Source organism: Schistocerca nitens, chromosome 4, assembly GCF_023898315.1.
Source record: "Schistocerca nitens isolate TAMUIC-IGC-003100 chromosome 4, iqSchNite1.1, whole genome shotgun sequence".
Taxonomy (NCBI): domain Eukaryota; kingdom Metazoa; phylum Arthropoda; class Insecta; order Orthoptera; family Acrididae; genus Schistocerca; species Schistocerca nitens.
In genome coordinates this window covers 774,799,302-774,871,390 of record NC_064617.1, presented here as the reverse complement: position 1 = coordinate 774,871,390, position 72,089 = coordinate 774,799,302, and the positions used below count along the sequence as shown (strand labels likewise).

Genomic DNA, 72,089 nt, shown 5'->3' with positions numbered 1-72,089 from the left:
GATACCAGTGGTTCGTGGTCAGTAAATACCATGAGATGGCGCCCTTTGATATCGTCTTGGAAATATTTGATAGCCGCGTAAATAGCAAATAGTTCCCAGTCAAAGGTCAACCATTTACGATGGGAAGCAGACAGTTTATGGGAGAAAAATCTGAGCGGCTGCACAACAGAACTCATGAATTGCTGAGTACCACCCCCACTGCTGAATCATTCGCATCTGTAGTAGTAAGCAAGATGGGAGCATCAGGGATGGGATGAGCGAGCGTAAGGCCGTCTGTAAGGCTGACTTGAGGTTATCAAATGCTCGTCACATATCTGGAGTCCACGTGACCACCCAAGACCCTGAAGTGTTTTTTCCTGGGAGAGTATCCGTCAGTGGGGCTTCTATGTCAGCAGCGTGGGGAATGTGTTTGTCATAGTAATTTACAGTTCCTTGGAAGCGGCAGAGGCCCTGAAAGTCTTTAGGCAAAGGCACCGTACTAATAGCCTTGACCCTTTTGGGTAGGGGGCGGATGCCATCGGCAGAAACCACGTGACCCAGAAAAGTGAGGCTAGTCCGATGGAGTTGTGACTTAGCATTGTTCACTGCAACACCATTTGCTTGTAATAGTTGTAACACTGTATTTAAGTGGAGTTCATGTTCCTCAAGTGAGGAAGAAAAAATTAACAAGTCATCCAGGTATGCATACGCAAAGTCCAGTTTTACAATCAATGAGCCAATGAACCATTGCTACATCTGTACAGGATTTTTAAGGCCGAATGGCATACACAGATAGTCAAACAATCTGAAAGGGATGATGGTGGCAGTTTTTTCAACGGGTGCCATTGGCAGTTGGTGGTACACCTTGTGACAGTTGATTACACTGAAAATTTGTGCCCCTTGCAGTTGGGAAGAAAAATCTTGAATATTTGGGATGGGATAATTATCCAAAATTTTTCTGGTGTTAAGCACCCGATAGTCACTGCAGAGGTGGAAAGTGTCATCTTTCTTAGGCACCAAATGAATGGGTGATGACTAAATACTAGAAGAAGGGCGAATAGTCGTACTGTCTAAAAGTTCCTGAATAATATCTTTGGCGTGTTTAAGTTTTTCCAGGTTTAAACTCCTAGCCTTTGTGCATACCGGTGGACCTTCCATGGTATTGAGTGTATGGACAGCACCATTGTTGATCACAAAAACCAGCAGGGATGATGGACCCGCACCCAATGCAGTATGACTAACCTGTAATGCACACGCTTGTGGGTCCCAGGCCGTTGGATCAGCAGCAGTGGCGGTGATCCACTGGTAGTCCTTGTCGTGGAGCTCGGTGGGGTACTTGGTAGTGCTGCAGACACAGCTCCTGTCCAGCAGTAGAAAAGTCACGTGCCGTCGGCGGTGGGTGTGAGGAGGGAGGGCGGGTGCTGGTGGCGTGGCTGTGTGTGACAGATGGGTGACCTGCTTATGAGCATCCATGAGCTTGGCTTGCACAGTGGTGATGCGTAAGCAGAGGGCTTTGTTGCTGTCCCAAAGTTCGGCGTTGTGTGAATTAAGAGAGAGCACTGCAACAGCGGCTTCAGCTAGCTCACACAATAGAGTGTTGCTCTTGGATGAGAGGGAAGAAATATCGGAACCAGTGGTACGGTCTACTGAGTTAAAGATTAGTGTACCTCCTTGTAGGTTAGGTGAAAGAGCATGGGCTAAGAGAAAATCTACCCCAAGAATGGGTTCACCCACATTGGCAATAACGAAAATCCACTGTAAGGGGGTGTTAATGTCCTGCAGTTTAAGGTTCAAATTAGTTATGCCATGAGATTGGATCAAGGAATTATGGAGTATGACACTAACCTTGGCCCCAGTGTTGACCATAAATGGAAGACAAGACACTGCATCTTTCACGTACAAGTGTCCTGGTGCGTGAGGTGAAGAAGTATTAAGGGACAGGCATCTGTGTGATGTAACGCAGCCCATAGTGCCTGAGTTGGGTCGAGCTATTAGTTCGGGAATGCGCATGGGGAGCGACATTTCTTATCCACATCGCCAAAGTGAGAATGGAAATAACACTAAGCAGAACAGCGCGTAGTGTCGCCCGTCAAGCTGGCTGAGGCCGAGGCAGCATTGGAGGGGTTCGTTTTTGTAGATTCCTCTGATGGCGGCACCACAGTAGAGCTGGGAGGACAGGAGTTACAGCGATGGTTGCCACGCGGCGTTGGATCCGCGTGCATGTGTGGAGCTAGTCGTGTGCACTCCGTACTGAATGATGGAAACTGCTCAGTTTAGCATCCAGTGGCACTGAAGTTAAATGGAGAAGATGGATTTGAACTTCTGGAGGAAGTTTGAGCAACCAGATGGTCCAAAGTGTAGCGCCCAGAATATGATGTGTGTCAATCATAGCACAGAGAAGACACCAGAGCTGTAACAGGGATCTGGAAGCCAGCGACTCATGACTGATGATGAGGCGGATAGCTTCCTCTGTAGATCTGGATAGGCGCTAGAGGATGGTGTGTCAGGTGAATGCATATTTGTCTGTAGCGGGAGGTGAAGCCATAATATCGCAGATCATGTGCAGTTCATCATGGAGGTGACAAAGTAGGCAAAGGAACTTCAAGTTGTTGTCAGCGAGCCGGCTGGAGTGGCTGTCCGGTTCTAGGCGCTACAGTCTGGAGCCGAGCGACCGCTACGGTCGCAGGTTCGAATCCTGCCTCGGGCATGGATGTTTGTGATATCCTTAGGTTAGTTAGGTTTAATTAGTTCTAAGTTCTGGGCGACTGATGACCTGAGAAGTTAAGTCGCATAGTGCTCAGAGCCATTTGAACCATTTTTTTGTTGTCAGCGATGCTGTGTAGCTGCAGAATGTGGTTGCCAAGGCAAATCACATGTGTGGGTGGTCCTTTCGAAGGGGTGGTAGGTTAGGCCAATGGATGGGGGAGTCTCAGCGTAACTTTGTCGAAAAATGTCACTTTCTGACCATAGGTCTGCAGCATAACTTGCTCAGGTGCAGTAGCGGTGTACCAGTTCACAACACTGTCAGTGGCACACAGCATGGTAGGTGCAGCTGGCTCGACTGTGGTTGAGAAATCAAGTCAGGCATTGAATGGAGCAACGCCAACAGGCATAGAATGGCCCAGAGCAGAAGAGTTGACCGTAGTTGATGGGTGTGCGGGAAACGACAGAGTACAGTTTCCAGGCCCCTCCCCTACAGGCACTTTAAAATTGTTAAAATCACCTAACATTTTAGTGTGTGTGTGTGTGTGTGTGTGTGTGTGTGTGTGTGTGTGTGTGTCTGGCTTGATTTGTACTGCCACTGACATGGGTGGAAAGTTCACACTGGCAATTGGGAAACTTGTAATCATAGTCACTGGGGTTTGAGCACCACATTATGTTGGCCATTGTTGAGTACTCGGAACATGTGGAAAGTTCACATTCGACGTAAAATGTTCGCATTCTAACAACCCTACCACAAGAAAGGTCAAAATTTAATGACTATTGTGGTGTTGCTCACACTGCTAAATACTGCATTTTCGGGCAACAACAGTCATATTATGTGGCAGGTGTCATTACAGCACAGTTAATAGTCATTTCATGTAATAATGAAAAAACTAGGCACCCATCTTTTTGTGTTTCCCACGCTGGTCTAGTATTATCATGGCTCAATCGTTGAAAATCTAGGTGATTATGATTCCAAGCTCGGGTGCAAAGAGGCCTAGGTTTTATTCTGCTATACTCAAAAGTTTTGTAGATGCACTTCTCAAACCAGTCTTGGAGATTACACTTTTGCTGGACAATGGTGATGTAAAAAAATAATCAGCACTCCGAAATTAAGTTACACTTTCTTTTAATTGATTTTATTGCAATATCACGCGACACACTAAACATCACTTCACAATACAAAACATACTTGAAAACATCTTCCTCACAGTCACTGTTAAAGTTCACATTTTATAAGCTGACGACAATATTCGTCTTTCCAACATGATGTCCACGACTTGACTTTCTCAAGGTCCGACTCTCTAACATGTTAACAACTAACTAATAATCGTTTACGTGCCCAAAAATCAGAGTTACAAGTACGTCAAAGATCATAGTGACAAAAGAAAGAATACACATAAGACTAATATCATTGCAATATAAACATATCGATGTATCAAAAGTGAAATCAAATCTGAATGTTGTCTCAGAAATAAGTTAAGTAGTTAACAGAAATACAGTAGAATATTACTGGTATCGAGAGGTTCAGGTGAGGTACCATAATGGTTACGTAATTCAAGTACCATTACAATACCCCCCCTCCCCCCCCCCCCCCCCCCACACACACAATTCCATGCACAAGCTGCATGGGATTGGGTGTCCCAAACAGCAAGATAATAAGGTAGTAAGTTACAGTAATCATTATACAGAATAATAGTATCTTTGAAACAGTACATAGAGATTCTTGATCCTCGTGGTATAATATTAAAGAAATGAAATGTAATAGATTAAAAGTTGCTTTAGCCATATATTTTCAAATGCAAAAATTACTAAATTTTACAACAGGCCTCCCTTCACCCTCTTTACAACAGTACATATAAATATCAAAATGTAATCTGTTAATCTGTAACAACTGTATGCAAATAAAAACTCATAAAATTTTTGAATCTTAGTTACAACTATGTACATGAGTACAGAATATGTTTCTTGACAATAAAATAAGAAAAATATTAAAAAATTTTCAAACAAGAGTCCAATTGTTATTTTCAGTCCATCATTTATATATAACTCACTATCCATTTCACCACTGTAGTCCCTGTCCTCCTAGTTAAGTTTTTCCTCTAATAACAGGTCCATAGGTATTCCCTTTACATAGTTCCTTTCAGCTAGTGGGTTCTTTATCTGAAATTATTACATAGGCTTTACTCTCCACTTCAGTATAAGTTCCTACACAAATATTCAGTGTTATATTGTGTCACCAAGAATGATCAAACACTAGTAGAATGACGTAAAAGAAACAATATGAAAGATTATAATAGTCTAAAAATTATTCATATTCAATAAAATTCTATATATTACAACACACATTAAATTTCCCATTTTCTAACATTACTTTTAAAAGAAAAATCTTGTTTGTGACATGTCATAAGCAAGCTTTTATTATCCATAGGCCTTCAACATTCTGATGTGGAAGTAATTGGAATTTTTACTCTACTATAACACGGTATCATAGTGTATAAATAAATTTGGAAATTAATTTCAAAGTTATTCAACCAGATACAGTTTACTACATTAACATGGAAATTTGTCACAAAGAAAAGTATTACCAGACTGCATTTGAGAAAACAATTGCTTGTTGATCTGTATTGAAGAGCATGAGGACATGGTACAATTATAGACACTGCAACAAGGGAGGAGCGATACCTCAAAATATGTGGATGTAAAAGAAAGATAGAAATAGGTACTACTGGAGAGTTCAGAATAGCCCCCTCTCATCAGCAGAAGAAGAAAAATAGAATAGAATCAGTGACAGGCAGTAGGATAAGAAATAAAAGGGGAGGGCTCAAAAAATATAACAAAGCAGAATGTCAACAGCCGCCCACCAATATAAAATACAACGCAGACATGGCAGAACAGACGACTGTGATAATCCCCCTACAGTAGCTTAAGAAACCCATCACTGATATATATTGTCTATCCCAATATTCACCCCCCCCCCCTCCCCAATACAGATCCAATCTAACTGTAGCATAAAAACCTACAATATGACATGTACAAAGGAAGAAAAATGCTCAGGGCTACACTGAGTCTTACAAAAACAGAAAAAATATTATCAAACTGACAAAAGTAGAGGTTGTATTTTACAACAAGCGTCCTCTTAATTTCATCAACATAATATGCAAAATATCAAAAGGTATCACATTAATCCTAAACATGTTATATAGAAAGACAAAATTAAGAAAAATGACAATTGTTAGTATCTGTGTGTTGCCTCCATAGGCAGACAGAATGGCTCACCATTAATACACAAAAGAATGATTTAATTCCACAGTGTGGAAAGTCCTCAATTTCATAAATCCCAAGTGTCAAGTGGGCAAATAAGCAGGCATAGCCTGTTCATAATATTCCAATTTCAGTCTTTTCCAACATATAGGCTCAGAAAATATAATAACAGCAACAAAATGTTTTCAGCATAAATGACATCAGCACATGAAGAAAATAGTAGTAAGCACAAAATAAGAATGTCAAAATGTTCACCAAAATGTCTAATAACTAACATGAGTAAACTACAACTACAATAGCACATGTCCTACCACACAAAGAAAATAAAATGCAGAAGCAACCAATAAATTATTTTCTTACATCTAGCCATATATTCAATGAATAGTATGTATATTAGATGTCATCAAAATAGAAATTACATTGAGTAAGCTTCAGTACCATATATAGTTTCCATATCATACGTTAGGAAACAACCTTCATAAACAATATAAAATGTGAAAAATTTTCCTTGTATCCCAGGTTATTGAGATTCGCAAATTTCATTCTAGGTATCAGACTTATAAGGTTTCAATTTAGTTACATTCCTCAAACCAAATAATTTCCTTGACTTTGGATAGATCAATCTGTAAGCATTTGGGTGAGGATTTTCTTTCACCTCAAATGGTCCTATATAAATGTCAAAAAATTTCTTTAATTCTGAAGTCATAAGTTTAGATTTTTCTTTCATTTTAACCAAAACCAAATCACCAATATTAAAGTGTGAAAACCTGCCTTTTTCATCGTGTCTTTTCTTTCTGTAATCTGCTTGTTTTTTCATAATGTCTTTTACAATTTGTTCTCTCTCCTGAGGTGACTGGAAAGTCTATGTGTTCAGTAATAAAGCTAGTGGGTCTTTTGTTAAACATAATTTCGAATGGTGAAAAGCCAGTGGATGTATGTTGCAAACTGTTCATTATGTCTTCGAAATCACTTACATATTCAATCCAATTTACATGGTTCTTACTACAATATGTTCTGCACCACCTCCCTATCTCTCTCATGTACCTCTCTGCTGGATTAATGGACAAGTGATAAACTGAAATCAAAATATGTTTTATGTTTGCATTTTCAACAAAATATTTCCATACTTTTGATGTAAATTGTGAGCCATTGTCTGACAAGATTGCTTGTGGAGTACCTACCTTATTGAAATAATAATTTAAATGTAATCTGTTTACTTGTGGCTTTCCTTAATGGATACAATTTGATGAATTTTGAGAATATGTCAACAATCACAAAGATAAAACTGTAACCTCCTTTTGACTTGGGGAGGGGTCCGTAAATGTCGCAAGCTGTCAGCTCTAAATTTTTCTGGGCAAAATATTTTGCATCATCCCTCTGCATGTTTGATTACGTACCTTTACTCTTTGGCATCAGTCACAGGCTGCTAATTTTTTCTTCGCTCTTCTGGCAATATTATAAAAGTAGACGTTTTCCTGAATCTTTTGTATGAATTTGACTGAACCACAATGTCCAAAGCTCTCATGTATATACTTAACTAATGTGTCTATGTGCTGCTCAGGCCAACATAATTTCCAGTCATCCAAATCAGGTCTTAATCTTCTGAACAGAATCCCTTTGTGTACCTTATAATAATCATCTACCTTTTGCTTAACTCCCAAATAACTTTTTACCAATTTCCAATTTTCATCATGATTTTGGTGTCTCCTAATGTCATTGCAAATTTTTAAAATTTCTCCTTCCTCTTTTATTCCCTTCAAATACATAATTTTGAAATTTTTGTCATCAATGCCTGTTTCATTATCAAAATTTAGCCCAATAGGTGACCTAGAAAGTGCATCAGCAATAACATTTTCCTTCCCCTTAATATATTTAATTTCATAATAAATATTGTTGTAAGAATAATGACCATCTGGTGATTCTACTATGATAAAGCCTACACTCCTGTAACTTAGTGCTTTGTGGTCAGAGTAAACAACTACTTTGTGTCCAAGAAGATAATTTTTAAATTTGTTGAAAGCCCAATGTATAGCCAAAAGTTCTTTTTCAGTCACAGTGTAAGTCTTTTCATACTTTTGTAATACCCTACTAGCAAATGCAATGGAATGGTGTTCAATATGATCTCTTATGACTTTTTCCTGAAATAAGTGTGCTCCTAATCCTGTATCACTGCTGTCAGTCATCAAACAGAAGGGTAAGGACATGTGAGGCCTATATAGAATTCTGCTCTGTGAAAGTTGTTTCTTTATCTCATCAAATGCTTTTTGACAATCAGATGACCAATCCCAGACAGTATTTTTCTTTAATAGATCACATAAACAAGAAGCGTTCGTAGATTGAGTACTAACATACTTTCTGTAAAATCCAGCAAGACCAAAAAATGATTTTAATTGTTTTTTTATTTTTAGGAACAGGAAAATTCTCTATAGCTTCAATTTTTTCTCTGTCAGGTTCAATCCCCTTTTCCGAAATAATGTGTCCCAAAAATTTCAATTCACTTACTCCAAATTTACATTTTTCTAACTTTAAGGTCATACCCCCTTCCCTTAATTTTGTACACACCTGTGTTGGCAATTCAAAATGTTCTTCCCATATTTTTCCAGACTTCAAAATATCATCTACATATACTGTAAGTCTAGACAGTAGTTCATCCCCCAAAACAAGATCTAATGCTCTAATAAACTCAGCAACAGAAACACTTAGTCCAATTGGTACAACACAGTAATGATAATTTTTTCCCACATACAAAAATGCAGTGTAGTTTCTAGAATTTATTTCTAAAGAAATTTGGTGAAAGCCTGAAGTTAAGTCTAAGCTTCTCATGAATTTCACACATTCAAATTTATGTAACAGTTCATCTATGTTTTCTGGATGATCATTTTCTCTTTTCAAAAATTTGATAAGGTGCCTAGAATCAAGTACAAGTCTAACACCATCTCCATGTTTGGAAACCACCACCAAAGGATTATTATAATCACTGTTGGGCACCGATGTGACAAACATGAGTTGCAGCGATTCACTGTCTCCCTCCCACCCCGCCATCACAAACCTAGTACACTGTCTAGGCTATATCGTGTCATTGCAGTCTACGGTGCCAGTGAACTTGAATTGAAAGTGATTTGTATTACTGGTAACTACTTTTGTCTGCAGCTTGTATCACAATGGAAAAAATAAAAGGTATTCATCTAATGTGGTCAATAAATTGAAAGTAACAGCATGTGCAGAAGAACACTGAAACAGAGCAGTTGAGCAGTATTTAGGCCCTCCATCAACAGAAAAAAACCATTTATGATTGATGGGCTAGTAAAGAAGAACTTGAAGAAGACTAAATGTGCAAATAGAGGACTGAATGCAAAAAGACCAAAACTAGAATATGACATATTGAAATGGTTTCAAGGACACCATCAAAATGGCAATGGAATTAATACAAAAATGATTCACAACCACACTTGTAAGCTAGTACTACACAGGAACTTAACAGACTTTAAGGGTGAATTTTGTTAGTGCGACAGGTTTATGAAGCGTCACGGACTTAGCATGCAAACCAAAACCAAAATATCTCAGAAAATGCCGCAAGAGTATTAAGACAATATATTGTCTTCCCATTACTTTATTATTCAGTATCGAAAAAAAAGCAGTGTGGAACTACGCCACATAGCAAATATGGACGAATGTCCTCTGACATTTGACGTGCCGAGCAACAGAACTGTTGTCACAAAAGATGCTAAAACTGTAACTATGAAAACAAGTGGACATGAAAAAATTCGCTACACTGTTGTCTTTTCATGTTGTGCTGATGGAAATTTAATCCAATGATCAATTTCTAGCACAGAACAATACCATAACATTCTGAAATACCACCAAGTGGTGGTGTTCTCATACATTACAAGGGTTGGATGGGATTAACAGAGCGTGCAAGAGAAGGAAAGATGCTTTAGTGAGAAAGAGTTCTTGTGTTGTGCTAGATCAATTTAGTAGCCATTTGAAAAATTCTGTGAAAGAGAAATTTAGAAAGGGAAATACAGAGCTTGCTGTTATTAAGGGGGAACTCACTTCACAATTGAAATCTCTTGATGTCTTGATAAATAAAGCATTTAAAGTGCATATGAGGGAGGGCTGGACAAATGGATGATTGATGAAACGGAACAAGAATTCACACTGACGGGACTTTTAAAATGACCTACGATCAAATAAATGTGTCAATGGATAGAACAGTCATGGTCTAGGGTGAGAGAAGACGTTACTGTTAAATCTTTCAAGGATTGCGCAGCACATAACACTCTAGATGGCAGTGTAGACCATCTTATATGAAGGGGGACCCAAAAATAACCGGAATTTCTTTCTAGAAAGTATATACTTTATTGTTTGCAAATACAACCTTAATCTCCTTTGAAGTACTCTCCATTAACATTAATAAACTTGTTCAAACGTTCATTCCAGTGTTCGAAGCACCTTTTAAATTCGTTCTCTTTGATACCTGCTAGCACTTTCATGACATTGTGTTTTACGTCTTCCACATCCGCAAAACGCTTCCCTCTCAAGTCTCTTTTCATCCTCGGGAATAGGAAGAAGTCCGAGGGTGCTAAATCCAGCGAATAGGGCGCGTGGGTCAAGGTAGTTGTCTTCGTTGAGGCCAAAAACTGGCGAACGCTGAGAGCCGTGTGCGCGGAAGCGTTGTCGTGATGCAGGAACCACACGCCAGAATCCCACAAAGCCGGAAGTTTTCGTGACAAACTTCTGCGAAGCCGTTTCATAACCTCCAAATAGAATTGTTAGTTTACTGTCTGGTTTTCAGGGACAAATTCAGAGTGTACGATCCCTTTGATGTCAAAAAAACAGATCAACATCGTTTTCACATTTTATTTCACTTGTCGAGCTTCTTTTGGTCGAGGTGAGCCAGGTGACTCCCATTGTGATGACTGTTGTTTACTTTCTGGATCATATCCATAGCACCATGACTCATCACCTGTAATGATTTTGGTGAAAAAATGTGGATCATCTTTGAATGCGTCCTTCATTTTGAGACAGGCTTTGAACGTGATGATCCTTTTGATCTCCGGTATGAGGCTTCGGCACGAATTTTGCTGCCACTCTTCGCATCCCCAAATCGATGGTCAAGATCCGCTGAATTGAGCTCCAGGGCAACCTGGACAAGTTCTCGAGTTGGTCGATTGTCCTGCGTCGATCTTCACTGATGAGATCACGGATTTTGTCGATGTTGTCTTCGCTTCGAGCAGTTGAAGGTCGACCAGAATGGGGCTGTTCTTCAACCACCATTTCTCCCTTTTTAAACCGAGAAAGCCATTCATACACTTGCGTTTTACTAAGAGCATGGTCTGTGTAGGCTGTCTGAATCATCGCAACAGTTTCTGCTGCGTTCTTGCCGAGCAAGAAACAAAACTTCACTGCCACACATTGTTCGTAAGAACTAGCCATTTCCTCATGTCACGTCTGCACTGTACGCACACTCAAAGAACTGCCAAAGAAACCACACTTCTCATTGTTGGGTGACGCCATGTGGCAGAATGACTCAGCAGAGCTACTACTACAACCCTCTGGTGGTGAAACCTGCTACTACAAGTACACAAGGTGCAACATTAGGATTCCGGTTACTTCTGGGTCCCCCCTCGTATATGAAGAGAACAATGATGACAATTAAGGTGATGATTCATATGACAAATTTCAGGGATTTTAAAGGTCAGTTCAGTTAAAACTATTTTTTTTTATCTGACTACAATCTAACAATAAAAATTGTATTTTAAACAAATTGCTTAAAAATTAGGGTGCATCTTATAGTCTGTAGCATCTTACAGTCCATGAAATACGGTAATACATTTGAAAAAACATGACACATTCTAATGTATGAAAGAGATAGACTGATTTTCACATTTGATAATAGATAAGATGCAATCAAAATAGTGTCTGTCTTTTTTTTTATTATTTTTTTAATTTTTTTTTTAATGTGAGCTTGTCATTCAACAAATCTTTTGAATTTAGGTGAAACTGTTTACGTATTTCAAATTCTTCTGAAAGATTCATTTTGTAGCCCTTGTCAGTTATATGTAAAATTTCCATCTACAGCAAGGATGGGAGAGGAACTGTGTGTTTCTCTGTTTTGAGGTGATCTGCAAAAGATGACTTATATGAATTATCGCCATCTTTGTTGAGCAAGTGCTCCTGAAAGCAGGCCTTGAATACCCTCCTGTCTGTCCTACACAAAAATTCAAACATATATTACACCGTATTTTATGCACTCCAGATTTGGGAAATTTGTCAGCTGGAGGTTTCTCATTACATGTAAAGGGCAACTTGATGAGATTATTGATGGTAACAGACACAGTGATGTCATATGTTTTAAATAAATTGTCTACATGATATGAAATGTTACCCACAAATGGAATTTTTGGCCATTTTTATTAAGTGTTCAAAGATACGTTTCCTTAGTTCCTATTGCTATGTATAATTTATCATAAGCAGTTACAAAATAATATCGCATATTATCCGTCTTTCCCTATAGCTTTCTTATATTTTTCTCAGAATTTCAAACATCTTGCACCATTTTAAATTGCTGAACACTTTTTCAGGTTGACAAATCCAATGAATATACCTTGATTTTTCTTAAGTCTTACTTCCTTTATCAGTCTCATCATCTGAACTGCCTCTCTGGTAACCTTAGCTTTCCTAAAGTCAAACTGATCCATCATCTAACATATCCTCAATTTTCTTTTCCAGTCTTCTGTATATTACGGAAAGAAAGGACGAGCTGCAGATCCAAAAGATGAATATTCTGTATATTACTCTTATCAGCAACTTGGATGTACGAGTCGTTAAGCTGACTGGGCAGAAGTTGCACATATCTGCCCTTGTTAATTTAGATACTGGTTCAAATGGCTCTGAGCACTATGGGAATTAACTTCTGAGGTCATCAGTCCCCTAGAACTTAGAACTACTTAAACCTAACTAATTTAGATACTGGTTCAAATGGCTCTGAGCACTATGGGAATTAACTTCTGAGGTCATCAGTCCCCTAGAACTTAGAACTACTTAAACCTAACTAACCTAAGGACATCACACACATCCACGCCCGAGGCAGGATTCGAATCTGCGACCGTAGCAATCGCGCGGTTCCAGACTATAGCGCCTAGAACCGCTCGGCCACTCCGGCCGGCAATTTAGATACTGCATGGATGATATTTTTCTGAAAGTCTGATGACATGTCTCCCGACTCAGATTCTACACACAAACTTCAGTAGTCACTTGATTCACCTACATATAAATCATAGAAGCCCTAATTTTATCTTATCTTGCCTTCACAGTCTTTACGCAAAATATATGTTGGCAGCAGTAGAACAGTTCTGCAATCAGCTACAAATGTCAGTTCTCTAAAGGTTCTCAATAGCTTTTCATGAAAAGAATGTCGTCTTCCCTCCAGGGATGCCCATTGGTATTCATGAAGCATCTCCATAATACAAGCATGTTGATTGAACCTGCCAGTAACAATCTAGCAGCATGTCTCTGACTGCATCAATGTCATCCTTTAATTCAACCTGGCTGAACACATACACAGTTACCTTTATATATTGTCTACAATTTCCTTAAATTCCCACAATAAACCGGAGTCAACCATTTGCCTTCACTACACTACTATCGATCTTCATGTGCTCATTCCATTTATATAGTCTTACAACATTATTCCTAGACATTTTATTACTGGGGCTGTGTCAAGCAGTCAGTTCTAAATATTTTTTTCCCCTCAGGAAACAAAGTGTAGCCCACACTTAATGGTCAGAGGAATTTGTGTAAAATGGAAAGGAGGAGTAATGTGTACTTTGTTCATGTGCAGCCAATCACATTTACCACAGTACTTTAGGCTCCATAAGAAATTCTTGGGAGTATGAACATTCAGAAATTGCAATAACACGTTAGATTTGGGGCATAAGGTCAACATATTAAGATACATAAATCAACAATGTAGCAAAAGATTGCTACTTACTATAAAGAAGCTGTGTCAAGTTGCAGACAGCCACGATTAAAAGACACTCACATGTAGCTTTCGGTCACAGCCTCTGTCAGGAGAGGGAGGGGGGGGGGACGGGGGGAGAGGGGGAGGGGGGGGGAGGGGGAGGGGGAGAGGGAGAGGGAGAGGGGGAGAGGGAAAGAGAGAGAGAGAGAGCACACACACACACACACACACACACACACACACACACACACACACACACACACAAAAAGCAAGCACACCTCACACATGCAACTGCCAACTCCAGCACCTCGGGCCACATCACATTGGATGCAAGCAGCAATCTGGAGGGGGTGGGGAAGGGGAAGAGGAATGGGAGGGGATGGTAGCGTACAAGTGGGGAGAGAGACAAACACTGTCTGGTGGAGTATGCAGAGACTAGACTCCAATAGGCGCAATGTCAGGAGGTTGTGGGACAGGGAGGAGGTGGAAAAAGGAACAGAAAATGATAGGAGCGGGAAATGATGGATGGATGCCTTGGTAGAGGGCTGTAAATACAAAAGGTGAACAGGTTGGGAGATGAGAATGGAGTGGAGATGATGAGACATAGGGGATGGAAACTGTTGCTTGGAGGTTGTAGGGACAGTATGTTAGCAAAGGTTGAGATCAGTATAATTACCAGGTGTAGAAGCATGAAACCAGAATTTACCTCTAGATGCTAGGGCCCGTGAGACCGCATCTGCTGCGCCATCTGCTTCCTGTAATGGCTGACAACAAATGTCAACAAACAGTAACCAAAGTTCCATACATCATTATCTGTTTCAGAACCATAATCATGTCGAGTTTTGTGTCTATGAACTATGATTTGCGGACAGCATTGGTCTTCCGTTCTCATTTGATGAAAGCTGCTACAGATTCACATTGAATGCTTGTCGAAGCTTGCCGTGATCATGCTCTTGGGAAAACACAGTGTTTTGAATGGTTCAAAAAATTCAAAAGTGGTGATTTTGATGTGAGAAACAACAAGCGTGAAAAGCCACCGAGAAAGTTCGACGACAGTGAATTGCAGGCTTTATTGGATGAAGATGATACTCAAACCCAACAGGAACTTGTGGAACAATTTAATGTAATATCCAGAAAGCCATTTCTCTTCGGTTGAAAGCTATGGTTAAGGTGCATAAAGTGGGAAAATTGGTTCCACTTACACTAAAAGAAAGACAGCAAGCAAATGAAAGACCACTTGTGAAATGCTGCTCACCAGATACAAAAGAAAGTCGTTTCTCCATCAAATAGTGACAGGTGATGAAAAATGGACATATTTTGATACTCCTAAATGTCATAAACCATGGGTGAATCCAGGCAAACCATTGACATTCACTGCAAGACCAAATTGCTTTGGAAAAAAGACAACGCCCTGTGTTTGGTAGGATCAGAGGGTGTCATCTATTATGAGCTGCCAAAAACTGGTGAAACTGATCGCTACCAACAGCAAATGGTTGATTTAAATTGAGCAATATGTGAAAATGACTGTAATATGGAAAATGGCAACACAGTCATATTGCTTCATGATAACACCCAATCACACACAGCAAAATAGGTCAGGAAAATGATCAAGGTGTTAGTGTGGGAAATACTAGGGCATGCAGCTCATTCTTGACTTGACCCCATCCAATTATCATCTATTTGCATCACTGGAACATGCTCTCACTGAGCAATGCTTCTATTCATATAAAAATGTACAAAAATGGCTCGCTGACTGGTTTGTTTCAAAAAAACAGAACTGTTCTTTTGGTGTGGCATTCATAGCCTGCCGGAGAGGTGGGAGAAATGTGTAAACAGCAATGGAGATTATTTTGAATACAATATTGTTTATGAGTTTCAAACAACAGACGTGCAATTATTTATTACAAACAAATTCCGATTTCCTACTTCTCCACCTGGTACAGAAGAGGAGAACATGTTGTAAGGATATCTCCCATCTGTGCAGTTTAGAAAAGCTGGTGGTGGAGGGAGGATCCAGATGGCTTGGGTAGTGAAGCACCCTTTCTTAAAGTGGTGTTCCATCACCCACCCAACCTCCACAACATCCTAGTCTATCTCTATGCCATTCCCAATACCAACCTCTAGCCACAAAAATCATATCCCTTTGGAAGACACAGGTGCAAAACCTACCCAATCCACCCCCACCCCCCCACCCCCAGCATTTCTTATTAAGGTCCTGTCACAGGTTTATCCTACCCCATCAGGGGCCGGGCGACCTGTGAAAGCAGCCATGTCATTCACCAGTTCTGCTGCAATCATTGCACAGCTTTTTATATTGGTATGACTATCAACCAGCAGTACACCAGGATGAACAGCCACTGCCAAATTGTTGCCAAGAGCAAAGTAGACCATCCTGTGGCACGACATGCAGCTGAACATAACATACTTGACTTCAATGGCTGCTTCACTAACAGAGTCATCTGGATCTTTCCCTACTCCCCCCCCCTCCCCCCCCCCCACTACCAGCTTTTCTGAACTAAGCAGGTGGGAGTTATACTTACAACACATTCTTCACTCCTGTAATTATCCTGGCTTCAACATACGGTAACATACTGTCGCCACACGCTCCATCAAACAGTTTCCACCCCCTACGTCCTATCATCTCCTCCCCACTCTCGTCTCCCATCCTGTTAATTCACTGCCCTATGCCAATGCATCCACTTGTCTTTCCCCACTCCTCTCATTTTTTGTTCTTTTTTTCCCCACCTCAGTTCCCCACAACCTCTTGACACTGCACCTGATGGAGTCCAGTCCCTGCACACTTCACCAAACAGCATTTGTATCTCTCCCCATCCACACACTACTATCCCTTACCCTTCCCCACCCTCACTAGAATGCTGCTTGCGTCTCAAGTGATGTTGCATTCCGGCCTGAGATGCTGGAGTTGGCGGTCGTGTGTGTGTGTGTGTGTGTGTGTGTGTGTGTGTGTGTGTGTGTGTGTGTGTGTTTTGATCGTGGCTGTCTGCAACTTGAAGAGTCCTCTTTACGGTAAGTAACAATCTATCTTTTCTTACATTGCTGATGTTCCTACCTGGAGTTTACATTGTTTGAGATACATAAATTCTTCTTTAATGTACACAAGGAATGTCACAGAGTGAGGTAAGAACAAAAATGGTTGTTTTTACAATTCTCCAGTCATTATTTTCATGTCATTGCTTATGTCTGATATTACTACTCCAGTTTTGGTTTTCTTAAAGTCTTTTCACGTTACAACACATTTACTAAAATCAAGGATGTTATACAGTTTCACAACAGTTGGATATTACCTTAGAGAACTCTTTTTAAAATATAGTTGCTTCAAATTACAAGTTTTCAGTTTGAACTCTCTTCACATATTTCAGATCCCCCAGCAAGGTCCTCTGGCCCTTCCTTGATAAAAATTTGACATTTTCAGATAAAAATGAAATGAGCATATGGCACTGTTGGCCGGGAGGCCCCATCCGGGGAAGTTCAGCCGCAAAGTGCAAGTCTTATTTTGGTTGACGCCACAATGGGCGACTTGGGTGCCGGTGATGAGGATGAAATGATGATGAGGACAACGAAATACCCAGCCCACAAGGACAAAATCTCCAACCTGGCCAGGAATCGGACCCAGGCCCACTGCATGGGAGGCAAGCATGTTACCACTCAGCTAATCAGGCGGATGACATTTTCAGACAATTTCCTGTTTCTCTCTGTAATCAAATATACATTTTGAGACACCTGTGTCCTGTAACAAACTGCAATATTTAATATGACTGCTCTGCATAATAGTCCTCTCTCGTTCTGTTAACTAGCTATGCTAGTACCCACGGAAACACCAGAGATCTAAATGCTACTTTTTTTAAGCTGGTTTTCCTATAAGTACCAACAGACAAACATGTTAACTGAGATAGACTGTTCACATTACTGAGTAAATAGTCACCGTTTTGCCTCAACAGCCATCCACATCATCAACATACAACTACTTTAGCATTCAGGCTTTGTTGCGGTCTGGGCTCTTGAGCCAAGAATCCCACTCCCTCCAATGCTTAATTTTCCATAGTTACACACAATAGTGATCACAGAAGTACACACAGATCTTGCAGTTGTAGCAGGCTGTGGTACTGATGTGCCCCCAGCTCAGGAAGCTCAGGCCTGCAATGCCTGTATCTAAACGTTACTGGTCTGGGATATTTGAGTAGTTGGTATATGTAAAAGTTTCCTTTTATAATGATTAATACATTGTAGAAAGTAATTGAAAGTATGTTGTATGGAAACAGTGACTAAAATGGCAAACAGTGGGAAGTCCAGGCTGGAATATCAACAATTATGAAAAGGATAGATTGCGGCACAATGTAAAGATCCTTCTTCAGAGATGAAAGGAAAATACAAACATTCATTCAAGCAGACACCTCATGCCATATGAAAAATAACTCTAGCTGGTCTGGCCAGACTGCAATCAATCCTTTTCATACTTATTGGATTAACTGACAGTTGATTATGGTACCATTAATTTTAAACTGTTTATTGTGTCTTATTTGTGTACAAATTTACATAAAATACACTAATGCTGGCTTATAAAAATTATCAATATCAAGCAAATCAGTTATAAAAGGGGTTGTAAGTAATCCAATGTGCTTTAACTTGCTCATTTGCCTTATGATGAGATGTAAATAGGGATTTGTAGACTTCAGATGCCTTTGGATCCTGTGCCACACTATACGAACTTTTAGTTTTCTTGAAAACTGGATCTTCAATCTGCCCATTACCAGTTCTCTTGAGTGAAACTTTTTCTGAAGGTTTGGTACCTGCAGCAAAACAATTTACATAAACCACATAGATATGTATGGATGACAATGAATAATAATTTCAATACAGAGCACAAGTTGGATATTTCAAGTTTCAAATTAAGTAAGTAAACTATAGTGTTAACCCTTTGGCACTGTTACCGCTGAGGTTATAAGAGATGCAGTACAATACATGGTGCTTCTTGCAATACGGTGCAGAAGTAACCTGCATTGGTGGAGTACATACACTATCTGCACAAAAATTTACGATAATGACTTTATTGCTAGCGTATAAGCCACATCGGCACAGTAACTATGGTCGAAGCTTGAATTAAGAACTATAAACAACAGACATGCAATCGACCAGTCAGTTTTAAGTACTGGACATGTGGTTGTAATGTGTCAAATTTGTTGCGCCGTAAATTCCAAAGGAGCAACATCTCTCATTCAAATGATCAGAATGTTCTCCACAATGATTTGAAGAATTAAAAAAAATGAGCATAGTTTGTCCCAAATACATGACTCATAAACAAAAATGACACATGGGTGCCTGCCAGACTTTGATTAAAACGGAAAGCATAGAAGTTCTTGCATGAAAAGACTCAACAAGGGTGATGAGACTGTGTTATCACTACAAACCTGCCACAAAATGGCAAGGTGCAGATAGGTCTCTGATGGTTCGCCAAAACTGAAGAAAGTGTGAATGTGATGTGCAAGTTGAACACCCAAAACAAGAACTTTCCTGATAATTTTACATGGTTGTACATACATCTGCGCATTATACTCAACTGGGAGGGAGGGAGGAAGGGAGGGAGGGAGGGAGGGAGGGAGGGAGGGAGGGTGGGAAGGAATACACAAGACACCTGACATTAGAAACACCATCTTAACTTTTCTGTATTTTTTAATGAACCGGTCTCAAATCTCTTTCAACTGATGACACTGTAGACATGTAATGAAGTGACTGAAGTGGTCACAATGTGATGATAGCAGTACAACACCAACACATATCTCTGTCACACCACCTGATGCAACTGCGAGTGCTGGTTCCTCCATTGTGCAACAGTGGCATACGATATACAAAGAGGGGAAAGAAGAACCAAATTTAATGTTATCTGATGTGCTCTGAAAAAAACTGTTTTATGTAAATGAAGCAATGGTATGTCCATATCTCTCAGTGAAACTTTTTCCTTCTGAAAAAAAGCATAGTTTTTAGATTTGCCTATAGTCTCTGCCAAGCAGTCTTTCTTATTTGATTCTAAGCAAACTATTTAGTAAGAAAAATCGATGTTTTCGGACCCTATCACAGCTTGATAATTTTCTTTATGCTACTGCCCACGGATATATTTTGAAAAGTTCGCAGTGAAAAATGTAGTTGCTGGCCAGTTTTAAGCTTGGTGCAGATTAGGTTATGCATTGCTACATACAAAATGTAGCTAACATACTAAAATTGTTTATAATATTGGAAGGAGAGCCATATCTCTCTCCATTCCCATATAAATATGTGATACATATTGGTGGATGTCGTCCATGACAAGTGGTAAAGACGTGTGACATGTGAGGCTATTGCCACCTGCTATGTGGAGGGGCCTTGTGTTTCTCTTTTTCATATGCTGCCAATACAAGCTAAAGCACTCACTCACACTTGCATTTTCAAACTGCAAGATGTCTGCATCTGTGAAGAGTTCACCATCCACACCTAACTACCAATGGTGACTGATCTCACTTCAAACCCAGCACTGTTTCTTCTTAACACACCTCAAGCTAAGTCACATCTACCTCGTAAAACTGAACAGTTTTAGAAATATTAGCTTTATTAATTTTAACTATTATTTACATATGTACCACACTGAATAACTTACTAACAAACTTTTCATAGTGGCATTTTTAATTCAGTAGAATTAGTGCTCATGTTGAGAACTATGTTTGATATTTATAGTACTATGCAGGTGCACCCAGTACTTCTTTCAGGTTTTGGAGCTTTAAATAATGTTAAGCCACAATAACCTACTCTCCAGATAGGTCCATGATTGCTGCAACTTAGGCAAAAACATGATTTACGCTGTCTTGTTGCTTGTCATATAGCTCCAGTGGGGACACGAGTGTTGCATGGATAAGCATTGCACTGCATTGCGCTACCTTTATTGTAATGAGTCACATCACACATTATTGGTTGGTTGGTTTAAAAGGGGGGGGGGGGGGAGGGGCCAAACTGGGATGTCATCAGTCCCTTGTTCCCATTAGAACAATTACCCAAGGGAAAGAAGAAACCAAAGAAGAAGTATGAAACAATAACAGGAGAAAGGAAGAACCAGTTGACAGAAAGACAACAAACACTACAATGGACAAAACAGGACAAGAAAACCACAGAGAGATGCAAGAAACAGGGAGAAGAGATTAAAAACAAGAAAGCAGATTACCATGGCTGGCTGACCATCAGAATAAAAAAGGAGAACCCAGTCACTCTACAACACATTAAAACCTCCACCCTAAAAGCCCCATGGTGGATGACACAGAGGGACAAAGGACATGCGCTAAAACTCAGATCAAATGATAAAACCCACCCTCATGAATAAAATGTAAAACTAAATCTGCTGTTGAGGCATTGTCACCCAACACTGAAGGTAGGGTGCTGGGAAGGTTAAAAGTACCCCGCAGAGCGGCTAAAAGTGGGCAGTCCAGCAAGTGGTGGACAACTGTCATTTAGGAGCCACAGTGACACTGAGGAGGGTCCTCGCGATGGAGGAGGTAACCATGGGTGAGCGACGCATGGGCAATGCAGAGCCAACAAAGGACAACTGATTCCCTGTGAGAAGTCCACAGTGAAGACTTCCACACACTCGCAGTCTCCTTACACACACTCGCAGTCTCCTTAATGACACGCAGTTTGTTGTGCATACTGTTATGCCACTCCCTCTCCCAAAGCCGAAAAACCTTGCGGCATAAGACAGAATGCAGATCAGTTTCAGAGATGACCATCTCCAGGAGAAGTTTCCGCGTAGCCTCTATAGCCAGCCTATAAGCAAGTTCGTTGCCTGGGATTCCAACATGTCTCGTGGACCACACAGACACCACTCAACGACTGGACCATTCCAGGGCATAGAGGAACTCCTGGATGTTCCCTACCAAAGGATGGCGAGGGTAGCACCGGTCGACAGCTTGTAAGCTGCTCAGGGAGTCAGAACAGAGAAGAAATGACTCACCAGAACAGGAACGGATGTACTGATATGCACTAGATACGGCCACAAGCTCTACGGTGAATACACTGCAACCAGCGGGCAAGGAATGCTGTTCCATATGGCCTCTGTGGACATAGTCAAACACAATATTACCATCAGCCACCAAGCCATCGGTGGAAACAACTTCAGAGTCCTGGAACACATCAAGAATTGAGAGGAAGAGACAGCAGAGTGCCGCGGGGTTGACGGAGTCCTTATGGCCATGCAAAACGGCCAGATGAAGCTTCGGCCGAGGTGTACGCCATGGAGGTGTACGTGAATGGACCTCAAGGAGAGGTGGTAAGGGGAAGGACTCCAGTTCAGAGAGAAGAGATTGCACGGGAACCGCAACTGTGAGCCCTGACCTGGGCCACCGATGAGGAAGATGAACAGCCATGGGTGGGAAAACGAGACAGTAATTCAGACGCTCAGGAGAACTACGAATGTGAGCAACATAACTGGCGAGCAGCTGTGCACGTGGGATCCGCAATGGAGGGACTCTGGCCTCCATCAGAGCACTGGTCACTGGACTTATTCTAAAAGCTCCCGTCACTAGGCGAACGCCACAGTGGTACACTTGGTTGAAGAAACGCAATGCTTAGGGCACTGCTGAACCGTAAACATAGACTCCCATAGTTAACGCAGGATTGAACAAGGGCTCTGCAGAGCTGCAGCAGTGTAGAGCAATCTGCACCCCAGTTGGTATTGCTCAGGCAGCGGAAAGCATTGAGGTGCTGCCAGCACTCCGGCTTAAGCTGACGAAGGTGAAGTAGCCAAGTCAATCGGGCATCGAAAACCAGTCCCAAGAATAGATGAATCTCCACTACAGTGAGTGGATCGTCATTAAGATAAACTTCAGGTTCCAGATGAATGGTACGACGCCAACAGAAGTGCGCGACACATGACTTCGCGGCTAAAAACTAAAGCCGTGGGCTAGTGCCCATGACTGCGCCTTGTGAATGGCTCCCTGTAGGTGCCGCTCAGCAACACCAGTACTGGAGGAGCAATACGATTGCAGAAGTCATCTGCATACAAAGAAGGGGAGACCGACGGCCCTACATCTGCTGCTGGGCCATTGATGGCCACTAAAAATAAACACTCAATATAGAGCCCTGCGGAAAGCCATTCTCCTGAATACGGGGGAACTATGGGAAGCACCAACTTGGACATGGAAAGTACGGAGCGACAGGAAGTTTTGAATAAAAATTGGGAGCGGGCCCACGAGACCCCACTCATGCAAAGTGGCTAGGATATGATGTTGCCGGGTCGTGTTGTATGCTTTACGTAGGCCAAAAAAGACAGCAACCAGACTTTGGCGTCTGGAAAAGGCTGTTCGGGTGGCAGACTCAAGGGGCACAAGATTATCAGTGGTAGAGTGACCCTGGCAGAAACCACCCTAACATGGAGCCAGTAGGCCACATAACTCCAGGACCCAACCCAAGACGCACCATACATTCCAGCATCTTACAGAGAATGTTGGTGAGGCTGATGGTCCGATAGCTATCCACATCAAGCGGATATTTACCAGGTTTCATCAACGGAATGATGGTGCTTTCCCACCATTGTGATGGAAAGATGCCATCGCACCAGATCCGGTTGAAGACAATGAGCAGTAGTCAGACGAGAGATGTTTAATCATCTGACTGTGGATCCGATCCGGACCAGGAGCTGTGTCAGGGCAATGTGCAAGGGCGCTGAGGAGCTCCCATTCTGTAAATGGAGCATTATACGGTTCACTGTGGCATGCAGTGAACGAGAGGACTTTCATTTCCATCCTCCGTTTGAGGGTGCAAAAGGCTTTGGGGGTAGTTCTCCAATGCAGAGGCACGAGCATAGTGCTCGGCAAAGTGCTCGGCAAAGTGCTCGGCAAAGTGCTCGGCAAAGTGCTCGGCAAAGTGCTCGGCAAAGTGCTCGGCCAAGTGCTCGGCCAAGTGCTCGGCAAAGTGCTCGGCAAAGTGCTCGGCCAAGTGCTCGGCAAAGTGCTCGGCAAAGTGCTCGGCAAAGTGCTCGGCAAAGTGCTCGGCAAAGTGCTCGGCAAAGTGCTCGGCAAAGTGCTCGGCAAAGTGCTCGGCAAAGTGCTCGGCAAAGTGCTCGGCAAAGTGCTCGGCAAAGTGCTCGGCAAAGTGCTCGGCAAAGTGCTCGGCAAAGTGCTCGGCAATCGTGTTTGCCTCGGTGGAGAGCACGCCATTGATGTTAACGGCAGGGACACCAGTTGGGGGTCTGGTACCCAAAAAGACATCTGATCTTTGTCCAGACTTGGGAAGGTGACGCGTGGCATCCAATGGCGACACGTACCTCTCCCAACACTCCTGTTTCTGTCGTTTTATAAGCAGACGAACACGAGCACAGAGCCGCTTAAAGGCTATTAGGTGCTCTAGGAAAGGGTGCCGCTCAGGTTGCTGTAAAGCTCGCCAACACTAACTGCCTCAGTGACTTCCGGCCACCACCAAGGGACTGTCTTTGGCCGGAGGCATCCTAGGGAACAAGGGATCATGTTTTCCACCGCAGAAATTATCGTTGCAGTGACCTGCTCAATCACGACATTGAGGGCAACATGTGAGGGAGATTCAACTGTAACAGCAGAGGTGAAGGCTACCCAGTCTGCCTTGTTTAAAGCCCATCTGGGTAGGTGTCTGTGGGCATGATGCTGGGGGAGTGACAGGAAGATGGGGAAGGGGTTACTATAACACAGGTCGTCATGCGCTCCCCACTGGATGGATGAGAGAAGTCCTTGCCTCCAAATTAATAAATCAATTGCCGAATAACTACCATGAGCCACACTGAAATGTGTGGTGGCCCGAGTATTTAAGAGGCAGAGGTTGAGTTGGGACAGTAAATTTTCGACATCTCTGCCACGGCCAGTAAGCATGGTGCTACACTTTAAGGGGTTAATATGCTTTAAAATCACCCAAAACTATGAAAGGTTTAGGGAGTTGATCAACCAGTGGAGCCAATACATTCAGGGGTACCGCACCATCTGGAGGGAGATATATGTTGCAGACAGTTATTTCCTGCGTCGTCTGTATCCTGACAGCCCCTGCTTCAAGAGGCATTTGGAGGGGCACAGGTTCACTACATACCAAGTTCAGAACATACACGCAAATTTCACCTGACTCTCTATTATATTCGCTATGGTTCTTGTAATATCCCCTGTAGCTGCGAAGGGCAGAGGTCGGCATTGCCGGGAACCAGGTTTCCTGGAGGGCAACGCAGAAAGCAGGTGTAAAGCTTAACAGTTGCCATAGCTCAGCCAGATGGTGGAAAAAACCGCCGCAATTCCACTGGAGGATGACATGATCGTGAGACTGGGAAGGCATGAAACACTCAATGAGGCAGTCTATGCCTCAGGGTCACCTGCTGCAACCGACTTATTTCCTGAACAGGCTATATCCATTGTGTCTGAGGATCTGGGGAGATGTAGGTCCTCAGTGGACGCCAGAATCTTCACCTCATCCTCAGACACAGAGCTTGTAGGCAGTCGTGGTGTGGCTGCCACCACAATGCTCTTGGTCTTGGGGGTCTTCTTTCTGGATTTCTCTTGCTGATCCTTGGGTTTCTCTGGCTGGGAGGGCTTCACTGATTCAGTCTCCGGGATTGAGGATGATCGTGAAGCCCTACGAACAGCTGCTTTTGGGCACTTCAACCACTGGCGGGTGTCACCTTCCCCAATAGCAGATACCTGGGAAGGGAGTGACCCAAGGGACCCCTTCTTAGTGTGAGGAGCCAAGGAAGACTTACGCTTCTCCGGCTGAGAAGTGGGGGCTGGTGTCCCTGATGGTTCAGGGGACAGTGTTCCCGAGGTAGGTGGTGCAGGAGCAACAGGGAGGGAAATGCCCCCCCACCATCAAGGGGGCAGGTGTAGTCTTCCGGCTCTGAGAGACAACTGGAACTCGTGGAACTAATGATGCTACAACTGTCCTGGTAGCGGTGGTATATGAGGTGGTCATAGCCACAGGATGCAGGCACTCAAATTTCCTCTTGGCCTCAGTGTAGGTCAGTCGGTCCAGGATCTTGTATGAGGGCTATTCAGAAAGTAGGGAACGTTTCCATCTGACGCCGCTAGGCACGCGCTGACCATGTATATTTTGGAATGTGTGTGCTCGGCAGCTCAGTCCACATCCATCCATGACAGCGGTAATGTCTCTGCGTGTCTGGTTTTTTCGATATTCGAATCTGAAATGTGTGCTGCAATCGAAAATCCCGCCAGTTGTGAGGTGCGGTATGTGATACGGTTTTTGTTGGCAAAAAACCTAAAACCTATAGAAATTTATCGTGAATTGTGTGAAGTGTACGGAAACAATGTAATGGGTGTATGTTCCATCAGGAAATGGTGCATTCAGTTTAAAAATGGCCGAACCAATGTTCATGATGAAGAGGAGAGTGGACGACAGAGCATTGTGACTGACTACCTTGTCACTAAAGTGGATGAAACGATTCGTGAAAACCGTCGCTTCACAATAACGGAGCTTTCGCTTTCTTTTCCACAAGTTTCAGTGATTTTCTTGTTTGAAATTGCCACTCAAGAGCTAGGCTACCACAAATTTTGTGCACAATGGGTGCCCAAAATGCTTACAGAGCATCATAAAGAACAGCAAATGGGGGCAACTTGGACAGTTCTGAAGGCCTACCACAAACATGGTAATACATTACTGGATCAAACCATAACCGGTGACAAGACTTGGGTGAAACACGTGAATTGCGAGACAGAATTACAGTCCATGGAGTGGGGGCACACAAGGTCCCCCCAAAAACTAAGAAAATGTCTGCAAACCTTGTCAGCAAGGAAGTTGATGCCAACAGTGTTTTAGGCTAGGTAAGGTGAGATTCTTATAGATTTTCTTGAACTGGGGGAGGGATAAATGGTTTGGCATCACAGTGGTAGACCATCACCTTGACCTTCTCAGGTAATGTGTCAGCCTCGAAGGCCAAGATGAAGGCTCCAGTGGCAACCTTCCATGGACGCGCTGGACGAAATGAACTCCTTGTCGCTCTAAGTTGGTGTGCTGCTCATCACCAGACTTAAAAAGAAGGTGCCTGTGGAATATAATACCCTGGACCATATTTAAGCTCTTATGAGGTGTGATAGTAACGGAAACATCCCCAGCTTGTCACAAGTGAGTAATGCCTGTGACTGTGCAGAGAATGCATTTTTATCAAGACTGACCCTGACTGCATTTTGGACAAGCTTTCCACTTCCACAAACTTGTCATCTAACTGCTCTACAAAAAACTGAAGCTTCATTGAGACAAAGAAGTCCCCATCAGCTCTCGTACATACGAGGTACCGGAGCGAATAAGGTTCGCTGCCATCCTTAGCCTGGCGTTCCTCCCATGGTGTGGCCACGGAGGGGAACGATTTAGGATCACACTTCCTTGCATTGTACTGAGACTTGGAATGCTTAGAGACTGCTGGCATTTGATCAGCAGCAAATGATGACGTGGTACACTTCATTGCGCATCATCTGCCCTGATGCCACCCACTCTGACCAGGGGCCTTCCCCACGAGCAACACCCAGCCGCAGCACAGGCCACCTGGCAGGATGGCCATTGCCAGGATTCCCGATGCCCCAGGGTGACGGGCAACTACTCCTTGGCATACGTAGGGAGTTAACGGCACAGGCATCAGCAGAGCGATCCCTGTGTGGTCAGGCGGCTACAACCAACAGGGTACATGGCGGCCCCAACACAACAGACTGGCTACCGTGCTGGATATCAGGTGCAAAGAAGTCTGTAGTCATTGTTGGCACAGAAAACGACATTGCATAGTGGGTGGAGGAAAACGCACCCAGGAAGGCATCTTCGCTCAAGAGATGGAGGATGAGCGGGACTGCAATGCCACGACAAGAAAGTGGGCTAAAGATATCAATGCAAGATGAACACAATGCACCATGTAAGGCGCACTTCCCAAATAGGCTCACTCTTCCGGAAAATTTTGAAAAATGGAGGTCAAACCCTACAGGGGACCACCACATAAAGGCCGAAAGGTGTGAGACTCCTTTTAGTTGCCTCCTACGACAGGCAGGAATACCTTGGGCCAATTATAACCCCCGGGTCCGCTGGGGGGGATAGTAATAGACAAAGAAGGAAAGCAGAAAGGCGGAAGGAGTGCATAGAGGGTCTATACAAAGGCGATGTACTTGAGGGCAATGTTAGAGAAATGGAAGAGGACAGAGATGAAGATGAAATGGGAGATATAATACTGCATGAAAACTTTGACAGAGCACTGAAAGACTTAAATCAAATCAAGGCTCTGGGAGCAGACAACATTCCGTTAGAACTACTGATAGCCTTAGGAGAGCCAGCTGTGACAAAACTCTTCCATATGGTGAGTAAGACATATGAGACACATGAAATACCCTCAGACTTCAAGAAGAATATAGTAATTCCCATTCCAAATAGAGAAGGTGCTGACAGATCTGAAAATTACTAAACTACAAGTTTAGCAAGTCATGGTTGCAAAATACACACACACATTCTTTCCAGAAGAATGGAAAAACTGGTAGAAGCCAACCTCAGGGAAGATCTGTTTGATTCCGGAGTAGTGCAGGGACATGCAAGGCAATACTGACCCTACAACTCATAGAAGACAGGTTAAGGAGAGGCAAACCTACATTTATAGAATTTGTAGACTTAAAGTAAGGTTGACTGGAACACACTCTCTCAAATTCTATAGGTGGCAGGGGTAAAATATGGGGAGCGAAAGGCTATTTACAATTTGTACAGAAACCAGATGGCAGTTATAAGAGTTGAGGGGCATGAAAGGGAAGCAGTGATTGAGAAGGGAGTGAGACAGGGTTGTAGCCTATCTCCAATGTTATTGAATCTGTATATGGAGCACACAACAAAGGAACCAAAAGAAAAATTTGGAACAGGAATTAAAGACCAAGGAGAAGAAATAAAAACTGAGTTTGCCGATGACACTGAAACTCTGTCAGGGACAGCAAAGGACTTGGCAGAACAGTTGAACGGAATGTACAGTGTCTTGAAAGAAGGATATAAAATTAGCATCACCAAAAGCAAAACAAGGATAATGGAATGTCAGGTGATGCTGAGGGAAATGACACACTTATAGTACTAGATGAGTTTTGATATTTGGGCAGTAAAGTAACTCATGATGGTCAAAGTAGAGGTTACAAAATGTAGACTGGCAATAACAATAAAAGCGTTTCTGAAGAAGAGAGATTTGTTAACACTGAGTATAGATTTCAGTGTAGGGAAGTCTTTCCTGAAAGTATTTACACTGATTGTAGCCATGTATGGAAGTAAAAAATGGACAATATACAGTTTAGACAAGAAGAGAACAGAAGCTTTCGAAATGTAATGCTACAGAAGAATGCTGAAGATTAGATGGTAGATCATGTAACTTATGAGGAAGTACTGAATAGAACTGGTGAGAAAAGGAATTTGTCACACAAGCTGACTAGAAGTAGGGATCAGTTGGTAGGCCACGTTCTGAGACATCAAGAGATCACTAATTCAGTACTGGGGATAAAAATTGTAGGGGGATAACAAGAGATGAATACATAAGCCAATTCAGGAAGATATAGATTGCAGTAATTCCTTGTCAAATTGAGACTAAAGTAGAAACTGAAAACACTCAATGTCAACTATCAACTGAAGAATTTTAAGCTGAATTTTGGCAAGAAGTAAGTTAGAAAATTTCCTCTGAAATAAATTTTAGTCACTGCCCTCATATTCCAGGCACCTAAAAATTTGTAAAATAAAATCTTATGATGCAAAGATGGTTGCTGATCACAAGCAATGTAGATATATTATGATGTTATGAATAATATATGGATCTAAGATATTGTTTTAATACACAAAAAATTAACAAACCAACCATTCTGTTTATTCAAGATCTTCAGTGACCCAGCATCTAATTTACAATTTTCAACTGGTTTTTCTTGTTTTTCTTCAGCATTTTTCTCATTTGAAGTGCTAGATGTAGCTGTTTCTGGCATCTTCTTTGCCTCTACATGAGCTTTCTTTCCAGCTTTCACTTTTGCATGTCTCTTCTCCAGCCTTTCTTTCATTAGGGGCATATCTTCCTCGGCTGGATTAAGGACAACAACATCAGCATCACTAAACTGCTTCTGACACTGTAAAAAAAAGAACAAGTTGTCAACAGAAAATAAAAAATGGGCAAAAAATGGCCACCTATGACTCCAATCACACAGAATTTCATAAAATTTCATACTGGGCTGTGCAAACATGGTTTTAATGTTCAAATCAGAGCAAAATGTCCAGACTTTCATACACATTATAATAAATAAAAAAAGAAGAGAATTGGAAAATTTATCCCAGACACTTAAATAGGTCGGTTTCCAGACTGTGCGTGCCCTATAATAAGAATTGTGTGTTAGCTGCTACAAAAAACAGAAAGCCAATGCAGCATCATGAAAGTATTTAAGTCATCTTTCTGATTTCTCTTAGCCATGGCTATCCTAAAATATGAGTGTCCAACAACAGGAAATATTCTAGCAATATTACCACTGTAATTAATAGCACTTACTGTCAAACAACTCAGTTTTCATCAACAGTTTGTAGACATGAGACAAAACAGTATGTACACTGGTTTAAAACCTAAAAGCATAATACTGCCACTGGTTCTCAATGACTAACTGAACATGTCAATAGTGAACAGGTAAATGGCATCCATAATGATGTCAAGCTATCAAACTGACTGACTGACTAATTAACTGGAGATTGTCACTGATGTCCAACGAGATACACCAGCATCCATGTTTTCATTCATTTCATTAATAATGTTTCATAAAACTTTCAGGGATTTGGAATGAGTCAAAGCAAAAGTTAAAAAAAAAAAAAATTAGCATCTGTTGTAATGAAGGAAGAAAGGAATGATGCAATGTCTCATTGATGACAAGGTCATCAGAGATAAAGCTCAAACTTGGAATAAACAAGGCTGTATAAGGTAAGTTGTTGGGATTGTTCTTTTGAAACTAACATTATCATTTGCCTTAAATGACTTCGGCATACTACAGAAAATCTAATCTAGATGGAGGGGGGGGATTTGAAACCATCATCTACGAAATGAGAATTCAAAATATTAAGCTCTGAGCCACTTCACAAAGTCAGCTGTTGAAAACTGCATCAGTAATTAACAACGGTTAAACTGCTACAAATTACCTGTGTTGACAGACGCTCATTTTACAGGGTGTATATGCAGACAAGGAAAAAAATTCCTCAGATTTTTCCCGGTTAAAAAATACATTTTTTCCATGCTAAGTGACAGCATACATTCCCTCGGAACTGCAAAAGTTATCAATCCTTTGAATGGCTATGGTTTTATACACCGGCGTAGAATTTTTCGGCACTTCAGAAAACGAAACTCAGGGGGAAAGAAACACTTTAATGTGCAGCAGCATGTACGCTGCATATTTTCGTATTATGGAAGTATGAAAGCGAATTCCACCAAACACCCAAGCTATTTTCCGAAGCATTGAAATCGAGATTGCGATGTGCTTTTGTAAGACAGTCACAGCTCATGTCACGTGATGTCGCCAGCCAATGACAGCGGATATTCAAATTATAGGACATGTGATGTAGTCAGCCAACAGCAACATCACTGTTAAGTAGTGCGAACACACAAATAGGAAAAATTAGTGGTTCAAATTATTATACATAGTGTTGCTACATGTAAAACAAAGCTTTCACATATAATATTGGCCTCGAAGGTTTGTGGGGACGTAGAACCACCAGCTCACACCCAAATAATATCGCTACCCTACCGCAGTGAGAACAGCTGTATCTTTGCCAGATCAGTTCTCTGTAGTATACACTCTATGCTACACGCACTGTGTATACACTGCATCATAGTAAGTGACGGGAGTGCGAGTGATTATTTATCGTCGTAATTACCATATCCACTCTCCTACCTATGGAGTAATAAGTTGCAAGACAAGCTATGCTTTCACATATAACGATGATCTTTTTGTGCGTGTTACACTTTAAGATAGATCACATATACGTGCCAATAAAATGTTTAATAACAACATAAATGTCTGATCTTCTGGGCTCTTCTTCTAAACAGCTCGTCCTCAGAGTTGATTTTTAAATGAGAGTCAAACAATCTGTGATTTAAGAAAATCATCATACATTGTGGCACATAATTCATCTTGCATAAAAGGAAATTTACTTTGAAAGTAATTCAAACCACCATTCGCAATATTTCCTGTGACCTGTTAGAAATAGATTTGTTTCAGCAGTTGCCAAAGAGCGTCAGATAACAGGTGTCATCGCGCTTGCACAGCTATGACGACGTAGGAAGCCCACGTGTTTGTACATGTAAAACATTAATTAAAAGATCTTACATTATGTCATAAAAGAAACAAGACATCAGAGAATACTCCAAGAGCATCGGAAATTCATGAACCATACTAAAATGCATAATTCGGCTTATAGCGCATATTCGCATGTACATATTACCAATGAAGTACGCCCTGACCTGATATTAAGCTTTTAAGAGTGGTTTTCGGGATGTAAATTTTCTTGAAGTACCAGTACTGTATTATCTCATGTTTGGTTATTTATTATGGCATAATCCCATATGTGCTAGAAGATGAAAACATGCACGTGAAATGCAGCGAACAGTTGAAGCCAGCCAATAGCGTGGAATTAAACACTTCGTTTCAAATAAATTGACTGTCTCAGCGGAAAAGATTGATAAAAGCCAAATTTCTTTAGCAAACCGACAAAAATAACTTCACTGTTCTACAAGGCGATTAATGCTCGGCTGTCAGAAAGGTGGAAATAAAATAAGATCTGAAACTAACAACATTTTAGCCCTCCGTAATTATGTAAATGTACTTTAATTCACGTAACAGCTCCCGGTCACAGATCTGTTTCGTTTTCATTTGACGCGAGAGCAGTAAAGGAAGAGGAAACAGCAAAATCACTAAACGTAAACACAGGTCACGTGGAGGCTACCCACCTCCCCACTGTAACTCAGACTGCTCTGCGCATCTGCCCCAGATCTACGATATCAGACTGGTCATATCATCATCATCATCATCATCATTATCATCATCGTCATCATCATAAGTTGTCGTACTCATTTCTGAGCGTTGTAACCCCATGATACAAGCGTTTCCATCCCATACGGTTGCCAGCTTCTCTTAGTGCCTGCTGAAGAGGTGGACCGGAGATGATCTTCATTTTATCTATCCATCTGCTCGCTGCTCTTCCTCTTGGTCTCCTGCCCTTGATCTTTCCTTGCAAAATTATTCTCTCTAGATTTTCTCCATCTCTGGACAATTTTTTCAGTGACTTGAAAAGAAAGTCATCTGGAAATGTCGAGTTGTTCAATAATGGACACATTTGTTGTTCTTTCGGTCCATTTTATGCGTAGCATCCTACGCCAGCACCAAAGCTTAAACGCATCCGACCTGATGTAAAAATGAACATGAACTATATGTCCAGAGCATTTTACTGCATCAGATTCAAAATTGGATCAATAACAGAGACAGGAGTCTCAATACAACCAATAAGCAAGTGATCTGAGAACAATTCCTGTAGTAAATAAGACCTGTGTACTGTTTGGTACCATGTCTTGACACTACAGATGTAACCTCAACTTACGGAGAGTGTATGCCTTAGGAATACGTGAATTATAATGGCTATATTTTTCACATTAAGACAGTAAACAAGAATAAGAAACAATTTTTGCCTGCTATGTAAGCATTTCCATATGCCGCCTTAACCACAATTACATTTTGCATCTGTTTATAATCAGTTGTAAATGAGTGTCATTTCATTTACAAGCTGAACTACATCTTCAACAATGCTGTTTCTTCCTTAAAAAATTAATTAAAAATTGAAAAAGAAAAGAAAAAATTGCTCTCAGGATGGATACTGTCACGAACAGTATTGTTCTGCTCAGATTTAAGAATTACTTCCCTTCTGTTACATGGGGGGGAGGGGGAGAGGCGGAGAGGCGGAGAGGGGGAGAGGGGGAGAGGGGGAGAGGGGGAGATATTAGTGCAATGTTATCAAGATACTTTGTTGGCACTTGAACACAATATACATAGACTACATATTTTTTGTACGTCAAGTTTTGAATGTGTTTTATTTGACTTCTCCTGCAATTATAACACAACTTACATTTAGCACAATGATTTGAAAGAAAAAGTATATGTCCTCCACATTTCTCATCATGCAACCAGTGAAACTGTTCCAGTGAGGATTATATGCAGTTAAGAATCCTAAACTTCAATCTTCTCTTATAAACTAACTGTATAAATCAGGATTTGTATGCCTGTTCAGACATTTCAATAACACTTCTGAACACAATAGTTGGAGTTCTGAGACCAGTTGAAGAATCAGACACATTGGCAGTTACATAGCTTTTATGGAGAATAAATTAAGTCTTCCTTCTCCTGTAACTCATTGTTAGATGTGTCTCCTTACATCACAGCCACGCAAAGTTCTGGATGCTTTTATGTGTTAAGTAGACAAAAAAATGCACTACTGAACACTGGTAGAAAGATCTTTCTGAGACGAAGAAAGATACTCTTCAGCCTCAATGGTACTCCCTTCCCCATCCACAGAGGAATCAGGAATGTCAATGATTTTCACTTCTCCAGTGTTCAACAGCTGAGGTTCATCTTCCTTTTCTAACACAAGTGTTCAATAAAATCATCTGTGTAATTCTCACAATTTGAAGAGTCGGGAGATTTCATAAGCAAGTTAATAGTGCTTGTTCAGAACAAGCACTTTATTGTTCTTTCTGCTGGATACCAATTGTAGCCATCTTTTTGATGGTACACAGAAAATAAATTATCTAGGGCATCTTGATTCCATCTGCTATATTCAGTAAAATTTTAACTCCAACAGTTTATTCCTCTAAAAAAAATTGAATTTTATGTATGACACTTATAACTTCTTTTAACCTTTCTAATGCTTCCATTACTTCTGAACACTGTTTTGATAATGCACAACTATTTGGGCCAGAGAAAACTGCTGTACTGCCATTGCTTAAGTCCAACAAATTGTTATTAAATTTATAAAACTAGTTGTGTTCTTTACTATTTTTTTAGTCATCAGTCTTGTGACTGGTATGATGTGGCCCTCCACAAATTCCTCTCCTGTGCCAACCTCTTCACCTTCTAATTAAAACTCTTTTTCTTTTTATTGTTTTGTGATGTTTTGAATCGTGATGAAAGTCTTTGTGTGTTGAATGCAGCTTGCCGCTAACTTGGTGTAATGTTTGTCTGTACAGAAGTGTATCTGTCGTCTTTATCGTTCCTTCACTCTCACACTTGAATCAGTACAGTAAAGTCAGGGCTTCGTGTATTATGATTGGCTGATCCGTAAAAGGACAGACAAACAATTATACTACTGGAGGATTGTAAGTAATTTCTAGAATTACATTCACTCTCTCTCTCTCTATAATTTATCTGTGCACAATGAAAATATATTACTTGAGATCAGCCTCGTCGAATCTCTGGTAGAGCCCCTCGTCTTAATATTCAGCGGCAGTTTTGCTAGAAAAGATCTTTACGTTTGTTATTATTATTAAGCGCTGCATTCAGTTGGGAAAATCGATCGTTTGAACAATCCGTTCAATTTACGACAGATCTAATATTTCAGATGTGGACGAAGCCTTTTTGGACGATTTGTAAAACTCATAGATTGCAGGTTCTCTTCGTCACAGCTGAAACTTCCCAATTAATTACAGGCCCAGACAATCATCAATGATTCATACAGAGAACTCATTCTTCATTCACTCTGTAATAAAATGTTCACAAACCTGATTTCAGATGAACGGTTTATATTAAATCCTTTGTTGTACAGATTCCGTTTTCTGGTATTTTAAATCTCAAGAGATTTATTTTCACAGATTTATTATTTCTTTATCTCTCCCACTAGCGGCACAAATTTCCCTTGTTCGCCTTAATGCGAAGAAGAGTACCCAAAAACTTCTTTAACAATCCGATTTTGGAAAAAGTTCCGTTCTCTCTCTCTCTCTATCCCAACTATAATAACCATGGAGCATACATATCTCTACCTCTGTTGTTCCAGAGAATAAACGTACTAGAAAACTACCTTGGCGTCGACGAGCTGTCGGCGCATATCTTACTAGAAAATCTGATTAGATACTTTTTAAACGTAAATAAATATGGATGATTTGATTAATCATTATTAATTAGTGCGTGGTAGAGGGTAATTTTCCGTGGGGATATTACAACCTCACAGTAACACTTGCAACCTACATCATCAATTATTTGCTGGATGTCTTCCTCTACACTTTTTGCTCTCTACAGCTCCTTGTAGTACCATGGAAGTCACTCCCTGATGGCTTAACAGATGTCCTATCATCCTGTCCCTTCTCCTTGTCAGTGTTTTCCATACATTCCTTTCCTCTCTGCTTCGGTGCAGAACCTCCTCATTCCTAATCTTATTAGTTTTCCTAATCTTCAACACTTGTCTGTAGCACCACACCTCAAATGCTTCGAGTCTCTTTTGTTCCGTTTTTCCCACAATCCATAGTTCACTACTATACAATACTGTGCTCCATACATACACTATCAGAAATTTCTACCTCAAATTAAGGCCTGTGTTTGGTACTAGCACTCTTCTCTTTGCCAGGAATGCCCTTTCTGCCAGTGCTAGTCTGCTTTTGATGTCCTCCTTGCTCCATCGTCATTGGTTATTTTGCTGCCTAGGTAGTAAAATCCTTAACTTCATCTACTTCATGACCATCAATCCTGGTGTTAAGTTTCTCACTGTTCTATTTTCTGCTACTTTTCATTACTTTGGTCTTTCTTCGACTTACTCTCAGTCCATATTCTGTACTCATTAGACTGTCCAGTCCATTCAACAGACCATGTAATTCTTCTTCACTTTCACTCAGGATAGCAATATCATCAGCGACCTGTATCACTGATCCCCTTTCACCGAGTATTTTAATCCCACTCCTGAATGTTTCTTTTATTTGCATCATTGCTTCTTCGATGTACAAACTGAACAGTATGGGCGAAAGACTACATCCCTGTCTTACCCCCTTTTTAAACTGTGCACTTCGTTCTTGGTCGTCCACTTTTATTATTCCCTCTTGATTCTTGTACATATTGTGTATTATCCATCTCTCCCTATAGCTTACCCCTATTTTTCTCAGAATTATGACCATCTTGCGCCATTTTACACTGTTGATCGCTTTTTCCAGGTCGACAAATCCTACAAACATGTCTTGATTTTTCTTTAGTCTTGCTTCCATTATTAAACATAAAGTCAAATTGCCTCTCTCGTGCCTATACCTTTTCTAAAGCCAAATTGATTGTCATCTGACATATCCTCAATTTTCTTTCCCATTCTTCTATACCATCTGATTTCAGACGGTTTTGTCGTTATTTTTATTGTAACTTTCATATATATTGTTAGATTCAATTATTGTTATGGAAGTGGTCGGGTAAATGTGTAACGAATAAAATATCCCCGAACCAGAAAGTGTATGTGTAGGTATATTTATCTGAGGCAGTTAAATAAAGTGTCCGAAGTCACCCCATGGATTTGGGTGATTTCGGACACGTGTTTTTTTAAATCTCTATCCGAAGTTACAGTATATAGAGGGTGAATTCCGACAGTTACTGCCTTTTTTAAAAATTCTATATGATTTTTATTTGATTTTGGTGACATTTTACACATTGATCATGTTGCTAGGTGGGAGATTTTCCAGCTTTTTTTGATATTAGAGAAAAACATCTTAACAGTCTCTTTGTTCACTTCTGCATGAGCTCGTTTAATATTTTCACTTAAGCGAACAGAAAGATCTTCTGACTGTCATTTGAGGAATAAATGCACCCATTCTTCGCCTGGCAAATTATTACGAAATTTCTTATCTTTTCAGCCAGATTTATCAACGTAGCCTTTAACTAAATATCTAATATCCAATTTAGTGAAGGGAAATCCCCAATGTGTAGCCCACAAGATACCTTGCTTCAACATTTCTTCTTCTTCTTTATTCAGCACTGGCTGTCCTCCAATTTTTTTCAGATGTGCTTCCTGCACTTTCTTTTGTAGGGTTGATTTAGGTATACCATACAAATCACACGCTTTTCTGTACGATAATTTACCACTCTGAATATCACGAACAGCTTTATCTAAAAGTTCCAGGTCATAATTACACTGTAATGTAGCACCTCTCCTGCTCTTATACGTTCTTGGCATTGTCCAAAATCACTCCACACAGTACAGTTTTACAAAAACTGTCGTTATTTTATAACCTTGCACGAGAAACTCGACAAACTTGTACAGAAATTGTCTCAATGCTGTTAGCTACTGAGCGCATCAACAATTATGGTTACAATAACTTCCCACTCTATCTCTATCTTCAGCTTGTGACATCGGCATTTATACCTCAAATATCGTTGTCGGTGTTGGTTTGCTGTCTATGCTGATGAAAAGAACCCTATCACTGAACTGTTCAGAGTAACACTCTCTCTGCCCTACTGTCCTATTCGTAACTAATCCTACTCCCCTCCCATAATACCATTTTCTGCTGCTGTTGATAATACCCTATACTCATCTGACCAGAAATCCTTGCCTTCTTTCCATTTCACTTCACTGGCCCCTACTATATCTCAATTGAGCCTCTTCATTTCCCCTTTTCAGATTTTCTAGCTTACCTACCATGTTCGAGCTTCTGACAGTCTGCACCCCTACTTGTAGAAAGTTATCCTTTCACTCGCTATTCAATCTTTTTCTCATGGTCATCTCCTCTTGGCAGTCCCCTCTCAGAAATCTGAATGGGGTACTATTCTGGAATCTTTTGTCAGTGGAGGGTTCATCATGACACTTTTTCAATTACAGGCCACATGTCCTGTGGATGCACATTATTTGTCTTTAATGCAGTGGTTTCCATTGCATTCTGCATCCTCATCCCGTTGATCATTGCTGATTCTTCCGACTTTAGGGGCAGTTTGCCACCCCAAGGACAAAAGAGTGCCCCAACTCCTCCGCTCTATTTGACAAGGGTGTTCGCAAAATAAGGGCGACTTCTTTTGCTGCAAGTCTTTGGGCGCCAATGCTGATTATTAATAAAAATTTAAGCGGTGTTGGGTTTCAAACCCAGGACCTAGGATGTTTTGATTATTAATCAAAGACACTGCACCCAGATCACTAACACTCTGTAACTCATTAGTTGTTGTACAAGTTCTATCAGCTGCAGCAACAGAGTGGTTGCAGACCTAAACTGCCATCTTCACATTCAATTTATGGAATGAATCTGGGATTAATAAATCCCTGGTCACAAACTAGTAATTTTGGCTCCATTTTAGCATACTGCAATAAAATAATTAGTTCTTATAAAAGTCCCAAAAAATCCACATCTTCCTCCTAAATTAGACAAAAAATATGAACCATTTTCCAGTACTGTAGATATCTCGAATTGTAAAAACACGTGCATAATTTGCAGTAAATGGTTTCCTTTCGTTATCATCCAAATCCTATACACCTTCTACAAAATCCAGATCGTTTGAGTATTTCACATGCCACATTATTAACATCTCACACGTCACAGGTTTGTGCCACAGATTTTTTGGCAAGATGATTAAAAATGTTTTTGTTGAAGACTGGCAGAAATTTCGTGACCCCAATCAATCATCTAAATTGTTGACAGCTTTTTAATACAATTCACAGATTTTGTAAAAATTTATGTGCTTACTGAAGGTGCATAAAATAACATTATAAATAGATTTTTTTCTCAACAGAGCACCAACGACAATTTTTACTCTTTACTATTTCAGTTAGTGCCTTTGAATAATCAGCAAGGTAACAGAAACTGCCAAACATATGTTCCACAGGCATACTACACAATGTTCTGTTGATTATGACTCATTTGTCACTGAATTCTGAAGATTCTAAGAAGACTGTAGCTCTTGGTTTCAATGAAACAAGTCTACATAAGCAATAGGTTTTGAGTGGAGGGAGGAAAGGCTTTTTCGTGCTCGTAATTGTAGGATCCTATGCCAAAGTGACCAACAAGAAATTGCATGTTTGGCGACATTCATGCTCTCAAGTTTTTTAAAAAATGTGTAGTCTTTTGAGATAGTAAGGGAAATAAATGACATTCGACAGACTCCTAATATATGTTCAATGTTCTTTATTGTCTTTTAAAGCTAAACACACATTCCAGGCCTGGAAAAATTAGGGTCATTATAGGGAAGTGAGATAAAAACTGAACAACTTTACTGTCTCATTGCAGACATTATCTGTACAGCAGTCTTGTTTCATTCATCTTAGCAAAATGTTGTGTGCTGTTAAGAGATAATGCCCTGTACAATTTAAATAGAACTTTGGGGTATCTCATTCTGACAACAGATCTTCACTGAAACTTCTAGTTATCTGTGTAGCAGTTGGTAATTTCTTGTAAAAATCACAGGAAATAGTGGGAATGAAGCACAGCATTGACTCCAGGTCTTTCTTCTTTGGAATTTAAGTGGTTTACATTTAGGGAAATGTGAAGTTCAGCTGACCAATCTCTAACTTATAGTATTCTACATTGTTATTGTGACTATACTTAAACTGTATCGTATTGGGCTTCTCTTTGCTCATTCTGATATATCTTATGTTCATCCACTCTACAGTTAGCCCATAAACTTTTTTTCCTATTTCTTAAAACAGATGATTAACAAAGCTGAAGAAACTGTCACTTTTGATTTCCACCACATCAAACTTGATTCTGCACATTTTGATTGTCTTTCTTATGCTACATCTTATAGACTCATTGGCCTCAAAAGATAAAATATTCTTTATGTAAACCTATAACCTATATAGTTCTCACTTTACTCTCTAGATTGCTACACAGCACACCATCATGTCGTTAGTTCAATTTCACATGCAAACATAGACTCACGTAAGTGTAGACCACAAAAGACCATTTTACACACTGTTAGCCAAGTTTATATATTTTTAGATATAAAATGTACCTTCACTACTTGATTAACCTGAGAAGGCAAATATTCATCACTGGAACTACACTCACTGTCACCTGACTGAAGTGAACTTCCATGCACAAGACAGCCAGCCAACTTGTTACTGGACTTAGTTCACTTCCTCACCAGAGATAATTGTAGATCTGAGATATGTGAGAAGTGGCAATATGAAAAAATCTCACACTGGTTCATTATGCCACATGAATATTTATGATATTCTACATCATTTCTAACGCAAACTCAAATTGTCCAAATTTGTAGTTGGTTCACTCTGGCAAATGACCCTCAAATTACAGTCACGTTGGGATAGTTCATGGTATCAATGGTAACTGAAAGCTACCTAGTAATTCTGAGCCAGCAGTGGCAAAAGAAATATGGTTTTGAGCAATCATCTGTGTTGAAAAAGCAGAGTAAAAAGTTTTCTCTGTAGCTTCAGATGTAGGCAAAGGAAATTATGCAATCATTCAAAAAATATGTTTCAATCTCTGTAAAGGAGTTACGGAACAAAATATTTGTTGATTGCAAACCTCAAGAACTAGTTCTCATACAGCGCAAGTATGGCCCAAATGGATTTCTATTTACCTATAAGACAGCATTGGTACTTTGTGGGCAAGCATTCGTTGACATCATTTAGAAAGAAGAGAAATGGAGAAGACGAGAGAGAAGAGTATCTGAATGCTTCCAGAGATAATAGTGATAACTTATACCTACAATGTATGGAAGTTTGTTCCACTGCACAAATCTTCAGGAAGCTGAAAAATACAGAACTGATGATAACTGTTCTGAAGCATTGTTTGAATTTGATGTAATAAACTGGCATAAGCTTGAAGATAAAATGAATAGTGATGACACTTATTTTGCTTTCGAACTGTCAAGTAAATACTCCAATCAGATGAAACATCTGCTAACAATAGTTCATGTAACGCACTGTTTTAAATACAAACAGCGGATAAAGGATCAGTGACAATAACAAAGGACTGATTTCTGGAGAGTGTTAACGCAATAGAAGAATGTTTTGTAAATTACCATGGACCATACAAATATTGTAAATTGCCAGATACTGAACTAATTAAAAAAGTAATAACATCCTAAAACAAAGGACTTGTTAGTTCCAGACAAGATTATTAATACATTTATTTGTGCTACAAATTACATCAGAGGAATCCCTATTCGGTCCAATGAGCAATACTTGAGTTATGAGCTGGGGTTTCTTAAATGACCTGTAACTATAACACCCAAGTCAGGGATCAGAATCAACAAACAACTAGGGCAATTACACTACACACCAATCACCGCTCTGCAAGGCTTAAGGTTACATACGTTTCACAACATACTTAGAAATGTGATCATGGTCAACTTCATATACCTTTATTATTATATTAATTATATTATTATTATTTCTTTACTTTCTCAGACGTTATGTCTGGTTAAAAATGGAAAGTGACGCGGACCTTGATCAAGCGTCACTTCCTTTTAACTGTATGGTATGTGTTATATTGCATTTAGGAACTTTCGGGTAATTGAACATGTATCAATAATTACGGATTTCTGTAGTTGTATATATAAGTTTGGATGTAGCTGTATTGCATTGATGTACTGGTGGATATTGTGTGGTATGACTCCTGTAGTTGATAGTATAATTGGTATAATGTCAACTTTATCCTGATGCCACATGTCCTTGACTTCCTCAGCCAGTTGGATGTATTTTTCAATTTTTTCTCCTGTTTTCTTTTGTATATTTGTTGTATTGGGTATGGATATTTCGATTAGTTGTGTTAATTTCTTCTTTTTATTGGTGAGTATGATGTTAGGTTTGTTATGTGGTGTTGTTTTATCTGTTATAATGGTTCTGTTCCAGTATAATTTGTATTCATCATTCTCCAGTACATTTTGTGGTGCATACTTGTATGTGGGAACATGTTGTTTTATAAGTTTATGTTGTAAGGCAAGCTGTTGATGTATTATTTTTGCTACATTGTCATGTCTTCTGGGGTATTCTGTATTTGCTAGTATTGTACATCCACTTGTGATGTGATCTACTGTTTCTATTTGTTGTTTACAAAGTCTGCATTTATCTGTTGTGGTATTGGGATCTTTAATAATATGTTGCTGTAATATCTGGTGTTTATTGTTTGATCCTGTATTGCAATCATTAATCCTTCTGTCTCACTGTATATACTGAATTTTCTTGGCCATGTGTTGGATGCGTCTTGATCGATGTGTGGCTGTGTTAGATGATACGGGTGCTTGCCATGTAGTGTTTTCTTTTTCCAATTTACTTTCTTCGTATCTGTTGATGTTATGTGATCTAAAGGGTTGTAGAAGTGGTTATGAAATTGCAGTGGTGTAGCCGATGTATTTATATGAGTGATTGCTTTGTGTATTTTGCTAGTTTCTGCTCGTTCTAGAAAGAATTTTCTTAAACTGTCTACCTGTCCATAATGTAGGTTTTTTATGTCGATAAATCCCCTTCCTCCTTCCTTTCTGCTTAATGTGAATCTTTCAGTTGCTGAATGTATGTGATGTATTCTATATTTGTGGCATTGTGATCGTGTAAGTGTATTGAGTGCTTCTAGGTCTGTGTTACTCCATTTCACTACTCCAAATGAGTAGGTCAATATTGGTATAGCATAAGTATTTATAGCTTTTGTCTTGTTTCTTGCTGTCAATTCTGTTTTCAGTATTTTTGTTAGTCTTTGTCTATATTTTTCTTTTAGTTCTTCTTTAATATTTGTATTATCTATTCCTATTTTTTGTCTGTATCCTAGATATTTATAGGCATCTGTTTTTTCCATCGCTTCTATGCAGTCGCTGTGGTTATCCAATATGTAATAATCTTGTTTAGTGTGTTTTCCCTTGACTATGCTATTTTTCTTACATTTGTCTGTTCCAAAAGCCATATTTATATCATTGCTGAATACTTCTGTTATCTTTAGTAATTGGTTGAGTTGTTGATTTGTTGCTGCCAGTAGTTTTAGATCATCCATGTATAGCAGATGTGTGATTTTGTGTGGGTATGTTCCAGTAATATTGTATCCATAATTTGTATTATTTAGCATGTTGGATAGTGGGTTCAGAGCAAGGCAGAACCAGAAAGGACTTAATGAGTCTCCTTGATATATTCCACGCTTAATCTGTATTGGCTGTGATGTGATATTATTTGAATTTGTTTGGATATTAAGTGTGGTTTTCCAATTTTTCATTACTATGTTTAGGAACTGTATCAATTTAGGATCTACTTTGTATATTTCCAATATTTGTAGTAACCATGAGTGGGGTACACTATCAAAAGCTTTTTGGTAATCAATGTATGCATAGTGTAGCGACCTTTGTTTAGTTTTAGCTTGATATGTCACCTCTGCATCTATTATCAGTTGCTCTTTACATCCTCGTGCTCCTTTGCAACAGCCTTTTTGTTCTTCATTTATAATTTTGTTCTGTGTTATATGTGTCATTAATTTCTGTGTACTGACTGAAGTTAATATTTTGTATATTGTTGGTAGGCATGTTATGGGGCGATATTTAGCTGGGTTTGCTGTGTCTGCTTGATCTTTAGGTTTCAGATAAGTTATTCCATGTGTAAGTGTATCAGGGAATGTGTATGGGTCTGCAATGTAACTGTTAAATAATTTAGTTAGATGTGAATGTGTTGTGAATTTCTTTGGCCAGAAATTTGCTATTTTATCTTTTCCAGGGGCTTTCCAATTGTGAGGAGAATTAATTGCTTGGGTGACTTCATGTTGCAAAATTATCACTTCAGGCATTTGTGGTATCATCTTGTACGTATCTGTTTCTGCTTGTATCCACCGTGCGTGCCTGTTATGTTGTACCGGGTTTGACCATATGTTGCTCCAGAAGTGTTCCAAGTCTTCTATGTTTGGTGGATTGTCTACTTTAATGTGCGTGTTATCTATTGTCTGGTAAAATTTCTTTTGGTTTGTGTTGAATGTTTGGTTTTGTTTCCTTCTATTTTCACTTTTTTTGTATCTTCTAAGTCGTTTGACCAATGCTTGTAATTTCTGCTTCTATTCATCTAATTGCTCTATCGCTTCTTGTTGTGAGATTTTACCTAACCTTTTTCGTTTTTTGTCTGAAATTTCATTTCTTATAAACTGTGTTAGCTGTCCGATGTCTTTTCTCAGTGTTTCTATTCTGATCTGTAGCCTGTGTTGCCATGCTGGTTTTGTGGGTTTCTTCTGTGTGTTGGTTGGTTCTGATCTCTGCCTAGTGTGTATATTTAGTGTAGTGAGTGCTCCTATATAAATCAGTAGTTGTAACTCTTCCATAGTTGTGTTTTCACTTATTTTTTTGCGTATGATTGTGCTGATAGTTTTTATTGTTGTTTTGACTTGTGGGTTATTTGGCGGTCTATGCAAGAATGGTCTAATGTCTGTATTTGTGTCTTTGTATTCTATATATGTCAGCTGAAATTTTTCTTCTATATCTAACATGTGTGTTACTTCGAGTTCTATTTGTGCTTGTTCTGGTGGCTGTCTTAAGATTTCGTTTTCCTCTGACTGTTTAATTGATGCGTGTTGTTCTTTGTTTGTTTGCTCTGGGATGTTTGAGTCCATTACTGTATTTTCTTCTTCTTCTGATTGCACATTATTTTGTTCCAGTATTTGTTGTACTTGTTGTTTGATGTTTTCTAATTCTGACTGGGGTATCCTGTTATTTTTGATTATTACATGGATCTGATCAGCTAGTCGTTGTTCTGTTAAAAATTTTAATTCTGGGTATCTGGTAATAAATGTTGTGTATACTTGTGATCTATATCCAGTTGTGTTGGTTCCTAGGTTTGTTGCTTGGTAATAACAGAACATGAGGTGTCGATTAACTTCATCTGACCATCTCATCCTCTGTCTTTGTTTTCCTTCTAGGGTGGTTGCAGGAAGCATAACCTGCAAAACACCTCTATTTGGATTTAAATCATTTTCCAGTTGGCTAGCAGTGTCGTTACCATTGTGGACGGGCATAGGGTTCAAGCGTCGTCCCTGACCATGACGGCGCTTGTCCGAGGCTTCATTAGTTCTGTCCTGAACCAACTAATCACACTAAAAGGGGGGTTAGCCCTATTAGTGGTTTGTTCTTTTCGTCGCCTTTTACGAGTGGCAGAACATACCGGAGGCCTATTCTTTTCCCGGGCCTCCACGGGATTTATTATTATTATTATTATTATTATTATTATTTCAAATAATGCAATCTGAATGACAAACTTCAGTTGTGGCATTTACGTTTGTAAAAATGTTCCATTTTTCCCCCTTAAACTACATGAAGTATGTGGAGAAATTTAGCATTGACTTGTCATGCAGAAAGTAACAAGCAGAAAAAGTAGGTCAATTCTAGTGCCCGATTCCACTCGTCTGCTTTGAGCAATGACGTCATACCAAAGGCAGAGACGCTACATAGAGCCAATCTTTGAAAGGAACTGATCATATCGGTAAACAAACAATTGTAGTGTGTGATAAAATTACAACCACAGTTCAAGTGATTAATTACTTAGCCACAAGTTATATAGACAAGAATTAAAAGTAACGAAAATAAATACGAACAGAAAAAGAGAAGTATACATTTCTGAAATAAATTATTGTCGTAATTTATGGGAGTACGAAAAACACAGAGATCCTTTAAGTCCCGTACAGTATAGCACATGACGAAGTTATAATATTACGAACCGGCGTTATCTTTTAATAATACTTGGTAAATCTAATGGGAGGAGTATACAAGAAACGAAAATTGACAAAAAGTAGGGTCTAACAAATGCTGGAATTGGTAACTGGAACTGACCTACACAGGTTCATTCTGGTAACCGATTGCAACCATTCTATGGTTCACTATTTATATCATTTTAATAACAGTATGTGCACTAAAGTGTTATAGGATTTCTACGTATGGTATTACTATCTTCATTATTATGAAAAAGAGAAAAATCTGGAAGCTGTAACTACAGCATTTAATAGTTTTTCGCAGTGGTTCTGAGATCAATAAGAAATCTTACAAAAACATAGTCCACACATTTACTGCAAAAATCTCCAAAATTATGAACCAACGAATAGTTGGAACTGGTAACTAGAATTGACTTCCTATATAGGTCAATTCTAGTTACCGATTCCAGCCATTCGATGATTCATTAATTATATCACTTTTTTCAGCACTGAAATGTAGGCTAATAGGATTTTTGCATTTGTAATTGCTCTCTGAACTACTGCAAAAAAGATACTAATATTAGAATCGATATCTAGAATTGACCTATATAGAAGGTCAGTTTTAGTTACCAATTCCAATTTTTGTTATACACCACAGTAGTTTTAGAGAACAATTACAAATGTAGAAATGTTATTACGTTTCAGTGCATACAACTGCAAAAATAATTTGTGTGTATGAATCATGGAACAGTTTGAATCGGTAACTGGAATATACCTACATAGGTTAATTTTAGCTATCGATTCTAATGTCCTTTATTTTTTTTACATATTTGTTTGCCATGTACTGGCTTTCTTTTAGAATTTAGTGTGTCGGTTGCTCCACATTTTATGCTACTGTTCTGAATTTGTTGTCATTCATTTAATTTTCCTGTTTTTTTGATAAATTTCAGTTTCTCCTCGCCCAAAACTCCCACTTTCCTGCACTTCTCCCATTACATTCAATTAATATAAAATTAAAATTAAAATTAATATAAAATTAACACTATTTTATAGAAATATGACTTCACTATAGAAATATGACTTCACCATAAAATTAAAATTAAAATTAATATAAAATTAACACTATTTTATAGAAATATGACTTCACCATATACTTTACTGTAATACAACTTAAAGGTTCTCTGTGCTTTACTAGTCGCTGAAATTACAAGAATACTTCTTAGCAGGGGGCCGGCCGCGGTGGTCTCGCGGTTCTAGGCGCGCAGTCCGGAACCGTGCGACTGCTACGGTCGCAGGTTCGAATCCTGCCTCGGGCATGGATGTGTGTGATGTCCTTAGGTTAGTTAGGTTTAAGTAGTTCTAAGTTCTAGGGGACTAATGACTACAGCAGTTGAGTCCCATAGTGCTCAGAGCCATTTGAACCATTTTTGAACTTCTTCGCAGACATGAAAATTCGTTTCTAATTCTTGTTCTTAATTATTTTCGTTACCTTCAGTTCCTTTCGATATAATACATGACTAAGTAAATAACTATGTGACGGTGATTATAATTTTATTGGTTGCTACATTTGTTTGTTTACACGTATGATGAGTGGCGTTTATAGATTGCCTATAAATAGCGTCTTTACCTTAGGTATGACGTCATTGCTCAAAGCCGACGGGTGAAATCGGACACTAGAATTTATGCGAAAAAGTTTCGGGAAAATCCGAAGCAATGTGTGTCAGGTATGGATGACCTTTCTTACTCCCCCCCCCCCCTTTCCCACCACCACCATCATAACACAAAGTATTGTGATTTCAGATTTATGTGTGTGTCCATTTGTGCAAAACCCATTAACAATTTTATTTTATTACCATGTGTACTGTCTTTGGAATTATTTAAGACCAATAATAAGTTCCCACCAGGTTGGAGACATGTGATATAAGCATTTTTCAATGTGGAAGGTGTCAAATTAATTTTTTGTACTGTTCTTTGTAACTTTACTGCTTAAATAATTACATGTCTGTTAAGCATTTGCATCTCTTAATTTATGAAAAAAATTCAAATCAAAAACTGAACACCTAAGTTATGGGCATTTATGTAGATAAGTACCATTTTGCATTGGTATTCTTGCAGAGCCCAGTTATTAAAATATCACTACATTTAAGATTCGATACAAAAAAAAGGTTTTAGTCTGAGAGCAAAAAGGTTTTGAAATATAAGCAAATGTGTGAAGTTTCATGAAAATCTGAGATGATGGGTGACATGACATGATGTGATGTGCATGATTTGACATGGAATTATCCTTAGATTAAAAGTCTGCTGATGTTATTCGTTAGCAACCAGTGAGTTCTTGTTTGGTTCACTACAAACACAGACAAACTGTGCAGTTAGATTAAGGAGATATCACATCCGATAGTATTAGCAATCTAAGGAAGGTGTTGATGATTTAGAGCTATTGTCGGCTGCATTCTCCTCTTTGGCTCAAATGGGACTGTGCTGGTAGCGTAAATGCTAAGAATAAATGTTATCAGATTTAATGGAAACTGTTACAGAATTGTTCAGAGAGTATTGTACGCATATTTGACATCCTTCATCAAGTAAAATGGGTTCTGTGGCTAGTGACAGCAGTAGATAACATAGTTTCTAGAGATACAGTACATAGAAGTAAATTTAGAACCAAACAATAAGAATGAATATTGAGTGTTACTTTTTATATAGTCATTTGTAATCTGCTACAAATGAGTAGTACAAACATTTTAAACTGCACTTCACACTTTAAATGCATGTAGTTATACTTTCCTTTAATACTAGTAAAGCAATCTTAAACACTGAAACATAACAAAATGGCTACTCACACTAGTTGCATAATCAATGACTGTTATCAAACATTATTTTATGGCAAGATGATAGTTACCTTGTGACATGTTTGTGTTTTCACTAACTTCAAAGCTCTTTCCGAGAACACACATCCACAATTCCACAGGAAAACAAATCTGAATTTACCATTCATCTCAAGACCAATAACAGGGCAGATGTAAGGTGCTGTTTGACGATCAACATAAGCATCTCCTTTCTCAGCAGATCGAGCATATGATGGGTTATTAGTCAGCTGAAGTTCTTTAACATCCTATGTTAAACAAACAAAGCTTCTGTCATAAATGTTGCACTCAGCGATACTTTATCATTTTCACAATATATTTTTACAGCAGCTTACACATTGTACACTAACTCCAAGTATAAATACCCCCCCCCCCCCCAAATCTTTGTTTTCAAAATGTAAATTGAAAGCTATCATTACCCAACAAAGATAATTAACAATTATCACTTAAATATTTCAGGAAATGAACTATGATGCACCAAAAGAGAGGCCTCCCACCTCAACTCCTGAAGTGAAGTTTTCAGAATCAAATCCATCACATAAGAAGGAACTTCTATAATTCAAGAGATGAAAAACAACTAAGTAATGGGTGAAGAATGAATTGTCTTAGAATTGTCAAAACTGGCTCACAAAAAATTATTGCAGAGGTTAAAATGGAAAATGGAGAAATAAACAGCAAACAAACAAATATCCAGAGAATTGGAGGTGAGCATTAATTCATACTTCACACAAGAAATGAGATTAAACTGATGTCAACAACTACCATGGAATACCACTGTTACAAGTTGCATACGAGATTGTTTACAAAGTGCTACAAAATAGGCTACAGAAGCGGTAAACAACAAGATCAGGGAGTATCAACAAGGATTTCTTAAAGACAGGTCATGGGTGGAGCAGATCCTGTATCTTAGTGTATAATCCGAGTCAGCATACAAGTGATGATGATATTTGGTTTGTGGGGCACTCATCTGCGTGGTTACCAGTGCCCATACAAATTCCCTATCTTTACACAGTGCCCATACAAATTCCCAATCTTTACACTCCAGACTCGCCACTTCCACAAATGATGATGAAATGATGTGAACAACATAGCATACAAAGGTCCATGCCCCATGTCACTGTGTTTGTAGGCTTAAAAAAGGCATGTGACTGTAGACAGAACATTCTATCTCAAACATTTGGAAAGTCTGGTGTGGAAGATAAAACAAGAAACATAATTTTCAAACACTAATAAACACAAAGTCTAAAGTTAAACTTTCATAACAGGGATCTGAAGCTTTCGATGTGCGAACAGGCATTAGATAAGGAGCATTAATTCCCCTATTTTGTTTAATTGTGTTCTTGATAAGGTATATGAGAACGGGAAGAAGAATTCAGAAAGAATGTAGTACATGACCAGATGCAACTGAGCTGTTAAAGAAGAATATAAGAATTCAGTGTTTAGATTGTACCAACAATCTTGCAATAGGCCCTACTGTCTAAAAACGTGGCAATGGCAACAACATAAAAATAAATCTACGTTTTGGAAAGGAATGCAGGAAAAACACACCTTCAAATATATTACGTAAAAGAAGAATACATGCAAATACGAAAGATGCTCAAAATTTCACGACAACAGATTATGGAAAAATTAAGAGAGTCAATAAATTTAAAAAATCTTAATAAGGTAATATATCCGAACAGCCATAATCAGGAGGCTAATAAACTCATAACAAGGAAGATGGAAATGACCTTTCAGTTAACTAAAACTGTTGGAAGTATCTCGAAATCATCCCAATTGAGGTGAGTTGGTCCTGTAGCAGGTATGAGTGATGCACAAGTATCCAAAAAGGTATTAGAAGGAAACTGAGGATGAAGAGGTTGTCATCAGCAGAGAATCAGATGGAAAGATAGAGTCATTGAGGATTTTTGGAAAATAGGTTACAGATATTGGACAGCTCTAGCAATGGACCAAGATAAATGGCAGATTACTGTTTAAGAGCCTTCCAAGGCTCATAATGAGCTGTAGAGCCACTGAAAGAAGAAGAAGAAGAAGAAGAAGAAAAGTAATCTCTCTCTCATTATTGGTAATTACTTGTTTTTACTTACCTTCAGAGATTTTATATGTTTAACACTTTCTGGAGCATTTGCTTTATCCAGTAACATTTCAATTACAGCGTCCTTGTTGTACAGTCTTCCATACCCACAAGCAACAATAGGAGGCTGAAGAGGCAGCTGTGTAATACTGCAATGTTGCCAACGAAAAGAAAGCTCAGAATTTTTGTCCTTCTGCAAAATGAATATGATAATAATGGTGAGTTTATAAACCAACTGTCAAGAATATAAATAAAATGGTTTCTCTGTGAATATCTAAGTGGCAGACTTTTTCAAATGACTTTTTGTTTACTGTGGATCTCTTCTGTATTTATTATGGAAAAATAAAATCATCTTTGATCTGCTAGTTACTCTACTACTGTCACTTACCTCATTTTCATTTCAAGTTGCGTGTTATAATATTTACTTAAGATAATGCCTGTAACATTCTCTGACAAATACACCATCTACATTTATATGTACATCTATACCTCTGCAAGTTATCATACGGTGCATGCTGGAGGGTACTTTGTGCACCAATGCCATTTCCCCCTTTTGTTGTTCCAGTTACAAATGAACTACAGGATAAATGATTGCTCGTAAAACTCTGTGTGAGCTTGAATATCTCTAATTTTATCTTCACAGCATTATCACAAGATATATGTAGGAGGGGGCAATATATTGGCTGACTCACCTAAATGCCTCTCTTGTAGTGCCTACCTCTGGGTGAGATGAATATCTCTGACACTTTCATGCTTACTAAATGACCTGCTGATAAAACATGCTGCTCAGACTAATGAGCAGTGTTTAAGTACTGGTTGAATGAGGGTTTTGTAAGCTACTTCCCGAGGATTCTTGCCATGAATTTCAGTTTGGCATCTGCCTTACTTAGGACTTTTTATGTGGATGCTCCATTTTCAAGTACTCTGTATGCATACTCCCAAGGATTGGTCTGCAATTGTATGATCATACAATAAAGGGTCTTTCCTTCCTCATATGCACAATATCTTGAGTATCAACTACACTGAAAGATTTACGTATTCATTTTTCCCACACGCTCTTGAAGAACGGAATGGTAGAGAAATAGCTTGAAAGTAGTTTGATGAATCCTCAGCTGGGCACTTCACTGTGAATTGCAGAGTAATTCTGTAGCTGCAGACGTAATGCAAATTCCATTTATTCAGCACATACTTCTCCAGAGCATGATTTACAATCATGTTTAAACTTTGTCTATAAGCCTCTACATCCATATTGATGGAACTACACCATGTCAATTCATTGTCTAAGAGAGATGCTAACAACTGCTTAACTGCTATTTTTAGTATAAATTCTTTATTAGTAGTATGGTCTTTATGGCGACTGCACGAGTGACACAACTGGTAAGAGCAAGTCATACATTGCCCACACCCCGACAGTGCCCTATAAAACTGCTTGTGTGTTCGTACAGATACGGAAAAGAATGTGGACGGATCAGCTGAACAAAATGGACAGTGTCTTGAAAAGAGGTGATAAAATGTTCATTAAAAAAAAGGTAATCAAGGGTACCAGCCTTACAACCAGCTGCTTTTGGGCACTTCAACCACTGGCAGGTGTCATTTTTTCCACTAGCAGAAACCTGGGAAGGGAGTGACACAAGGGACCCCTTCCTAGTGTGAGGAGCCAAGGAAGACTTACGCTTCTCCAGCTGAGAAGTAGGAACTGGTGTCCCTGTGGTTCGGGGGACAGTGCTCCCGAGGTAGGTGGTGTGGGAGCAACAGGGAGGGAAATGCCCCCCCCCCCCCCCACCACCACCACCACCACCACCACCACCAAGGGGGCAGGAGTAGTCTTCCAGTTCTGAGAGCCGACTGGAACTCGCAGAACTGATAGGGCTACAACGTCTCTCTTAGCGGCGGTGTAAGAGGAGGTCACAGCCACAGGATGTAGGCGCTCAGCTTTTCTCTTGGCTTCAGTGTAGGTAAGTCGGTCCAGGGTCTTGTATTCCACGATTTTCCTTTCTTGCTGTAAAATCCTGCAGTCTGGTGAGGAAGGGGAATGATTGTCTCCGCAGTTGACACAGATGGGAGGTGGGGCACACGGAGTATTGGGATGGGATGAACGGCCACAATCTCAACACATGATGCTGGAAGTACAGCAGGAAGACTTAGGGCCGAACTTCCGGCACTTAAAGCACCACATTGGGAGAGGGATATATGGCTTGACATCACAGTGGTAGACCATCACCTTGACTTTCTCAGGTAATGTGTCACCCTTGAAGGCCAAGATAAAGGCACCGTGGCAACCTGATTATCCCTCTGACCCTGATGGACGTGCCGAACGAAATGAACTCCTCGTCGCTCTAAGTTGGCGCTAAGCTCATCACCAGACTGCAAAAGAAGGTCCCTGTGGAATATAATACCCTGGACCATATTTAAAGCATAATTGTAACGGAAACATCCTCCAGCTTGACATAAGTGAGTAGAGCCCGTGACTGGGCAGAGGATGCCATTTTTATCAAGACTGACTTTGACCGCATTTTGGACAAGGCCTCCACCTCCCCTAACTTGTCCTCTAAATGCTCTACAAAAAACTGAGGCTTCAGTGAGACAAAGGAGTCCCCATCAGCTTTCGTACATATGAGGTACCAGGGTGAATAAGGTTCACTGCCATCCTCAGCCTGGTGCTCCTCCCATGGTGTGGCCAGGGAGAGGAACAATTTAGGATCATACTTCCTTGCATTGTACTGAGACTTGGAACGCTTAGAGACTGCTGGCATTTGATTAGCAGCAAGTGATGATGTGGTACACTTCATTGCACATCATCTGTCCTGATGCCACCCACTCCGACCAGGGACCCTCCCCACAGGTGCCACCCAGCCACAGTATAGGCCACCTGGCAGGATGGCCATTGCCAGGAATCCTGTTGCATCTGGGTGACGGGCACCTACTCCTTGGCATACATGGGGAATTAACGGCGCAAGCATCAGCAGAGCGATCCCTGTGTGGTCAGGGGGGCTACAACCAATAGGCTACAAGGCAGCCTCACCATAACGGACTGGCTACCGTGTTGGATAAGAGGTGCAAAGTAGTTCACGGTCATCATCAGTGCAGAAAACAACACTGTATAGTGGGTAGAGGAAAACGTACCCGGGAAGGTGTCATCGATCAAGACATGGAGGATGAGCAGGACTGCAATGCCACAATGAGAAAGGTGGCTAAAGGACTCGATGCACGATGGACACAATGCACCGTGTAAGGCACCCTTCCCCAATTGGCTCGCTCTTCGGGAAAATTTTGAAAAATGGAGGTCAAACCCTACAGGGGACCATCACATAAAGGCCGAAATGTGAGAGACACCTTTTAGTCGCCTCTTATGACAGGCAGGAATGCCTCAGGCTTATTCTAACCCCCTGGCCCACAGGGGGGACTTGTTACTTGATTGATATACTTGCTCCCATGCTGAAGTTGCTCCTGCTATGCTGAACAGCCTGTGGTTCTCCATCAATCTGTCTCTAGTGTTAAATTCACCCCTTGGTGCTTCTGTTTGAAATTAACTGAGTGCCATATTTGTGTGTTTTAAAATTTCTGTTAATTATATCTTGTTCAATGTTTGCTTGTTTTGTCAGTTGCGCCTGAAATTAACTGTCATACATTCTGTGCCACCACATGTGTTAGTGACCACTGAGTTCGAAATTGAGTTTTATTTGTGTTGGAAGTTGTTGGTTCCCTGACTGATGTACTGACTATGAAATTGCCTGCAGCTGTGGTAAGCAAATTTTAATGCCCCAGTGAATCTTGGCTCATTTGGGTTATTAAGTCTTACAACTCTGGGAAGATTTTACAGCTTTCAAGAAAATTAAGATTTATTGTTTAAAATATAATTACTATTGTAGTTGTCTGAGTGTTAGTCCCCAAGATTTGCCTGTTACCTTTTAAGCCACTTAAGCTAATATGTCTGAGTACCGTGTGATTTCCTATTTATTACATTAACTTGATGTATTTTATTGTAAGATTAACTGGTAAATCCTTTTAGTAATTCTTATTTTTTAAAATTCTTGTTATATGCAAGGTTTGGTTAGGGCTTGGGCCCATGCTTACATTGAGCTTCTTGTCTTGGTCTGAGCATTTTCATATGTTCTATGGTCTATTGTTATTATGCACGAACTATATTTTTGCTTGTTTGCTCTTGGCCTTCCGAGCTGCTCATAGTGTGTGGAGGCACTGCTCTGGGGTGTTATCTGTTACCTGCCAGTTCATCGGGCATAGCCTGTCCGCAATGGCTGTGTACGTGCGTGCATGGGGAGAGTGCGCTGCTTCCCGTCTCACCGTAGCCTCCGGGACATTACGGCCTCCTGGCTTGCTATGGCATTCCCCATAAGTTAAGTGTCTATCTCGTAGAAATTGGGCGTTAATTCAACCAGTAACGCCCATTATTCTAAACCATCTTATTCAGACCTGGCCTGACATACCTGCCCCTTCCATGTTTTCCCTGATCGGAGTAGGTTTTTAACTTAACAGTTATAATATTGGTGTAATGTTCAATTTGTTAAAAGGTCATTTATTATTTTTCCATGTCAGTATCTTGAATATGCCCAAAGGACTCTTTGACTGATCAAATATTGGATATTTGTGTTTATATCAGACTAGTCTGAATTTATGCTACTACACGTTTCGCAAGTTATGTTCATTAATGTTTTGAGATATACTTGATCATACTATTTGCTTGTTAGTCCTTCATTAATTGGTGCATGTTATTCATTTACATTAACTGATTATTCATCTATTGGTTCAACCAAAGGAATTTTGGAGTAATTGCCTGAATCGTTTGTATTTTATTAGTGTTTCTGGTACCTGCACAATAAATTGTTTTGGAAGTAACGAATGACTTGTGATAAATGACCTGCACTTTTCCCATGCCTGTTTAGTTATTCCCTCACCCTGGGGCGTCCACTGACATTTAACATATATTTAAATTTAACTTAATAACCAAATAATACACACAAATAATATATTCAATGGAAATAAAACTATTCTAAGTTGTCCACTTTTTGGGACATTCATTTTTACAAATAGGTACTGATATCAAAAACATAATATAAGAAAAAAAAAAAAAGGTTAGGTTTTCACATCCTCACGACAATGAGATCATTACACATGGAACACAAGCTCTTGCAGGACAAAGGATTAAAAAGGGAATTGGCTGTGTAATTTTCAAAGGAACTGGTGTTGTTTTAATGATTTAGAAAATGGCTCAAATGGCTCTGAGCATCATGGGACTTAACATCTGAGGTCTTCAGTCGCCTAGATCTTAGAACTACTTAAATCTATCTAAGGCCGGTATTACACTCAAATTTCTTTGTCAAAGATTTGATCAAAGATGTGATCACATATTCCGTCAAATATATTTGACAAAGATCTTTGACGTTGCACTAGAATGGGTATTACACTGTCATCAAATTTTTCGTCAAAGTTCAAGATGGCTGACAACAACTTGTTATTAACCGCAGCAGTTGCACCTTCGCAATTGCATTGTGTGCACATGCGGAAAAGAAGTGAGGGAAAAAAAAGGAACCATACATACGAGGTTGACAGTCTTAAATTCCTGGGATTACAACTTGATAATAAATTCAGTTGGGAGGAGCACAACACAGAACCGCAGAAACGCCTTAAATCTGTATTTGCAATTCGAGTGTTAGCAGACATAGGCAACATAAAAATGGAAAAGCTTGCATACTTTGCCGACTTTCATTCCATTATGTCATATGGTATAATATTTTGGGGTAAATCTTCAAGTCAAACAAAAGTTTTCAGAGTCCAAAAGCGTGTAATACGTATTATTTGTGGAGTAAATTCACGGACGTCCTGCAGAAACCTCTTCAAAGAAATGGGTATACTAACTACTGCCTCTCAGTATATTTACTCCTTAATGAAATTTGTATTAAATAATATATCTATTTTTCCAACAAACAACTCAGTTCATACATACAATACCAGGAACAAAAATGATCTGCACAAGGACTTAAAAGCACTTACTTTAGTTCAAAAAGGGTCCACTACTCAGGAACATTGATCTTCAATAATTTGCCAGCAAACATTAAAAATTTAGTTACAAATAAAGATCAGTTTAAAAGGAGCGTGAAAGACTTACTAGTGGCCAACTCCTTCTACTCCACTGACGAATTTTTTAACAGAAACAAATGATGAATTGTATTTATTCATACTATTAGTATTGTAATTTCAGCTTAAAAAAAAATTGACATGTTCCACATCCACGAGGACCTCCTCAGCACGGATCTATGGAACAAAAAACTAATCTAATCTGGGTGAAGCCATGGGTTTTACGATGACACGATAAAAGCATTCAACAAAACTTGTTACGTGAGCTTACAGTCGAAGACGTCAAGTCGTACATCAATTAATTAAGAATGGATAAGCATACATTTCTGTATGTGCTCAGTGATGTGTATCCTCATATCACAAATCACAATATTCACTTAAGAACTGCTACATCTTTAGAAGACAGGCTCGCTGTAACACTCCGATTCCTTGCTACAGGAGAGGGTTATGTTATGTTATGTTATGTAGGTTAGGTTAGGTCAGGTCAGGTCAGGTCTCCAATCTTCTTCATCTATTTTTGTATTCAGGGTGCCTCACGCTGTAAAGCGCCTCATCAGCTTCATACATCTCTAATAATTTTATAGTTGTCGGCACACACCAATTGTATTTACCGGCAACGTTTATAAAAACACTACAGACGACAGAACGCTGCAGCGATGCTAGCGCTCCATGTGGTAACATGTCACATTGCAGTGAACAGAAGACAAGCGATTTCTTTGATCAAATCTACAGCAAGGCCCTAGATTTGGTCAAATATTGGACGACATTTGACAAAGTTCCTATTACACCATCAAATATCTTTGACAAAGAAATTTGACAGAGTAATACCGGCCTAACCTAAGGACAGCAGACACATCCATGCCCGAAGCAGGATTCGAACCTGCGACCGTAGCGGTCGCGCGTTCCAGATTGAAAATCATTTAGAAAGGCCATGGAAAACATAAATCCTGATTTGACCCAGCTCCCCCCCCCCCTCCACACACACACACACACACACACACACACACACACACACACACACACACACACACACACACACACACACACACACATCTACTCATCTCGTTCTGCGATTTAAGAAAGAACTTTGCCAAATGTTTTATTTGGACTGTAGTTACCTATGGCTCATAAATGTTGATCTTCAGGAATGCAGCTAGGAGAAATATTTAGAAAGCTTTTAAATCTGGCTGTGGAGAATGGATAAAAGTCAAGAGGGTGAAAGAGTAAGAAACTCCTAAGTGCTGGAAAGAGTATAGGAAATAAGAATTCTAAAGCTTCCTGGCAGATGAAAACTGTGTGGCGGATCGAGACTCAAGTTCGGGACCTTTGCCTCCCATGGGCAACTGCACTGAGCTACCAAAGTACAACTCAAGACCTGTCCTCGCAGCTTTACTTCCACCAGTTTTTTTCATTCTGGAAAGAAAGACACATATCAGAGAAGGGAATGCGAACTGAGTCAGACACACTCTAAGGAAAAACTATTGGTACAAAACTATAATTGAAGTGAAAAACAGACAGCAACAGAACAGATACAGAAGACGGTATGGCATGCTGAAAAGTTTGAAGGAAGAATATCCTACCAGACATCAAGGGAACAGCAAGAAGTAGGACATTATGTGGGACAAAGTTCACCTAAACATGTCTTTTGGCAGATTTACCTATGTATTATGACGATGACTATGAAAATGATTCATGAAGATTGTTACCTTACAGATACAAATTATGTATAGTGTGAATGCCTGCATTGGGAACTGAAATCTACCCTAGTTGATTCCCTTAATTATCATTACTATGGTGTTTTTAGGACCCTCATTCCAATTGCTAAGTCACCTTTCCCAGCCTGGTTACGTATATCACACATCTTACTCTGCAATCCAATTTCCCTTTCTCATTTGTAAAGCCAAGATGTAGTAGTCGAAATTTTATAGGTATTTATATTTTGATAATACTGTTCCTACTAGTCCCTTTTTCTTTTAAGAGAATTATTTTTGTCCGTTTTAATTTTGCAATATTTTGATATTTTCCTACAGTTTGTCTAAATTTCTCTTTGTATTGTTTCAGTCTTCTCCGATCAAATATTACTGGTTATGTGGCTGAGTAAGTATTTACAGTAAACAATGAGAACATTATTGTGCAAACAAAAATTCTAATTTTAAAACACAAAAAGATATATAACAGTACGATTTGTTCCTCAATAAAACACTTCATTAGTTAGTAATTTAGAGAATTTCTGCTGCCAAGCATAATTTTACTGAGCTACAGTTGTCTTGTTATCGCCTACAATTAAGTTACAGGTCCGATAACAAGTCACACGCAGTAGATATGCAAGCAACTAAAAAAAAAAAAACAATAATAAATAAATATCATTTAAATCTGACAGGGTGAAGGCAATCTGCAACAGGAATCAAAAGTAGCGTGTCCTCTGCCCAGAGACAGTGGGTCACTGGCCTGTGATTCATTTTAAGGTGATGGAGAATGACTACCTCACATCATTCAATGGAAAAACTTATACAAGTCACCCAAAGTTTGCAGCATCACCCATCTAATTTGACACATGACATAACTGGTGTGTTGTGTGCCACCATGATGGCATGGTGTGTTTGAAAACAATCATGTTTGCAGAGGGCTTTTTGGAGTATGTAGTAATGTTCTCTACTGTGAGATTTTTGTGCATCTAAATTGAGAGTGACTCCCTGCACACCTTGAATGCTTTTTGAAAGAATAAGATTGGAACAGTTTGTGGCAGCATTTTTGATGTTAGCAGTTATGGGAAATAGATTCATTTTCAGATTTGGGATTATTAGTGTAGCTTGTTGTTTATGGTTGGAGATATAATTTTATGTTCAGCTTTTTGTTAGTTATGAAGTGCATAAAGACACACTCAGTAAAGTTCATGAGCAGATCCGTGCATGGCCAACAATACGGGATAACACTAGTGATTCGAGAATTTCTGTATAAATTCTAGAACCACTCAGCCTTCTGCTGTCTCGATCACACGATATTCTAGATGCGAGTGTGGGATGGTAAAATCCTACCTACTGCGCATCACATGTTTGTGTGTGCAGGTTTAAAATCAGTCACGGGAAGAAAGTAGAAGCAGTGGTTGAACGGCACCGACAAGTACCTGTCGGGCAATCCACAGATGTGTTAGGGACTATGTATGGAAGAACCATGGAATCTATATGCAGCTTTGTGCTTATTGTGTCACTGACTATTGTTATGTGAAACAAGAACAGCTGAAAAATTACTCATACAGACTCTTGACTCAGCCTTGTTAGAGGCAAGATGTTTTTTCAGTCTCCTTTTCTGAAAGTCATCGTGTCTAAGCAGCCTTTCTTTCTAATGTAAATCAATTTGTTTCTAACATACAACTGTACGAGAGACTTACTAACGTTTGTATGGCTACTTGTTTCACTAGTAGAAAGAAGCTTGAAACTTCCTGTACCTAGCATTATTCAACGGAAAATAAGTCAAGAGATTTTCCAGCAGCCAACTATCCTGTAAAGAATAAGGGCTGCAAAATTCCAAGCAAGTCACCCCATAAAGAAGTGGTATGTGATTTGGGGAAATAAATCAGTATAACCCACGCCTACACTCACACTAAGTCGTCAGAACGTGGTGACCTGTGTGAAAGGACCCAGAAAACAAGAATTTTAAGTAAAAAATGAGGAAAGAAGCTGTTGTGTGTTGCCGCAGCAACCAAACATAATAAGACAAGGAAATTACTCCGAGACTTTGGAATACGTTTAAGTATACAATGGAGAAAACTTTTGAAGGGAAAGACTGAAGAAATGAAAAACTCACAGCGATAAAAATAGTAAAGAAGATTTTGATGTGTTCAACCAATAAGATCCCAGGCGGAGAGTATATAGCTCTCACACACATTGCAGAGGCGCAGACGCGGAAACCAATCTACATCCGAAACCGCCGGCACCAGCTGCTGTTCACCGGTGCTGACCTGCCTCCACATCCACTCACCTACGCTATAAGAATTCTGTGCCAGGTGTGTGAAACAAAACTGCATTACATTAGTACGAAGTGGTACAATATCACCTAATGCTGTATTAACTAGTGAAGCTGTGACTGATTTGCAATGGGGAGCTAATTCAGGGTTATCTAGACAATTCCCTAAATTTAAGCCAGATGGAGATGTACATCCGAACCATTTCTTAAAAAGATTTAATGAAGCTTTATCAAAAAATTGGGAAGATTCCAAGAAGCTCGAATTTGCTGTGGGGTACCTTCTAGGGGAAGCCTCAGAATGGGGTACAGTAAATATTGAGAAATTTTCCTCTTGGGAAGACTTTCAAAAGAGATTTAAAGAGAAATACTGGTCTGCCAGTGGTCAAGAAAAGTTGATACCAGATCTATGGGACCCGGGCGGAGTCATCTACCCCCCAGGGACATTAACATTATGAGTTAGCAGGCGGAGTGACGACTATCGAATCATGAGTTGTTTTCGGTGTTTCTTCCAAAATAGTTTTCCTACATCAAACTTAAGAGAATAAAAAATAAAAACAACTTAAGAGAATTGAAAAAAACAGATATGACTATGAAATAGAGAATAACTTAAGAGAATCACAAAAAAAAGTGATGTCTGGACAAATAAATTGAAAAGAGTATTTTGTTTGTGGAAAGTGTGCCTGATTCTTCTTCATTTGCCGTTTCCATATGTTTGCTAGGATTTCCTTCGGGGACCTCAAAGGGTTAAGGTGGGACAAGTCCGTTCTGTAGGAGACGATTTAACACCAAACCTCCTCCGGCGTCTCACTCAAGTACGTGAGAGGTAGGGACGCTGGGGAAGGGGGGTGGGAAGGCTTTCCTGTCTTTGGGGCTATCTTCTTTCTCTTCTTTGATCCTAGCAACCAAATCTAGTTTTTCCTTTCTTACTTCTCATCTTGAGGACATGCCTATCTTTTCCCTCTTTCCATATTCATAAACTTCTATCGCTGAAGTCCTTCCTTATTTCTGTGGTTACTTATAAACTACATCTTATCTTTAGATAAGAAGGCCGAAGAATCAGACTACACGAACACACATCCACATATACACAAATATACAATTCTACACAAACATTAAATTATATAAGACGAAGTCTGTCACTATGTGAGAACCGCCAGGTGTTGTAGGGCAAAAGGTGTGTACATAGGGAATTATGCGCACATATATGGGAAGTTATGACAGTTCTACATTGAATATACATAAGAAGAGGTGCACATACATAATGAGCAACTATAAAGTAGTAATGAGTAATGGATAAATAAGAGAGACGCATGAGCAAAGAAAGAAAATGAAAGTAGGAATAGAATTAGTCAGGTTGATGACTAAGCAACGTCAGTGCAATAAAAACTCTGATGAATTGAGGGATAGTGGGACGTACATAGTATATATAGACACAATATCCATTGAAAGTATAGAAGTTGATAATTAGAGAAGGACTGTAAGGAGTGAATGATACATTAAACAAGCAATGCGAAGTTTAAAATAGATTTATGGGTTTACCAGAAGATACTTAATTATGGTATACATAGAAATGTATATCAGGGTAATGAAGTGTGAAGCCTACTCAGAAAGGATAAAGGAGCCATACCCGGCATTAACTAAGTATAAAGGGCAGATGTACCTACACGGTGATAGGACGATCTGTGGCCTAAAAAATAGAGATGTTTTGTAAGGAGCATACCTGCCAGAATGGAAAGAGGAAGTGCTCTCATAAGGTCAACCCACAAGCAAGGAATAGGTGCTGATCCTAGGAGAAGGGGACAGTATCATGAGAAGTCATAAATTTTATAGGAATGATTCTGGAAAGTGTAAATTCCATGAACGACTAGCATTATTATGTTCCGTGGAAGTAAGTGTCATAAGAACACTTTCACTTCTCCCAGAGTTCCTCCAAGCTACACATAATGAAAATAGTACATACTAGGAAAAATTTAGTACAAAAGATAAGGATAGAAAAAAGATTACTCATGTGTCCTAAACACCTGAAGTTCACGATTGAAAAAAAAAAAATAAAGAAAGAAAGAAAGAAAGAAAGGAAGGAAGAAAAGGAAGAGTGTCCTCACAATTACTAAATATTAGTAAAGCTGACTAAAATAATGAATACATGTTCATGTTTTAATGACAAAGTAAAATATGAAAAGAGTAGTCAAAAAATAAATGGAAGATTGTGCAAGAAAGGACAGAATTGTTACTCAAAGCAAAGATGTATATAAACATTATGTAAGAAATGTATACTGTTAATATATGAAATGTTATTATGTGTGATAATATTTGAATAACGATTATGTATAAAATATCGCATTTCGGGCTAGGGGGGTATTTAGTGATTTGAGCATTTTTGTGTAAATTCTAGAACCACTCAGCCTTCTACTGTCTTGAACACACGATACTCTAGATACGAGTGAGGGATGGTAAAATCCTACCTACTGCGCATCACATGTTTGTGTCTGCAGGTTTAAAATCAGTCATGGGAAGAACGCAGACGTGGCAGTCGAACAGCACCGACAAGTATCTGTCGAGCAATCCATAGATGTGTTAGTGATTATGTATGGAAGAACCATGGAATCTATATGCAGCTTCGTGCTTATTGTGTCACTGACTATTGTTATGTGAAACAAGAACAGTTGAAAAAGTACTCATATAGACTTTTGACTCAGCCTTGTTAGAGGCAAGACGTTTTTTCAGTTTCCTTTTCTGAAAGTCATGGTGTCTAAGCACACTTACTTTCGAATGTAAATCAATGTTTCTAACATATGACTGTACGAGAGCCTTACTAAAGTTCGTATGGCTACTTATTTTGCTAGTAGAAAGAGACTTGAAAGTTCCTGTACCTAGCGTTATTCGATGGAGAAGAAGTCAGGAGTGCTTCTAGCAGCCGGCTATTCAGTAAAGAAGAGTGGCTGCAAATTCCAAGGAAGTCATCTCATGAAGAAGTGGAAGGCAGTTTGGGGGAATAAACCGAAATAACCCAGATTCACACTCACATTTGAAGTCATCAAAACATTAGAACATGTTGACCACAATTAAATTTTGACAGTTACTTGGTTTCATTGCCAAAAATGTGAAGTGTTATGTATCTGGACAAGGTATAGACAGATAAAAGTTGCTGTATCTAAGACCAATGAGCAGTATATGTGGCACTGTCAGCAGGACATAATATGGCATTCTACCCAGAGGGGTTACTGGTTTGAGAAGTCTAGGCAAAGGAATCAATAGACTGTGCTGATGACATACCGCTACTGCTAGATTTGTGTGTTGGCTTTCTTGGGTTGGTAAGTATGTTTTAATTGTTTTATTTTTTATTGTGGTATGTATGTTTATGTGCGTAATTGTGTTCACTGTATACTGAAATTTGTGATAATGCATTTTTTATAAACTTTTGAACTGTGTTATTAGTTGTTGGAAATTACATTGTACTGTGATTGGTAAGTATCATGGTGTTCATTTTACCTTTGTCGGTACGATTAGGTTTTCAACATTAGTTATGTGAGCGAGTTATGGTTTTCTGGCACTGTGTACTTCTTTTTAGTTCTGTAGCTGAAGTGAAATGTTAGATACTGGATTTGTCAAGTTGCATGTGGCTTTGTGGTGGATTTCATTTTAACTATATAGCTCAAGTGACTTTTCCAGTGCCCGGTTTTGTAGCTGTGTGTGGGTCTATGGTATTATGGACTTTATTTGTGCTATACGGGTGAAGTGAAATTTATGACAAGTTTTTTTCAGTTTTATTCAGTTCTTTAAATATTAGTTTTTCGTGATTGCTGAGGACTTAATGCAATTGATTTTTTGGTTGCTATTTGTTTCAATATGTCTTCATTATTGGAACTGTTGTATATTCAGTATGCCTGCAATAAATACCCCTTTAATTCCCATCATAATTCTGTTAATTTCATGTTATTTCTGCACTCAAATATTTTTCAGATTATTTGTGTTTGTTCGCTTGTGTAATGAGTGACATCATGGTCACCATACTGTAAGGATGTCCACTATCTAGATAAAGTTAAGGGTCAAAGCCACTGCTACCGCAATCTTTGGTTTTGCTAGCAGCAAACTTTTTATGTGGAAACTCAAAGCTTTTTAAATAAAATAAACATTATTTATATTCTACATCTTTACTCTTCACGTTTACATATTTGCAGTCTCTGCAAGTAAAGGGCTCCTAGTTGTAGCATGTAACATGATGGTGTATAATGGTAACTCTGTTGGTGTGTGAGGAAGAGCATGCTGTAATCTAGTTTGGAATTCAAAGAGTTAGTCCACAGATGAAGCACCCTCTTCTTCAGTATGACAACACCAGGCTACACATGAGCACTGTAACATCTACAACAAGGCGATGCCTTGGGTTCATTGTCATCAGTCGTCCTCCATATAGTCCCAATTTGGCCCCATCCGATTTTCATTCATTTCCAAAACTTGAAGAACACCTTCAAAGACTTCACTTTGATAGTGATGAAGCAGTGCGTACAGAAGTGAGGCTGTGACTGTCAGTAATGTCAAACATTCTATAGTTACGGAATCAACAAACAGGTATCTTGCTGGGAGAAATGTGTATGTTGCCAAGATGACTATAATGAGGAATAAATATGTAGATATGAAGAACAAAGATGCAGGATATTAATAACATTTAGTTGATTTAGATAGCTTTAAGAATTTTCACATAAAACTTCAGATGCATTACTTTTCAGCATACCTTTACATATACATTATTCATATGTAAATGTAGTACTTAATTATGATAATTTGGAGAACAGTTGCACAAAACGTGACCAAAATATTTAAACAACAGAAAAAGGCCATAAGAATAATTACAAAGAACAACAATCAGCCTGTAAAAAATCTGTTCATAGAGCTGCACATTCTAAATGCCCCATCTGAGGAGAGGAGTGCCTTCAGCCACCACAGATTAGTACCTATTCCACTAACATTACCACAGATTAGTACCTATTCCACTAACATATAAATTCACGGTCACAGAACACGAAACTAATTAATTTACGGGGGGGGGGGGGGGGGGGGGGGGAACACTAAACGGATTTCATTCAGGTGAATTTGTTAAAATGACATGACTATGATAAGTATCACTCCCATTATTTTTTTGTTAATTGTCAAACTGGTGTCAGCGTTGTCTTTATATAGGCGATGCTGTGATATGTTAAACACATTTCCAGTTTTACAGTGAGGGCACAAGTCTTGGCACTTGATATGGTTAGCAAGCATCAATCTCACATAACCCAGGATGCGGCACAACCTGGAGTACTTTCAGCACATTATGTCAGTAATGGGCTGTGTTGTCAGAAGTTGATGGGAGTGACACTCATCTACGAATTATACCATTTTGACGAAGTACACCCCAACAGAAACATGAGCATTTTATATCAGCTCAACCTGCCACAAAATAAAATAAGATCAACTGAAAAAACTGTTTTCTATCAGGTAACCAAAGAGGAAAACTCCGCGTTCATAATCTGTGATGGAAAATTGTAGCTTCCTTTCATCATTTTAAGCTCAACAGTCCCCTCATTATGAAGGAATGTATATCCAGTTTTTCAGAGGAATGGAGAGACAGGACTATCATTAAGTACCAAATGTCAGATGAAAAATAAATAAATAAAATTAAAAAACTAAAAATCTGTAGTGTGCGCAATGTGTGCAGCAACTCATGAGGAGACATTAATACCCAGTGTTAAGTTGGTTTGTGTATTAATCAGTACTGTACCTAGTTATATGCCGTATGCGTATCATCTTTTGACTATGTTTTGTTGTTGTATTAAGTTGCTGCGTAATATTATTGTAAAAGGACCTGTGGCTATATAATCCAACATGCTAACTAAATTTACAAACAAGGGCATCATTTGTCTTCAGTGTTCCTTGCTCCAAATGTCAAAAAATTTGTCTTCCATTGCACTGAGCCAACAGAGGCATCCGATCCCACCTGTCCGCTTTGACCCCGTAAGGGTGTTGTGGCGTATGATGGCACAGGGTTTAGTTTATGAGTTGGTTGTGTTTGTAGATGTCGTCTTGTTGTGTTATGGTGGGGAGTTTCGTTTGAGTTGGTTGTGTCTGTAGATGTCGTTTTGTTGCGGTTGGTGGTGCCCTCTGGTGGTGAGTGTTAAGTGATGAATTAGATTCCTTTGAGCATTGTTGGTCACAGTGGGCAGTATTTTGGATTGCCTGTGACTGAAGAACTGAAATTGGTTTCAGTGAGTTATTAATTAATTAATTTTTTTGTTTACATAATTGCAGTGTTGATTAGCATTATTGGTTTTGCTGTTTGTCGTCCGGTAAGGTATTTAATTTGTTTTATGGCTTCTTTGTTAGGTATGGATATGACTGTAAAATATAACAGTTCAAGGTTGCATGCTGAATGGGGGAGGACATTATGTCCCTCAAAATTTCTGCAGATGTTTGGACTCCTGGCTGAAATTGTCAAGTGCAGTGTGTGTAGGCAGAATAAACAGTTGGTGAGAGTTCCAGCGTCTCGGACCAAGGACTGTTATATGTGATGATGTTGAATCAGTAACTTTTGGTGCTCCCTTGGATGCGTTGCCTGGTTTGCGAAGTCTAGGTTGGCCAAGAGAGAGTCTGTTTTGATGGATTATTCTATTTGTTATAGATTCTCTATCAGTTTCTGTGCACACGACACTGGAGTGAGTGAGAGGACTGTTTTAGATTGGTTTTCTTTTTGTAGGGAAGTCTGTTCAGAATATGTGAAGCATAGTGGTGAGTTGGGTGGTCCCGGGGTGGTGGTCGAGATAGATGAATCCCACTTTGGGAAGAGAAAGTATGAGAGAAGTCTCTGGTTGGTTTAGGGATGTGGGGGCCATTATTTCAGGGCAGGGGGAGTATGCGGAACTTCAGAGTTTTGGAGGGACGTACAAAGAGGTAATTGGTGCGGTTAATTGAAGAGTATATAGAGAAGGAAAGTATGGTAGTGTCAGATGCTTTTTAGTCGTACAAGGGTTGGGGAAGAGAGGTTATGATCATTTAGTTGTAAGTCGTAGTTTAGAGTTCAAAATTATGAAACTGGTGCATGCACTAATACAATTGAGGAGGCTTTGGGCAGCGGTTAAATCTGTCATAGGGAGGGGGTACAGGCACTCTTCTAACCTGCAATCTCATTTAGATTATTATTGCCGGCGGAAGAGCGTCCTGGGGAGTACTGCAATTTTTGAGGGCAGTTAGTAAAATATACAGGCCAAGGGGTGGTTAGTTGAGGGGGGTTTTGTATGTGGCGGAAGGGGGCGGGGGGTCGTGGGTGATGTTCGTGGATTTAGGTGGGTTGGGGGGGGGGGTGTTTATGATTACATTGTGGAGGATCTGCTTTGTTGCAGTTGTTTTTCAGTTGTAGTGTGTGACTGAGTTTCGTTTATTTTGTGGTTTCTATTTGTTGGCGGATGTTTGTTTTTGGGAGGAGGGTGAAGTATGGGGGGGGGAGGAAGGGGGGTGAGGGAGGGGGAGTTTCTTTTTCTTTTGTTTTGTGTGCGTGTGGGGGGGGGGGCTGTGTTTGATTGGGATGGCTAGCCTAGTGTGTAGCACCGGAATTTGTTTGGGGTAAGTAGTATTCTTCTTCTTCTTCTTCTTCCTTCCGCACCCCCCCCCCCCCCCGGGTCTATTGTTCGCACATTCTGATGTTTTGTGGGCGTTTTTCATATGTTGTTGGTTTGGTTTTATTTATCGCAGGTGTTTGATTTTTTTGGTATCGTAAGCTGTTGTAGCTTAAGGGAATATCCAACTCCAATTTTTGAAGTTGTAGATGCGTTTTCGTATCGTAAGCTGTTTGTGACCTATATGGGTGAAGGAAAATGTTTGACTCCTAGGATGCCATCGTCATGTGTGTTTTGGTATTGTCACTTGTAGTTGACCTATACAGGCCAAAGGCAGTGTCCAATTCCAATGTTTTTTGCCGTAGGTATGCGTTTTAGTATCGTCAGTTGTAATTGACCTACATAGGTACGGGAAAGTGTCCGATTCCAATGTGTGTTGTCGTAGCTCTGTGTGTTTTGGCATCATCAGTTGTGCCTGACCTATGTAGGTCAAGAAGTGTCTGATTCCAATTTTTTTTTTTTTTTGTTTTAGGTGTTGGTTTTGTGGTATCGATAGTCACGGCTTAAAAATTTCCTTTTAACTGATTCGGAATGGACAAGAAACTTCAATGAGAAAAAGCGAACATTCTGTTTGTAACAACAATGACACATACAAAGGCGAGAAGACTAAGGCTAAAGGTAACTTCAAAAGTCACCTGAAATTCTTTCCAACTAGCAATGTTTAATCCATTGAACGCTACAAATTATTATATTTGGGAAACAACTAACATGTTCACCAACATGAGATACTGATATCATTCATATAACGTGGATGAGATATATAAACAATATTACAGCTTTGTGGGAAAATATAATCATTACATTTTATGGTAACAAAATATTAACTGCCGTACCGTATTGAAGATCTCACCAAAACATGTTGCTTTCGGTATAATTTTTTGTTCCACAAAGTGGGGAAATGTGACATCTCAGAACAAGCTGATGAAAATGTTGAGTAAAATTGGGGGTTCTCATAATAGCAAAGTAGGTTTACAACAAAATACACACCTACACCGAATTTGAAATCATGCGGGGGTTTAGCTCGGTGGGGTTCTCCAACTCCCTAATACATCCGTACAAACAGCATCATCAGTGAGCATAGTTTCCAACCTAAGATTTTGACCAGATAAGTTTTTCCAAACATGACACAAATCTATACCAATATACTTAAAGGAGCACAGTGCAATGGCAGAATCACGTAAACCAAGTAATAAGTGAGAAGAAAAATATACGTACTTCCTCGGGTTTCTCTTTCTTTCTAACCAGTTCGTCTCTACGGGGTATTGTGCCGCCGTCACATCCCATGTTTCAGTAGCGGTTTTAAACGTTTATAACTTCCTTCCTCTGAATCCGCAAAAATTAACAACAAACTAACTTTTGCCAAAGATCTATGAAATTACACACCTGTCAACATTTCTATCGTTTCAAAGATACTCAACAACGAAGACAAATCAACTATTTTTTAACTGCCCACAACGTGCTATCTTTATATACGTAATGCCCAGTATAAATGACGACACTGGTTGCAGGGGTAAAATACAGGGAGCGAAAGGCTATTTACAATTTGTACAGAAACCACATGGCAGTTATAAGAGTCGAGGGACACGAAAGGGAAGCAATGGTTGAGAAGGGAGTGAGAAAGGTTTGTAGCCTCTCGCGGATGTTGTTCAATATGTATATTGAGCAAGCAGTGAAGGAAACAAAAGAAAAATTCGGAGTAAGTATTAAAATCCATGGAGAAGAAATAAAAACTTTGAGGTTCACCGATGACATTGTAATTCTGTCAGAGACAGCAAAGGACTTGGAAGAGCAGTTGAACGGAATGGACAGTGTCTTGAAAGGAGGATATAAGATGAACATCAACAAAAGCAAAATGAGGACAATGGAATGTAGTCGAATTAAGTCGGGTGATGCTGAGGGAGCTAGATTAGGAAAAGAGACACTCAAAGTAGTAAAGGAGTTTTGCTATTTGGGGAGCAAAATAACTGATGATGGTCGAAGTAGAGAGGATATAAAATGTATACTGGCAATGGCAAGGAAAGAGTTTCTGAAGAAGAGAAATTTGTTAACATCGAGTATAGATTTAAGTGTCAGGAAGTCGTTTCTGAACGTATATGTATGGAGTGTAGCCATGTATGGAAGTGAAACATGGACAATAACTACTTTGGACAAGAGGAGAACAGAAGCTTTCGAAATGTGGTGCTACAGAAGAATGTTGAAGATTAGATGGGTAGATAACATAACTAATGAGGAGGTAATGAATAGGATTGGGGAGAAGAGGAGTTTGTGGCACAACTTAACTAGAAGAAGGGATCGGTTGATAGGACATGTTCTGAGGCATAAAGGGATCACCAATTTAGTACTTGAGGGCAGTGTGGAGGGTAAAAATCGTAGAGGGAGACCAAGACATGAATACAATAAGCAGATTCCGAGGAATGTAGGCTGCAGTACGTACTGGGAGATGAAGAAGCTTGCGCAGGATAGAGTAGCATGGAGAGCTGCATCAAACCAGTCTCAGGACTGAAGACCACAACAACAACAACAACAACAACAACTGGTTGCAGGCAACTGCGCTACCGGCCACTGCGCATGAGGCCGCGCGTTTCCGCAACTCGTCGGTGAAACTAAACACTTTCGGTGTGCTCCAACTTTGGCGACATTAGTTGCAAGAGTTTTAAGGTTAAATGTGTTCTTAGACTGTAGACAAACTGAAATATGACGTGGGGATAGGAGACTAATGTTCGCTTTTTGGATATCTATGCTTTTCATAGGTGTTTGTGGGATTTCAGTGATGCTGATTACAAAAATAAGCAATACATTGCTGCTCCTGAGACCTCGTGCGATCAGAACAAAGATAGTTTGACAATAACTGAGCTGCATGGCAAAGTTTATTGAATTAGGAGCACATATACAACTGAGTTAAGAAAAATACAAGCAAATGTAACTCTAGCTGTGGAAATGCTCTCGTCTA

General features: G+C 39.6%; 1 protein-coding gene across 1 annotated transcript; it reads right to left on the bottom strand.

Annotated features, from left to right (window-relative positions):
• Positions 1–18,418: 18,418 nt before the first annotated feature.
• LOC126253125 (replication termination factor 2) lies at positions 18,419–70,557 on the bottom strand. The gene is made up of 5 exons (XM_049954254.1): positions 70,355–70,557; positions 51,454–51,633; positions 49,402–49,614; positions 29,751–30,009; positions 18,419–18,717 (listed from the first exon to the last, which is right to left on the bottom strand). The coding sequence occupies exons 1-5, from the start codon at positions 70,421–70,423 to the stop codon at positions 18,512–18,514; spliced, it is 927 nt and encodes a 308-aa protein (XP_049810211.1). The 5' UTR covers positions 70,424–70,557; the 3' UTR covers positions 18,419–18,511.
• Positions 70,558–72,089: the final 1,532 nt, after the last annotated feature.

Excerpts from the sequence above, each read along its gene's own strand:
- LOC126253125 (XM_049954254.1), bottom strand. The coding sequence starts at position 70,423 with ATGGGATGTGACGGCGGCACAATACCCCGTAGAGACGAACTGGTTAGA. Across the intron at positions 49,615-51,453 it reads AACATATAAAATCTCTGAAG|GATGTTAAAGAACTTCAGCT; the intron begins GTAAGTAAAAAC and ends TGTTTAACATAG. Across the intron at positions 30,010-49,401 it reads AAACACAAACATGTCACAAG|TGTCAGAAGCAGTTTAGTGA; the intron begins GTAACTATCATC and ends TTTTTTTTACAG.